Genomic DNA, 69,530 nt, shown 5'->3' with positions numbered 1-69,530 from the left:
TTTGAAAGGCAAAAGAGAGAGAGAGAGAGAGAGAGAGAGAGAGAATCTTCCATCTGCTGCTTTGCTCCCAAACAGCCAAGAAGTCACAAGTACTTGACCCATCCTCTGCACATTAGCAGGGAGCTGGACTGGAAGTGGAGCAGCCTGGGCTCAAGCTGCCGCTCCAGTATGGGATGTGGGAGTCACGGGTGGGAGAGTTAAGATACAGAAAGCACGGAAGCAGTGGGTACTGGAGCAGGTGCAGAAAACTAAAGAAAGAGACACGTTGTGGGGGGCGGGTGGGGATCTACGGTGAGCACAGTGAAATGGACAGAACTGTGCACTTTGCATCCCAGCATCGGTGCCTATGAGCCCCCAGCCTCCTGAAACCAGCTGGGAATGACAAGGAGGGACCTGGATGGATGGAGGGGAGGAGCTTGGCCTCGCCCTCATTAGGGGAACGCGCTACAGGAGAAGGGGTCCGGGAGATAACTGCTGTCTGCCACAAAGGACAAATCAGAGCACGCATGTGTCCACCTGACTGGGTCCCAAGGCGCCCATGTGAAACTCCTTCTGGGGGTCTGTGAGGGTGCTTCCTAGAGACCAGCACCTGGCCTGGTGGACTCAGTAAGCAGCAGCTCATCTGCAGAGCGGGGCGTCCAGGCCTCGCTGGTTGGCCTGGGAAGGCTCATCGCCAGGTTCCCCTGAATGGCACCTCCGGGGCCCACAGTCTACAGGGGGCCGATCCCACGCTTCTCAGCCCACACCGATACATGCACCGAGTCCACGTGGTAACTCGATCTCACTCTCCCTCTATGAACACATGCACACTCACCTACGTGTGCATATGTACATGTGTGTTTATATGTACATATGTGTGTGCATTCGTGTGTGCCTGGACACATATGTGCAGATATGGCCGTGCACTTCTCAGCTCTGTTTCTCTGGAGGACCCTAACGGACCCACTGATGCAGGAATGATTGAACAAGGGGAGGGCTGCGCGTGTCGCCCTGTGGTGTGCGAGTCTGCTCCAGCAGACCTGGGCTCAGCAAGTGCCGATTTACCGAAACGGCCACTCACTCCCGCGCAGCTCCGACGCCAGGCTGGGGCACTGAACGTGCTGCCTGAACAGCGTTGTTTCGTAGCCACGGTCAGAGGGCTTCAGGGGAGTCTGTACCACCTCGTCAGCAGCGCTTTGTCCTGCTGTGTTTACTGGTAACGGTGAGGTTGATCACTGGTGTCTGGCTTTGATGGGAGCCCTGGAGGACGCTGCTGTTGGGGGGGGGAGAAAGCAAGGAACCTGCCTCCGTGAACACAAGGCGCAGGCCCTGGGGGGGCCCAAGGAGGGCTGTGACACGGCTGCGGTGCGAGAGAAAGTGTGCCCCGCGTGGACTTCCAGAGCGGGGGCAGCCGGCATTTTCACTGGTCTCTCTGCCTCCCTCGCTCACTGCACCGCACTAAATGGCTGCAGCGGCTTTGTCGGCGTGGATCTTCTCTAGTGATCACTGCTCATGCAAGCGGCACAGTAAGCAGCTGTGGCTTTCTTTAAAAAATTGATTTATTTTATTTATTCTTAAGGCAGAGTTACAGAGAGAGAGGGAGAGGGAGAGACAGAGAGAGAGAGAGAGAGAGAGAGAGAGAGAGAGAGATCTTCCACCTGCTGGTTCACTCCCTAAATGTGCACAAAAAGTCAGGGTTGGGCCAGACTGAATCCAGGGCCAGGAGCTTCTTCTGGGTCTCCCGCGTGGTGCAGGGGCCCAAGCACTTGGACCATCTTCTTTCCCAGGCACATTAGCAGGGAGCTGGATTGTAAGTGGGGCTTCAAATCAGCGCCCATATGGGATGCCAGTGTTGCAGGCAGTGGTTTTACCCTGTATGCCACAGCACTGGCCCCTGCACATGGCATGGTAACAGCTGTAGCTTTCTAAAAGGCACAAGGTCTACCCATGTAGCCTGCAAGAAGGCCCATGGTGTACATAAAATGAGCGAGGTATAGACTAATATGGAAAACATGTTTGTGTAAATACACGATTTCACCTCTATTCCTTTTGAATGTGTGGTGCTGGATGGAGTTGTAGAAAATTAGGGGGAAACAAGGAAGCAGGTGGAGCAAATTGTAAGTGATGGTTACCTTAGGGAGGGGTGTATGGACTGCGAGAGTGGGGCCTAGAGGGTCAGACCCTTGCTATGGTCTCAATGTTTTTGTCCTCTCCAAAATTCATGTGGCAACTTAGTCCCTGATATGACAGTATTAAGAGGTGTGTCCTTTATTTATTGGCAGGGGCCAGTGTTGTGGTACAGCGGGTTAAACTGCTGTCTGAAGTGCCAGCATCCCATATGGGTCGCAGTTCAAGTCCTGGCTGCTCCGCTTCTGAGCCAGCTCCCTGCTAATGCACCTGGGAGCTGCAGGTGCACCTCTTTCTCTCTGTCTCTCCTTCTCTACTGTAACTCTGACTTTCAAATAAATAGAGATTTTAAAAAACATTTTGAAAAACGTAGATTGTCGCTCCCCGTCTTCGTGGGGGAACGACACAGGACCCTGCGCTGTTCTCCCGTCTGCTCGGCCCTCCCCGGGTTTGCTGCTGGTTCTTCCCGGGTTGGCTACTATCCCTTCCACCTCCGTGGAAGGGCAGTTCCCCCTGGCCGCATTCCCCACTTCCGCAGGGGAGCGGCACACCGCCGGCCGGCTTTCTCGGGGGCTGCACGGGTTCCCTTAGATGTTCCCCATAGATGTTCCAGGTGCATGCCGTCTCTCTCCTCCTTTATATTCCTCCTCCGCCAATCCCAACTCGGCTGCCCACACGCCGAGCACGCTGCTCTCCTCCAATCAGTAGCAAGTCCTACAGTTTATTGGTTGAACTGGAGGCAGCTGTGCGGAAGCTGTTTACTTCTCTCCCAGCGCCATATTGTGGGAGAGCAGATGCATAGAATAAGTCTTAATTCCAGTAACTCAGTCTAGTCCGGTTTGCTCCCCACAGTGGGAGAGCAGATGCATAGAATAAGTCTCAATTCCAGCAACTCAGTCTAGTCCGGATTGCTCCCCACAGTAGATGCTCAGTCTCTTTTAAGTCACATAAAGAGACAGATAGGGGCCTGTAGCTCTCCTGGGCTGGGATAGCACTCTGCTGGCTTTACAGTTCTGGGGTCTCTGGGGTGGCCCCAGTAGGTGGCCCACAGCTCCTCTAGGCATTGAGCCTGGGAACTCTCCTTGGTGGTCCCAGCCCTGCGGTATTTCTGTGCTGGGCACCCTGTGGCACCTGGGCGGAGGAAGCCCTACCTTCCCGGCCACTGCCTGCAGAGTCAGCACCTCCTGGGGCACCCACGCTCAGGCTTGCAGCCAGGCAGCACCTGGGCCATGGCTGGGGCTACCAAGGAGCCCTGTGAGCGTGTGCAGAGCAGAGACTTCAGTGGCCCCGGACCGTGAGCCCTAAGGTCCCACAGGCACCCTGGGCCTGATGGGCGTGGCAGGCTCAGAGACCCCCACAGTAACTTGGAGTCCTTCTGCATTTTCTGGCTTTCATTATCCATTCTCTCTCCTTAACAAAGTGGCCACACCAACAGTTTTCTCTCCTGAACACACTGGTTAAATTTTTTTTAAAGATTTATTTATTTATCTGAAAGTTAGAGTTACAAAGAGAAGAAGAAGCAGAGAGAGAGGGAGAGAGAGGTCATCCATCCGCAGGTTCACTCCCCCAGTTGGCCACAATGGCCAGAGCTGTGCCGACCTGAAGCCAGGAGCCAGGAGCTTCTTCCCGGTCTCCCACATGGGTGCAGGAATACAAGGACTTGGGCCATCTTCTGCTGCTTTCTCAGGCCACAGCAGAGAGCTGGATCGAAAGTGGAGTAGCTGGGACTTGAACTGGCGCCCATATGGATTGCCGGCGCTATAGGCAGAGCTTAGCCTACTACGCTACAGCACGGGGGCTGTATTAGAGTTAATAATCTAATTACCTTAATTCTTTTAAGGTAAGAGTATGTTTGGCTTTCTAAAAAAAAATTTCCCAACCTGTCTTCTAAGGTGGCTGCTGGGCAGACGCTCGGCATAGGAGCGGAGCCCCTGCTTGGCTGCTTGCATCTCATGTCAGCGTGCCAGGGTGCCTGCCCCTGCTCACCCTGGGAGGCACAGGTGATGGCCCAGGTAGCTGGGCTCCTACCACCCCCATGCGAGACCCGGATGGAGTTCCTGGCTCTTGGTTTCAGCCTGGCCCAGACCTGGCTGTTGCAAGCATTTAAGTGAACTATCAGAGGATATATCTCTGTCTATCTTTTTGCCTTTCAAATAAAATAAAATCTTAGAAAATAAAGTAGGCCTGCTTCCTGGCAAATTCTCAGAGCTTGTCAGAAGTTGTCATACAAAGCAATTAATTTGCAGCAAATAAGGAGACCATGGGGAATCATTTCCAAAGCCTTGACTCCCCTAGCATGGAAGCAGGTATGGTTTAGGGGAAATGAATATGCTTGAGGGGGCGGGCACAAGCTCACGCAGGCGCAGTTCGGACACGTGCAGAGACGTGTCTAAGGGATAGGGCTTGAGGGGCTCCCAGGGCGGGGATCTCAGCAGTAAAATGAAGGCAGGGCTGCCTCTGGCACTTTTTGGCCATCGGCCCAAGCGTTACTCTTGCAGTAGGGTCTGGATCTGTCCAGGGTGGCTGGGGATTGCGTCTCTCCCTAGAATGTGACCGAAAACCTGAAAGACAACTTTGGAGAACTTCTGAGCGGCTCAGGGCGTGAGCGCTGGCCGGAGACAGCTGTGCCGCTCTGCACGCCCCGCCCCGCATCCTCTCCAGCGATTGGCTTTGTCTGAGCTGGGAGTTCAGCCTCTCCGGCAGGTGTGCAGCTGCTCGCTGCCTGAGCCTGCAGCTCCCAGGTGACCTACCATGCGGGCATCTTTTCATTCGCTTCTCTGCCAGCTTCGCTAACGAGATGTCAGTTCAGGTCTTTGTCCAATTTTTAAACTGAGTCGTTTGTGTTCAAATGGTTGAGTTGTCAAAGTTCTGTGTGTATTCTGGGAGCGAGTCCTTGATCATGATGTGTGTTTTACAAATATTTGCTTCCAGTCTGTGGCTTTTCTTTCCATTCTCTTGACTCTAGGTCACTTTTTTTTATTTTTTTGACAGGAAGAGTGGACAGTGAGAGAGAGAGACAGAAAGAAAGGTCTTCCTTTTACTGTTGGTTCACCCTCCAATGGCCACTGCAGCTGGTGCGCTGTGGCCGGCGCACCGCGCTGATCCGAAGCCAGGAGCCAGGAGCCATGTGCTTCTCCTGGTCCCCCATGGGGTGCAGGGCCCAAGCACTTGGGCCATCCTCCACTGCCCTCCCGGGCCACAGCAGAGAGCTGGCCTGGAAGAGGAGCAACCGGGACAGAATCCGGCACCCCGACTGGGACTAGAACCCGGTGTGCCGGCGCCGCAAGGCAGAGGATTAGCCTATTGAGCCATGGCGCCGGCGTCTCTAGGTCACTTTTTTTTTTTTTTTTTTTTTGACAGGCAGAGTGGACAGTGAGAGAGAGAGAGAGAGACAGAGAGAAAGGTCTTCCTTTTGCCGTTGGTTCACCCTCCAATGGCCGCCGCGGCCGGCGCGCTACTGCCGGCACATTGCACTGATCCGAAGTCAGGAGCCAGGTGCTTCTCCTGTCTCCATGCAGGTGCAGGGCCCAAGGACTTGGGCCACCCTCCACTGCACTCCCGGGCAATAGTAGAGAGCTGGCCTGGAAGAGGGGCAATCGGGACAGAATCCTGTGACCCGACAGGGACTAGAACCCCGTGTGCCGGTACTGCAGGCGGAGGATTAGCCTAGTGAGCCGCGGCGCCGGCGACTCTAGGTCACTTTTAACACTTGGGTTTTTCAAGTCAATGCTTAGAAGATGAAGGCACACAGAGAGGGCCTAGCCTAGTTCAGCCAGGTCTGCCTGGCCATAGCTCTCGTGTACATTTCCTGTGGGGAGGGAGGAGCTGCCTGCAGGCCTCCCCGTGCTGTACACAGCCTCCTCCTTGGTAAACCCCACTCATTGTTTACCACTGTGTGATGGAAGAAAACCCCTTCCCCCCCCACCAGCTGCCCAAGTGTGGGAAGAGTAGAAACTGTCAAGTCCAGGAGGCCACGTGGGTCGCCTGCTCAAGGAGGAGGAGCGCCGGGGTGGGGGGTGGGCAGCCACCCCGGGACACCAGCCCCTCCACCTGCAGACGCCTGCCTGGCTCAGCCCTGAGAAGCCCTTCCCTGAGCAGCCGAGTATTCCTTGTGCTTATTTCAGGAGACTGGCAAGCTGGGGTGACCTTGAACTCCCCTCTCCCCTTCTAATGAGGGAAGAGATGTCTCCGGAGCCCAGGCTGCAGGCGGCTTTGGAAATGCACAGATTTGAAGGGAATGCATTGGAGGATGTTCCTTCCGGCTCTTCCTGAGCCTTCAAAGAGGAGCCGCTCTTTCAGAAACCCGCTGTCTCTTCTCAGGCGGCCTTATGCTAATCTAGGCTGTGGGAAGGGAGCGCTGAGTCTTTATTTCAAGCACAGGAAGTCGGAGAAGGAGAAAACTCACCCGGTTCCCGCTGGGGCTGTAGGCTGGAAGGGAGGGCCTGGGGCTGGGGGAGTTGAATCTGAGGCTGCTGACGGGAGAGGGAGGTCCCAGTTAGACTGGTCCCCCTGGAAGGCATACAGGCTAACACTGATTAGGTTTGTGAGCTGGAAGACCACGCCTTCACCACACCCCTGTGTGACCTCACGCCCCTATCTGGCCACACCTGCGTGCCCACTGGCCAATCAGGTTAATTAACCACTCCCCTTTGAGAGTGAATTAAAAGCCTGGAACAGGGTGTGTCGGGCCCTTCCCTCCCTCCCTGGCCCTGGCCTCTTGCCAGGAGGGAGCTGGCTGTAGCCCTGCACCTACAGGGCCTGTGGCCTTCAGGTCAACCCACCTTATGCTTCCTGGCCTAGTTGCTCTTCTATGTGGTTGGTTGCTGGTACTCGGTATGAGCCCAGATCCACCTCTCTCCTATAGATAAAGCCCTCACTCTCCTATGCATCTTTCTCACTAAATAAAAGCTTAAAAAATGTACCACACTGCCTCGTTCATTTATGCCTGTATTTGGAATTCTCTAAATATTAGGCAAGAACCCACTCGGGCTTATTAATATTGGGGATTTATTAATAAGCATATGGTGGTATCGTATGGCACCGCAAATTCCGGTAACATGTGGCACCCCAGATGGCGTTTCTGGGGAACTTAAAGGGGCCACATTCTGGTATAATTTTTAGGAGTCCAAATTCCGATATCACCCTGAGGACAAGGCCACCGCGGCAGGCACAGCCTCTTGGTCCCGGGAAGAGGTGGCTATGGGACGGCACTCAAGAGAGCAGCTCAAAAGACCAAGAGGTTGAGAGCAAAGTGATAAAAACAGCAGGGAGCCAGGTGCAGGCGCAGCCCAAGTGGGGCTCTGTTTGCTCCCAGAGGGAAGGTTGCCCGGGCTCTGGGCTCCGGGGTCATCCAACCCCAGGTAGAAGTCTCCTCCCTGCTGCCCTAGACCTGCCCCTAACCCAACCCTTGCCCCATGGATCCGCCGGCCTCCCCAAGACACTCTGCACTTTCTGGAGGCTGGCATTTTGTTGGGTCCACTGGAAGCAGTCTGTAGGCACTGATTGGATTGCGTGCCGTGGTGCTAGCTATGTGATGTTGAATAACACACGGAGGCTTACCTAAGCCTCAGTTTTCCTTATCAACAAAATGGGATTTCAACTGATAATAGCTACCTCACAAACCTAGCGCTCAGTAACAATCAGTCAGTCCTGTAGTTCCCTCGGGAGCCACACTCTCGGTGACAACCATACACAACTTCTTTTCACTGCTAGGTGACATGAAGCCATACATATTTATAACTCAGAAAACAGCGTACCAGGACATTGAAAGCAAAGTTCTGGTGTTGTGCCGTGCACAGTTAAGACACCAGCACATCGTATGAGCACTTTAACTTATCGGGAGTTGTGCATTCAACACAGCCAGTGCTCAGCAGACCGGGGACAGCGTTAGCTCCACGGGGCCTGCAAGTCTGTATGGAGTAAGTGGCAGAGCAGGAAGACCCTGGTCCCGGCCTCATGGCCCCAAGGCCTGCCAAGTGGGATGGAGCACTGCTCCTAATCACGGCTGGCATCTTGCCTCCAAATCCACCGAGAGCCACTGAGCCCTGAGCCTCCTGAGTCCTGGGCTGTGAGGTGCCACACCTGCCGTTGGCTTCAGAAAGCCCTGGAACACTGCACCGCTGGAAATGTCATCCCCACGGCGCGCCCTGCGTCCTCCCCGGGTCTCCTCCCATCCCCTCCTGCTCCTGTGCCTTCCTCGGCATCACTTCCTGCTCTGCAGCTCTGCCACCAACACAGTGAACAGCTGGAGTCCGAGGGGTGTGCAGGAGACCAGACCCCCTGTGGCCAACACTGTGCCGGGGAGCCGGAGAGTTAGCTCGGCCCTCCAGCTAGGCCCTGCCTTCCGCATAGAAAGTGAGCTCTTCCTGAAACTCTATTTTTTAAAAACTTCTTAGAGAGAGAGAAAACGACAGATCTACCATTCACTGATTCACAGCTGCCCGCAGCAGCCAGGCTGAAGCCAAGAGGCACGAACTCGATCTGGGGCTCCCACAGTGGCTGCAAGCCCATCACCTGGGCCATCACCTGCTGCCTCCCAGGGTGCACATCAGCAGGAAGCTGGAGCAGAAGAGGATGAACCGGGACTCGAGCCCAGACGCTCCGATATGGAACGCGGGTGTCCCAAGAGGAGATTGCCTGCTGCGTCCAATGGCCGCCGTGACCCTCCTACTGCTGAGAATTGAGAAAAACGCACTTCCCAATTGACGGAGGCGGGCGTCTCTTCCAGCAGTGACGATGGGCCCCGCCCAGAGGCAGTGATAGGTTAAGTCAATAGCGGTCCACCATCTCCCACCACACTCCATCTGAGGTTTGCAGAGATCAAACCATTGAGTCAGCAAGGATCCGAGAGAGACTCTCACCATCTCTGCATCCCGCAAGCCTCTGCCGGTGGTGCTTTCCTCCGCAATGGCTCCCGGGGTGCAGTCCCGTTTCTGATTTACCTCCTGGGAGGTGGAGGCAGTTTCACGCCGTCCTCTCAGCTGTTCCTAGCACATCCCTCTTACTGGGGCAGATGTGGGGCCGACTCGTGAAGATGCCCACATCCCAGAGCAGAGTGCCTGAGTCTGCGTCCTGCTCCTGCTTCCTATGGTTTTTTAAAGATTTACTTATTTGAAAGGCAGAGTTACAGAGAGGCAGAGAGAGAGAGAGAGGTCTTCCATCTGGTGGTTCACTCCCCAGTTGGCCGCAACGGCCGGAGCTGTGCCGATCCGAGGCCAGGAGCCAGGAGCTTCTTCCGGGTCTCCCACGTGGGTGCAGGGGCCCAAGCACGTGGGCCATCTTCCACTGCCTTCCCAGGCCATAACAGAGAGCTGGATCAGAAGTGGAGCAGCCGGGTCTCCAACCGGCGCCCTTATGGGATGTTGGCATGGCAGGCAGCAGCTTTACCCGCTACGCCACAGCACCAGCCTCCCAGCTTCCTGTTAATGCACACCCTTGAAGGAAGCAGGTGATAGCTCAAGTGATTGGGTCCCTGCCACCCACATGAATTGAGACCCGGATTGAGTTCCTGGCTCAGCTTTGGCTCAGCCCAGCCCTGGCAGTTGTAGGCATTTGGGGTATGAACCAGCGGATGAGAGCTCACTCTGCCTATCTCTTTCTGCCTCTCAAATAAATAAAAATAGAACAGACAGACAGAGGAAACCCCTCATCCTTCACTAGTCAGAGAACCAAAGTGCAGCTCCTAAGCCTATCTTTCCCATTTATATTCCTCAGAAGTGGGAGAAGAGCTACAAGGGAGGTTTGGGCCCACTGGGAGGCAGCCTTGTGCCTCCATAAACCATGTGTGTGAGCAAAACCCCAAGACCTCAGAAATGAAAGGGTTTATTGAGCTGTCGCAGATGCTAGCCAGAAAGAAAGGAGCCACCTGCTGGTTCACTACCCAGATGACTGCAGGAGCCAGGGTTAGACCAGGCTGAAGTTGACGTCTGGAATTCAGTCCACTTCTGTGGCAGGGGCCCAAATGCTTGAGCCATCACCTGCTGCCTCGCAGGGCGAACATTAGCAGGAAGCTGCATCCAGGAATGGCTCAGGGATTCGAACTCAGGCACCCTGATAATGAGATGCTGGCGTGCTGAGCGATGTCCTCACCACCACGCCCAGCACCTGCTCTGGGAAGTGGTTATGGAAGACGTGGTGGCGATGAAGGGTTTCTCCACAAGGGGGCCCAGCCTACCTCGCTGTCACTGGGCTCTGAGACCGTGAACTTCATCCTTGCTGCCTATGATGCTTCTTGCCTCCGCCGGGTCCCTACCGTTCTGGAACTGCATCATCTCCATTGACAGGTGGGAGCTCCGGGAGCTACGTTTTGGCCTGGTTTTCCCCGAAATCAGAGCTTGAGACCAATGCTGAGGTGCGGGTTGCTGTCTGGGAGGTGCTCCCAGGGAGCCGGAGGGACAGGAGGACAGAGGAGAGAGAACTAGTACGAGACGTAGTATTGAGCGGGGCCACCCGTGTGTGTCACTTCTGCAGGTCTTTCTCAATCCTGCGAGGAACTTCAGAAAACCTGTCTCAGAACTGTCCATCTAGCCTCTCCCCCACCAATTAGTCAAAGCAGGCCGCACAGGCATTGGCTCCCTGGACTTCCAATGGGGTCTCCCAGAAGTTGGCTGTGGGTGTCTCCCGGGTATAGGCATGCACCTGTGGCTCCAGAGGCTCTGCCACAATATTCACTTAAAAAAAAAGATTTATTTGTTTTGAAAGGCAGAGTTAGAGAGAGAGAGAGAGAGAGACAGAGAGACAGAGAGAGAGAGATCTTTCATCCACTGGTTCAGTCCCCAATTGGGCCAGGCCAGGCTGAAGCCAGGAGCCAGGAACTTCTTCCAGGCCTCCCAGGTGGGTGGCAGGGCTGAAGTACTTGGGCCAACCTCTGCTGCTTTCCCAGGTGCCTTAGCGTGCAGCTGGATGGAAGTGGAGCAGCCGGGACTAAACCGAAGCTCAGAGGGTATCCCGGCAATGCAGGCAACAGCTTAGCCTGCTGCGCCACAACAACGGCCCACAATATTTATTTTTAAGCCAAAACAGTGCACTCAGTTTTTTTTATTTATTTATTTATTTTTTTTTATTTTTTATTTTTTGACAGGCAGAGTGGACAGTGTGAGAGAGAGACAGAGAGAAAGGTCTTCCTTTGCCGTTGGTTCACCCTCCAATGGCCGCCGCGGCCGGCGCGCTGCGGCTGGCGCACCGCGCTGATCCGATGGCAGGAGCCAGGTGCTTCTCCTGGTCTCCCATGGGGTGCAGGGCCCAAGCACCTGGGCCATCCTCCACTGCACTCCCTGGCCACAGCAGAGAGCTGGCCTGGAAGAGGGGCAACCGGGACAGAATCCGGCACCCCGACCGGGACTAGAACCCGGTGTGCCGGCGCCGCTAGGCGGAGGATTAGCCTAGTGAGCCGCGGCGCCGGCCTGCACTCAGTTTCAATATTAACCTCTTAATAAACTGTAACTTAAGTATTTACAAAGAACTGAGTTCAAAATCTCAGAACTATGATACAAAAGAGTATGGTTAGCAAAACTCTCACTGCTTTGTATTTAATGGATACATATGTATCTGTAAATGTTCCCCCTGCGTACATATCCATATATGTGTCCGAGCCTCATGTGTGTAACTGTGTCCATAACATTTCATATCTATAGTCATGTGCGTGTGTTTCATGTGTAAGTGTGTCTGTTGGTTCTGTTTCACCCTCTTTGAACCTGTGCTTGCTGTGTGTGTTGTGTGTGTTGGCTTACCCCTGCCGAGCACTGAGTCAGGCCCTGGAGATGCCCGGAGGAGAGGTTCCCCAGGCCCTCTCCACCAGGGGCGTGAGCCCGCAACCCCCCTGCCTCCCCTGCTGGTGTGTCATTGCATTTGCATAAACTCAGAATGGTGCAAGCAAGCTGCAATCCAGTGTCATTCCAGATTGCTTTAAACTTGCTGCGTTTGCCAGGAAAGAAAGGAACAGCCAAGTCTTCCACCTGGACCACGGTGCATCCTCTGGTGAGGAAACAGACCAAGCCTACGGAGGAGCCTGAGCAAGAACAAGACCCGCGTCCGTGGGCCCATCTCCCACCACTGACAAATTCTTATGCTCTTCTACATTGTGATACGTGATATGTCGCACATGCTTTTGAAGACCAGGATCCTGCTCACCTGCCACCCCCTCCTCCCGCTCCCAGGAGCACTCCCTTTGATAGATGTTGATGCTGACGGAATCTTCCTACCCCTATGATGTAGCTCAGTGCTGATTTGCAAGTTTAGGACGTGGGGGCTGATGCACATCCTAGCAGCTAAGACACTGCTTATGACACCCCTGTCCCACCCTGGCGTAGCTGGGTTCGGGACTCAGCTCCGGCTCCTGGCTCCAGGTTCCTGCTATTGCAGGCCCCGGAAAGCAGGGGTGATGGCTCAAGTGATGGGGTCCCTGCCACCCACGTGGAAGACTTGGACTGAGTTCCCGAAGTGGCAGTTCTCACTCAGTCCTGGCTACTCCACTTCCAACCCAGCTTCCTGCTCATGTACCCGGGAAGGCAGCCGTTCATGACGGCCCCAGGGGTCCCTGCCGCCCATGCAGGATACCCAGTCTACACTGCATCCTTCTGTGGTTTCCTCCCCTGCCCTCCAGCCCTGGGGTTAGGTTTCTGAGATTTATCTGCTTTGCTCCATGCAGCTGTAGTGCATGCTTTTTAACTGTGGAATAGTCAATTTCATGAAAATAGCCAGCCTTTCTCTCTCCGTAGGTTCATGGGTATTGAGGCTGTGTCAGAGCCTCAGCGAGCATTCTTGCACCTTCCTGTGCCCCAGTGTGTCTTGGAAGGGAGCGGGCCGGCTCACTGCCACGTTGTGGGACACGGCAGTCGGGTCAGCTTCCCCCTCGCAGCAAGGCCAAGTTTCCTTTAAGGCACATCCTGGCCCCCTCTCACGAGCGGCTGCCTGACAGATCATCAAAGGGCCTGTCAGGCCACACACACGCACACATCACCTCCACTGGTTCTCACAGGGACCCTGCAGGGCGGTGGCACGTGTCACATCTATGATCGCAGGGCAGGAGGGCACCCGGAGGCCCAGGGTGGGCATGACGAGCCCGCCACAGCTGGTTGTGGCCAGACAGGAGCTGAAGGAACCCAGAATCCTGGATCCCAGGCCTTCATCACCGTGGGAACCGGGCACGTGATCAGAACACAGACTCTGCACCCCACCTCAGAGAATAAAGATAGTTAACCAGGAAGCAGGTGTTGTGGTGCAGCGGGTTAAGCCACTGCCTGGGACACTCGTATCCCACGCTGGAGTGGAGGTTCCAGGTTCAAGTCTCGGTTACTTTGCTTCTGATGCAGCTCCCAGGTAACGGACCTGGGAAGACAGCAGATGATGGCCCAAGTACCTGGGTCTCTGCCACCCACGATGGGAAATTTGAATGGAGTTCCAGGCCCCTGATTTAGGTGCGCTCCAGCCCCAGCTACGTTGCAGCCATCTGGGGAGTGAACCAATGGATGAAAGATCTCTGTCTCTCCCCCTCTCTCTCCAACTCTGCCTTTCAAATAAATTAAATAAATCTTACAAAAAAAAAAAAAAACGGCAGGGGATCTGGGGTCAGCTCTCTGCTCTGCCTCCCTTCAGCTGGGTGAACTCTGACCTTTGTAAGCCTCGGCAAACAGGAAGGTGGACACACCTATCCCACCCAGCTCACGGAGCTGGAAGAGCAAACAAGACCGCACACCTGCTAGTGCCTCGGGAGCTGCCGAGTGCCGAGGGACGATGGGTGTGGCACGGAGCTGTCCCTGCTCGGGGAGGTGGCAGAGTCACGCACACCCTCACCTGGGTTCAGCGGACACCTGCTGCAGCAGCTGCGTCACGCCCCGGCCACGGGATGACCTGGAACTCGGCCCTGCCTTCCCTGCAGCGCGATCTGTAATTGTGGCCTCCTAAGCTGCCTGTTCTCACCAGGTGAGACCACAGAGACAATCACACCATCAGTTGCTGCCAGAAGGAGCATCCTGGGCCTTTGAGGCAGAGTTCAAACACCAGCTCTGTCCCTTGCCAGCTGGGTGTCCTGGATAAGTCCCTGACCCTATCTGTGCCTCGTCTATCTCATCTGCAAAATGGAAGCATAATGTCTGGGGTTGTGTGACTATGTAAGTACTTCAAAAAGTTCCTGGAAAATGGAATTAAAAGATAAGGTGGGGGCCAGCACTGTGGCACAGCAGACTGAGATACCACTTGCAACCCATATGAGAGTGCTAGTTCGAGTCCGGGCTGCCACACTTCCAATCCGGCTCCCTGCTAAGGAGCCTAGGAAAGCAGTGGAGGATGGTCCAGGTGCTTGGGCCCCTGCAGCCACATAGGAGACCAGATGAAGTTCCAGGGTCCTGGCTTCGGCCTGGCCCAGCCCTGGCCGTTGCAGCCATCTGGGGAGGGAAGTAGTGGATGGAAGACCTCTCCGTCTCTCCTCTGTCAATATGCCTTTCAAATAAATAAGTCTTTAAAATATATATATAATTTTGGTGCAAAAATGTTTTGAAATCCATGCACAGTTTTTTCATACTATACATTTTCATGAACTTTTTAAAAATATTTTGTATGCACAGATTTCAACCTTTTTTTTGCACAAAATCAGCGTATTTTTTACTTCTATGTCCCAAGAAGTCTCTGCACTCTTCTCAGTGCTGTCCCACTGACAGCGGCCGCGAGTCTGCCCTTCCCAGGCCTCCAGTTCCTCAGACGGGAAGCAGTCCCACGGGGACCACTGCCACTGCCTGGCAGGACTGTAATGAAAAAACGAGACGGTGCAAGAGGTGAGCTCAGGGTGAGCTCGTCACTGCGGGCTCTGGGGCTCCTAGGTCGCCTGGCACATCCCTGGAGGCACCCAGGAAACCTCTGCAAACCAAACAAACGGAGTAAAACATGGAGGCTGCAGGGGAACTTCTCTGAGCCTCAGCTTGCATGAGTGTAAAATGGGCACACACACACACCTTCCTGGGAAGGCGGTGGTGAGGACTACGGGCCTACAGCAGGTGCTCCCGACCTGCCCTGACTCTGGGCACGCCTTGCACCCCATCCCCCAGGCAGACACGCGAGGCGGCTGGGTAAGGAAGAGCAATGTTTACTGAGTACTATGAAGGCTCTGAAGGATGGAAACACACCCCACCCCCGCCCTGGCCACCCCGACACCCCGAGACTACAGTACTTAGGAGTTACACACAACGGCCATAACTGGTGGGTGTCTGTTCATAACAAACAAACCATAGCATATTTATACTGTATCACATCGAGTGATTATAGAAATCCATATATATATTGCTTGTATAAAATCTTTTTTTGTAAAAAATATTAAAAAAAAGAAAGTATAAAAAAAATGTGCATTTGGAAGCCCTACCAGGACAGCCAGTCTGTAAACATTCAGTGAGTATGTGCTTTGGAGGGGGCGCCCGCGCCGCCACGCCCACAGCAAACTCCAGCTGGGCCGGGAGGCTGCGGCCTCGCGGCGGGGCTGGGGGCAGCTGGCTCACAGGTTCCCTCTGAGTTCCATCCTCGGCCGCATTTTGGTTGCAACTCCTGGCTGCTCGGAGGTCCCTCGGGTGGGTGTCCTGGAGGAGAGGCCGGCCACGGGCCCGAGGCTGCCCGGCTCGGGGGTCTCTGTGGCCCAGACCCCTCCGTCCTGCCTGCTCAGAGCGAGATTCCAGGCCGGGACAGCCCTGCCCGTGGGTCGACTTTGGTCTCAGCCCTTGGTCCCTCCGGGCTTCCTCAGCCCGCTTCTGCCCCCCGTGGAGCCGATCTGAGTGTCCCACAAAAGCCCGACCGCTGCTGGCTTGCTGAGCCTCGTACGGGTTTCCATGCACCAAGCAAGGGCCCTCTGGGCCCCTTCCTCCTCTCTCCGAGTCTCTCTTCCTCCGCCGCCTCCACCTCTCCTTGGCCCAGCCCAGGTCACTTCTTCTCCAGCTGCTCCAGCAGCGGGTGGCCGTCGGCCTCGGGGGTCTTGACGCTGTCGGTGCGGACGATGCAGGTGGGGCGGTGCCGGTTCAGCATGAGGATCAGCTGCTGCCGCTCCTGCTTCAGCTCCTCGATCTGTGTCTTCAGCTCCGCATTCATGAGCTCCAGCCGCTCGGACTCCTGCGCGAACACAGACAGGCCGTGAGCCGAGGCGGGACGGCCCTGGGGACAGGCACCTTGGGCTGCAGGCAGGCCATGAGCCGGGGCGGGACGGCCCTGGGCACAGGCACCTTGGGCTGCAGGCAGGCCATGAGCCGGGGCGGGACGGCCCTGGGCACAGGCACCTTGGGCTGCAGGCAGGCCGTAAGCCGGGGCGGGACAGCTCTGGGGACAGGCACCTTGGTGCAGGCAGGCTGTGAGCCGGGGTGGGACGGCCCTGGGGACAGGCACCTTGGGCTGCACGCAGGCTGTGAGCCAGGGTGGGGACGGCTCTGGGGACAGGCACCTTGGGCTGCAGGCAGGCCATGAGCCGGGGCGGGACGGCCCTGGGGACAGACACCTTGGGCTGCAGGCAGGCCATGAGCCGGGGCGGGACGGCCCTGGGGACAGGCACCTTGGGCTGCAGGCAGGCCATGAGCCAGGGCGGGACGGCCCTGGGGACAGGCACCTTGGGCTGCACGCAGGCTGTGAGCCAGGGTGGGGACGGCTCTGGGGACAGGCACCTTGGGCTACCGCTTGCCTGCTTTCCCTCTGCCAGCTTCCCACTGGAGAAGGCACAGAGCTCCTGGGCCAGTGACCTTTGGTCGCAGAGCTCATCCCGTCTGAGACACCGGCCTGGGTCACAGTGGGAGGAGTCTAGGACCAGCCTCACTCATAGCCCACCTGCCCCTTTCCCCTCTCCCTACACACCAGCTTCAGCCCCTCACTGTTGCTCTCATCTGCCGGATGCTCTGCTGCCCCAGGGCCCTTGCACAAGAAACAAAGGGTGGGAAAAGGATGGGGGCCAAGGGGGCCTAGGGCAGGTCCATGGGGGGTTGTGCGGTGACCCACAGAGGGCGGACAGTGCGGTGGCAAGGTGCTGTGCCGTGTGATAAATGCATGTCACGAGCCCATTGTGCGATGATGCTTTAAACAGTCCCTTCTTAGCCCCTGTAGTCTACACGTCTGTCACCCAGACAGAGGCCACTTTGTCTTCCTGCTGGATTCAAAAGGAGGTTTCCAGCAGACCTCAAGTGAGGTCCCCATGACCTTCCAGACCGCCCGGAGAGGCCCCAGGTAAGGGCAGGGATGTGGATGATTAGGGGTGGGGCCAGGTGGCGGGGGAGGGGCTGTCAGCTCACAGCCCGGGGGTCACACAGGAAAAGTGTCAGAATGACTTTTCTTGGGCTGTGTCCCCAGATACCCGGTTGAGAGCTGAAATGTACCCAGCAGCCAGCTCCGTTTTACCCTGTAGGCGCTGCGTTGCCTCCCAGGGCACACTGGACAGCGTCTGCAGATATCTGGGTCGTGGAGCTCCCAGAGGGGAGGGCGCTAACCAGCATCGTGTAGGTGCAGGTGGAGGTGGATTTCACAGCCTACCAGCTCTGGACACCCGCCACGCAGCCACTCACACAGAACCATCTAGTCCTGGATCCCAGCAGCGCAGACTGAGCAACCTCTATCAGTCAGAAAGCAAGCTGCGGCTCCAGCTGTGAGGGTGACACCTGGGCAGCCACCTGCCTCTGATGTGCCGCCCCCTCCCCCGCCCCAGGCGGGGCGCAGGTGGTGCAGCCTCTCCCTGGGGTCTCAGCCAGGGGGGCTGCCTCCCTCAGGCCGGCAGAGCAGGCTGGATTGTTCCTCGTGCTCCTCTCTGTGGTGGCAGCGTGAGCTGGCGGGGAACTCAGAACTGCTGACACAGGCAGGCCTCATGGAGAGAACGGCCTCAGAGAAGGAAAAAATGCTTGGGGGAAAATATTAAAAACCAGCCACGGTGGTTTTTGGTTCCGCAGGCTGAGGCATGACGGGGAAGCGGGCGTGGCCCCCAGCCCTCAGAATGCCCGGAGCAGCCCTCTGTTGGGGGCCTGCAGAGACCCTGGGTTTCAGGCACCTGCTCACTGCACCGGGCCAGCTGCTGACCTTGGGGACGTCCTACAGACCCTTTGACCACCCGGGTCCCTCAGCTCCTTCAGGGCAACGCCCACACCTGCTTAGCACCTGCTGTGTGCAACGAACGCTCTGGGGGACCCAAAGGCCAGGAACCCCTCACCAGAAGAATTCCACACAGCAAGGCAGGGCTTCCTTCCTGGGTGACCCTCTGCCACCCAGGGTCCTGCAGAGAGCTGGAACTTAGCGGGGTTTTTAGAAACTGGGTTGGCCGTGGCTGGGTGGAGTAGGGTAGGGAGAGGATTTCAGCAGGGAGCCTGCCTGAACAAGGTCATGGTCACAGGAGAGCTTGGAGGTGCTTACAAGGGAAAAAGCACCAGGCTCTGAGCACGGCTCCCTCTCGGGCACAGCAGGGATGCGGCTCTGCAGTTCTGCAGCCCGGCTGCAGCTCTGGGAGGAGCCTCTGTAACCTCATTTGTGGGAAGCAGATGAGCCCACACGGTAAAAACACTTGGTAAACGGAAGGGTAACAGGGCAAAAGGAGTTTCTGCTTCAGACAGAGAGCAGAGAACCGAATGAAGAAGAAAGAGATTCCAAAAGCAGCCGGTGTCGGTCCCTGCCGGGATTGCGGAGAGTGGAGACAGGGCGAGAGCTGATGGGGAGCCTGAGAGAATGACCCAAGGAGTGGGGCCTGGGAGGGGAGCTGTTCTGGAGCACTGGGAAGAGCAAGGAAGAGTGTGTGTTGTTAAGAGCTGTTTAGTTATTTGAAAGGCGGAGGCACAGAGAGATCTTCCATCTGCTGGTTCACTTCCTAAGTGGCTGTGACAGCCCAGGCTGGGCTAGAACAAAGCCAGGAGCCTGGGACTCTATCCAGGCCTCCCACGCAGGTGGCAGGGACCCAAGCACTTGGGCCATCTTCCGCTGCCTTCCCAGACGCATGAACAGGGGGCTGGATTGGAAGTGGAACAGCCGGGACTCAGACTGGCGCTCATGAGATGCTGGCGTCGCAGCAGCCACTTGACTCACCGAGCCACAGCCTCAGGAGGCTGCTTTAAAGTGAGTTTGAGGCTAACCTGGACGTGCCCAGGGAAGCACCCAACACACGGAACGCAATGGCCCTGCCCGCAACCCATGCTGGAGTGCCTGCTTGGACTCCCAGTTCCTCTGCTTCCGATCCAGTTTCCTGCTAACATGCACCCTGGGAGGCAGCGGGTGACGGCGAAGTACTTGGGTCCCTGCTACCCATGTAGGGCACCAAAATTGAGTTTGGGCTCCTGACTTCCGCCTGGCGTAGCCCTGGCTGTTGTGGGCATTTGGGGAGTCTCTGCCTCTCTCTCTCTCTCTCTCTCTTTCTCTCCGCCCTCCGCCTTCCAAATAAAATGAAAATAAATAAGTAAAAATAAAAACTAAAACAAATTCAGTAGTCCCGCACTTGGACCCATCTCCTGGAGATGCTGTAGGTCAGGCTGACCCTAAGGGGGGCACAGGCTTCACACAGGGGCTGGGTGAGGAGTGGGGCAACGTGCCTGTCACCGTCACCACAGGGACGGCACCACGTGTGCTGGCTTTAAAGTGTTAGCGTGTGCCAGGGAACGTACTGAACTCCAACTGCCTGGCTCAGCACAGAAACGCACTGCTTCCTAATTTCATCTCCAGCTGTGTAACTCGAGAGCTGCTGACTTATTTATGCCCAAGCACTTGGGCCATCCTCCACTGCCCTCCCGGGCCACAGCAGAGAGCTGGGCTGGAAGAGGAGCAGCCGGGACAGAGCCCCGACCGGGACTAGAACCCGGGGTGCCGGCGCCGCAGGCGGGGGATTAGCCTAGTGAGCCGCGGCGCCGGCCCAGAAGAATCTTCTTAAAAACAGAATTGTAAGTGTGGTTTGTGGCTTCTCAGCACCAAGTGCCTGCTCTTGTCTCCTAATTGATGCAGGAGCGGGGCTAGAATCTTCCACAGGGTCAGTATGAAGCGGGGAGCTCTGTCTGCAGTTCTGTGGACTGCTTTGCCCTCTGGTCGATGCGTATCGCCCTGCAGTACGTGAAACCACTGTCTGCACTGTCAGAGCAGAATTAGTGCTGCCTCCTGCTACAGTCAGCAAAGGCAGTGGGCAAAACACACCAGGCGAAGGGCTGGGCGTCCTGGCTTCTCCTCCTGGTTATGTGACCTCAGCCAAGGCACTGTTCTCCCTAAGAATACGCTGATTCGCCCAGGGCACTTGCAACATTTTTCGGATGCTATTAAAAATCAAACATCACCCCCAAGCACATACGACAGAGGCAGGTGTCTGGCCAAGTGGTTGAGTTATGGCCTGGGACGCCCGCATCCCATGTTGAGTTGTGGGTTTGAGTCCCAGTTCTGCTCCTGATCCAGTTTCCTGCTTATGCACACCCTGGGAGGCAGCAGGTATTGGCCCATGTACTGGAGTCCCTGCCACCCGTGTAAACAGACCTGGATGGGGTTTGGGCTCCCAGCATTTGGCCTGGTCCAGCCCCATTTGTGGTGGGCATTTGGGAAGTGAACCAGTAGATGGAAGATCTCTCTCTTTCTCTCTGCCTTCAAAATAACTAAATATTTTAAAACTGCCGAGTTGCACGAACTCTGTGTAAGAGTTGGGGAGCAGCCTTCTGAGCTTCACAGATCTGTCTGGGGTAAAGTTCTAGCCCTGCTGTGTGCTTGTTCTGCTGCTACCAACAATCCTGCCAATGTCTCTGAGTCTGGGCAGCCTGAAGAGAGTGCTGGGCAGAGAGTACGGGAAGCCCTGGGTCCTGGCCCCGACTCGGCCGCCCTGTGACCCTGTGCAAATCTGCAAGCCTTCGGGACCCTGGCCAGGCGAGGGGGCTGCCTTGCCTCCTCCAGAATGCCTGAGACCGTCGCAGAGAGAGTGGCCCCCAACAGGGGTGGGCACTGTGGGAGTGGGAGATGCATCACCGCACCCAGAACCCAGGAGCCTGCGTTAGGCACACTGCAGTGTGACAGTCAGCGAGGTAGAAGGGACGGGCACAGGGGCACACGGGAAGGTGCGCAGGCAGCCCCGACCCATCCAATGCCTGCCTCCCACCCTGGGATGCAGCCAAGTGCCCAGGGGTCATGGGCTCGAGAGCCTCTCTCACACACCCATACTTTCAAAAGTTTATGGAAAATAGAATTAAAAAGTCACTTTATTTTGGTGCAAACTATTTTTTCAACTATAGGGCTGGTGTTACGTCTCAGGGGGTTAAGCTGCTGCCTGTGATGCCAGCACCCTGTAAGAGCATTGGTTCACGTTCCAGCTGCTCTGCTCCCAATCCAGCTTCCTGCTAATGGCCTGGGGAGGTGGCAGAAGATGCTTCAAGGACTTGGGCCCCAGCCACTCGTGTGTGAGACCAAGATGGAGTTCCTGGTTCCTGGTTTTGTTCTGGGCCAGACCTGGCTTTTGCAGCCATTTGGGGAGTGAACCAGCAGATAGAAGATCTCTCTGTGTCTTTCTCTGTTTCTCTCTGTCTCTGTCTCTCTATATCTCTCTCTGATGCTCTACCTTTCAAATAAATTTACAATTTTTTAAAAAAAATTTATGCATGAAGAGTTTGTAAAGTTTCATGGAAAATGTATATTATGAAAAAAACTATGCATGGATTTCAGATTTTTGCACCAAAATAAACTCACTTATAATTCCATTTTTCCCATGAACTTCTTCAAGTGCCCTCCTATATCCCTTTGCACTTCTGAGTCTTGTAAATATTTTACTTATTAAAAAGGAAATTAGAAGACAACCCCCAGGCCAGCAGGCACTGCCTGCACAGCCACCTGCGTCGGTGCCTAAACCTCACACCCAGCCTCTGCTCCCAAGGTCGGGGGAGCAGGGGAGTAGAGAGTGTGGGGGTGGGGGCAGGGCCAGGCCGGGGCCCAGACACTGCCACCCCGTCTCCTTCTCAGCCCCGAGGTCACACGGTCTCTTGGCCCTGCTGGCTGCTTCCTCTTGTCACTGGGACAACACTACACTCACGGAACGGATCGGCCCGCTGGGTCCCCGTGGCCCCAGTCCACGGCCAGAGGGAGCCTCTCTCCCCTGGAACACCTCCATGGCTCCCTAGGGCCACACAATCCATCATCCTGGTCAGGACGCTCACCGGGTGAAAGAGGCGCTCTGGCTGGTTAGGCAGAGGGCGGGGCAGGCTTTCGCACAGCACAGCCGTTAAGCCACCATTTGGGACACCCATGTCCCGAACCAGAGTGCCTGGGATGGAGATCTAGTTCCGCCCCAGCTCCAGCTTCCTGCTAACATGGACCCTGGAAAAAGGCAGCAGCTAATGAGTGGCTCAAGGGCTTGGGTCCCTGCCACCCACAGTGGGAAATCTGGATGGAGCTCCCAGTTCCTGGCTTCAGCCAGGCCCAGCCATGGCTGTGGTAGGCACTGGGGAGAGAGCCAGTGGGTGGGAACCCGCTCTCTTCCAAATAAAGTAAGTAAAAATTTAAAATGGTCATGAGGCCAGGACAACAGGCCTCCACTGGGATTGTCGCAGGTCACCTGGCCTAGAGGGTCACCCTTCATAGCAAGGGTCTGGTCCACTCAGCTCTGTGGACTCTGGCCACACGGCCATTCCTGTCAAACATCCGTGTGCTGCTCCTGGTGACCCAGCACCCAAGGCCTTCCTCTCACTAGCTCCTCTCCTCTTCCAAGTCTCCCAGGAAGCAGTGTCTCAGCCTCGACTGGGATGGTCCCCACGGTGCGTTCTGGGCTCGCTGCTGCTGTTCCTCGTTTCCCGTCTGCCACCCCGGCCCACACGGCACCTGCCTGACCACCGCGCAGTGGGCACCGGCTAAACCCTTAATGGACAGACAGACGGGTTAGCAAATGCACGGATGACCCCCAGCCCACCCACTATAACCGTGTGACCTTGGCCAAGGAACTTGACCTCTCTGAGCCGTGGGTCAATCTCTGGAATGGGGAAAATCACTCTTTTATCTCACAGGGATGCCACAGGGATTGAGACAGTGAAAGGTGGGCACGTGGCAGGGCCTCAGCAGGTGTTACTGGACGGGGAGAGTGACAGGTGCCATTCCTGGGGTGTTGTTCACTGTGCTTGTGACCGTGTGCACAGCGTGGCTCCACCTGGCTGACGAGCCCCTGGAGGCAGGGCGGCGTCTCCATCCCTGTCCCCTACAGGCACTCAGTGCTGGAGGCCTTGTCTGAGAAACTTCTCGAAGGCTTCCAGTCCAAGGTGGTACCACTGTCTTCCAATGGGGCTCCGGCTCTAAGGCTCTAACTCCCGCCTATCATAACCACTCCCCAGCCCTGGCTGCTCACAGGCCTCACCTGCCTACACCTGTGACCCCAAAACAGCTCTCTGCTGGTTGCAAGCCTGTTGCCTGACACCCTTGTCCCCCAGCTCCCGGGGCGGGGGAACACGCCTGCTCCTCCTGTGTGAGTCCCCACAGTGCACCCAGCACAGCACAGGACATTTAGGACATCCTCAGCCAGACTCACTGACTCAATGAATGTACAGAGGAGTGAAGGAATGAATGAGAGCCGCAAGAGCCAAGTATTAAGAGCAATTGCTGGCCGGCGCTGCGGCTCAACAGGCTAATCCTCTGCCTTATGGCGCCGGCACACCGGGTTCTAGTCCCGGTCGGGGCGCCGGATTCTGTCCCGGTTGCCCCTCTTCCAGGCCAGCTCTCTGCTGTGGCCAGGGAGTGCAGTGGAGGATGGCCCAGGTGCTTGGGCCCTGCACCCCATGGGAGACCAGGAGAAGCACCTGGCTCCTGCCTTCGGATCAGCGCGGTGTGCCAGCCGCAGTGCGCCAGCTGTGGCGGCCATTGGAGGATGAACCAACGGCAAAGGAAGACCTTTCTCTCTGTCTCTCTCTCTCTAACTATCCACTCTGCCTGAAAAAAAAAAAAAAAAAAAAAAAAGAGCAATTGCTTTCAGGTGAGCCTGGGCTTGACTCTGTTCCACCACTTGGATGCTGAGAAAGGGGTAGGCTTCTTGGCCTCACTCTCAGTTCCCTGATCTGCAGACACAACAGTGCACCAGCTGGCAGTAGGTGGTTATCACTCCAATTACATGGGGTCATATACAGGCGGCACTTGGCATGGTGCCTGACCTTATGGATGCTAGCAACTGTATTGCACACGGCGGAACAGCACGTGGTGTAACGTCACTATGCTACGCTCACGTGGTCTATCATCACTACTGCTGTTGAGTATGAACTCGTGGCTGGAGATAGGGAGACTGGCCCGGCTGAGTCCACTGCCCACAGATGCAGAGAGGTTACCAACACCTGGCTTCAGCCAAACCCGCTGCTAGGTGGACCCCAGCGGAGGGTGCCAGTCCTGGGCCACCGTCTGTCCTCAGTGGAGGGGAAGCTGGCTCCCCCAAACTGTCCAGGGGATGGGCGTGGGCGGAGGCTGCTGCACGCTGCCCTTGGCTGTTATGGTTCCAGGAGGCGGGGGACGGCAGAGGGGCCCGGGCTGCTTGGGCAGCGCCAGCACACACACGCTGACTCCAGGGCACCCGCGGACGCCTCCTGGGGCCCTGCTCACCCGCTGCAGGAACTCCGTGCGCTCCTTCTTCTTGTTCCGGCACCGGGCCGCCGCCACTTTGTTCTTCTCCCGGCGCCTTTTCCTCCGCTCCTCTTCCTCGTCTAGCTGTGGGGGCACAGAGCCACCGGTTAGGCACGGAGGCAGGCCCGCAGCACGGCCGACCTCCTGACCCACGCACAGACCGAGGCACGGTTCCCCCTGCAGAAGGGGGGCTGGAGGCGGGGGCACCAGACGCTCTGGGAGCAGGGGCCGGGGCTTGGCCGGGGAGTGGGGGTCCACCCACACTGTGCCCAGCCCCAGCGCTCTGGGCGTGCCTTTCCAGGCCAGCGGTTCCCAGGCACTTCCTCTGCCAACGGCTTGGGGCCTAGACCCAGGCTTCCCATCCGCCCCCACCTTTCCAGGCCCTGACTGCCTTCGCCCTTCCCTTGTCCTCTTGTCCCCTCGTCCCCTCGTCCCCTGCTCTGCCACAGCCGGGAGTTCCTGCTTTGGTCCCTCCAGACACTCGGAGCCATGAACACTGTCTCTGGGGGGCTAAACAGGCCCCACGGTATCTTCACCTGCTCTCGTCCAAGAGGTCTCTGTGCATCCTTTCCCGGGTCGTCCACGTGTGAGGGGGCTGGGGAGCCGCTGGGGCCCGCTGAGTCTGCAGGCTCGCTTCTCCCCCAGTTAGGGCCCACTCCAAGCATGAAGTTGGGCTCGTCTGATAGGAAGCAGGACACTCAGTACCACCAACCCCTGACTTTGAACCCAAGCGGCAGGCACTGTTTCATTAACGTCAGCAAGAACCTCCTACTTGGCTAAACCCTTAAAATGCATGCCATTTCCCCCTCACAATCAAAGCCTTAGGAGGAAGTACTCCTAACTGTCCCATTTTACAGATGGTAAGACTGAGGCCACACAGTTCCATTTGCCCAAAGCCACTCAAGTAGTAAATGGCAGGGCCAGTGTTTGAACTCAGATTTCTTGAGCTTGAACCCTTCCTTGACCGCTGACCCACACAGCCCCAGGGCTCCAGGAGAACTTGGCTTGGGTGCTCTTTGGGTCTGTTAAGACTGGAGGACACACGGGCCAGCCGGGCCGGGGCCAGCAGAGTCAGAGGCCACTGGAGGGGTTGCTGGAACGCCTTGGGCCTGCCAACTCTCTCACTTCCAAGCTGGCGACTCTGGCCGCCCAGGGCCTGGATCAAGGTCTCAGCTCCAAGGGCTACAGGCCAGGAAAATAAACAGCCGCCCTCCGAGCACTCTCCGAGGCTCTGGGAGCCCAGCCCCATGGCCCTGGGCACAGGCCCTGGCAGGGCGGCCTCTTCCTCCTTCCCCTCCAGCCCCGCCCCAGCCCCAGCCCACCTGCCGGCCCCTGGAGCAGCGCCTTGGCAGCAGCGCCCCACCCAAGCACCTCCCAGCCCCGTGGCCTCCTTTGAAACCGAACCAGAAGTGACAGGTCCTCTGGCTGACCTGCATGTGGGAAAATAGAAACCTGGCCGAGATAGAGTCCGCCCAGCCTCAGCCTCACCCCCAGCAGGGCCGGGTAACCGTGACGATGGGCCCAGGGCAGGAACTGGATGGAGGAAGCAGGCGGCCAGCGGCCAGCGGCGCAATCTCCCCTCGGCCGGAGGGTTTGCCCACAAACTGCCGAGGGGAGGCGCGGCCCCAGGAGGCACGAGCGCGCCTCCTAGCTGCAGCTCCCACCGGACCTCCGCACAGGGCCGTGCTGCCGGGGGAAGCAGACACGCAGGGGCTCGGCGTTGGAAGAGGTTAAACAGAGGCACTGGGCGGGGTGGACACCCAGAGCAGGGGCTCTCTGCCCCTCCACTCACTCTGCCCAGCCTTCCTCCCCAAACACCTCACCAATCTCCAAACTATATCCCGACTTTCAAGGGTAAATCTCACCTCCTCTGGGAAGGCTCCCCAGATTAACTGCTATGGCACAGTAAGGATCTCTGTCACATCCCACCACACTCCTCGGCCATTCCTGCTGTTCTGGAAGATGGGGGACCTGAGTTACCCCAGCGCCTGGCTCAGAGCACAGCACTTACTAGGGGCTCTGCAAGCGCCCCACCCCACCCCCCATGAATGCCTGCAGTCAAGGACTCTGGAGAAAGATGCCCCAGGCCTGGGCTCTGCGAGTTCCAAGTGCCTTGGCCTTGTCACCCACGTTTGCGTCTGCAGAACCTCTCCTGGGCACGCTCGGCAGCCTTCTCTGCTGGGGACGGTCCCCGCCCTCTGCTGGAGGCCAGCAACACTGGGGCTCAGGCCCTGCGCCCCGCAGGAGCACAGCGCTGGAGGCCGTCTAGGTCCAGGAAGGCAGACTCTGCCGGCTGCACGGACCCCCCGCAGGCCCAGCAAGGACATAAGGTATGCGTGGGCTAGCGCCCCCTCCCCACCACAGCCCCCACCAGCTTCCAAGCCCAGCCCTGGTCCTTCCTGCTCCCAAGCCCCAGTGGGGCTGACAGCTCCCAGGAAGGCGGGAGTGGCCCCAGGGCCCCTCAGCCACACCCTCCCCAGCTCCTCCTGCTGCCGTCTCAGACCCACCCAGAACAGCTGCAGAGGCCCAGGAGAACCAAGCCAGGAGCTGAGTGGGGCCCTGAGTCTTCTGCCCCTCCCCACCCCCAGGTTTCAGTCCTGCTGGGGCCATGTGGGGACTCTCCCCAAGCTCCCGCAGGTGCTGCTGTCACCCTCACACTGACGCTGCAGCCCCCTCCTTCCTGGCGCTGCCCGAATTCTCCAAAGCATTCGGCCCTGAGTGGGTGCTTTCCCCACACGTGGCTCTGACATCTCGAACCGGAACTCAGAAGCAGGAGGGATGACTTTTTCCTGCAGGTGCAGCTGGAAGAACCAGGCTGTCTGGGGAGGAGCCAGCTTGGTGCTCAGTGCATTTAAAGAACCATGAGACCGGTGGGGGGATGAGTTTTCCCTGCTCTCAAACTTCATTCTTTTGGCTCTGTCCTCCCTACCCCATTAAACTCCCAGGATGGCCCAAGGGCAAAGTCACCTGTGCCCTGGCCTCGAGGGAGAGACCTGGGGACCCTGCAACCAAGAGGGTTCTCGAATTGAAGGACTCATCCTGTGTCACCCCTACCCCTCCTTCAAGTCCTTGTACAGGAGCAGGGGGACCCCAGCCCATGGCCAGAGCTGAATGGACAAGATATGAATGGCTGCCTTGAACTGGGCTAGTCACTGTCCTGGACTTTTTTTTTTTTTTTTTTTTAAGATTTACTCATTCATTTGTTTGAAAGGCAGAATGACAAAGAGAGAGATCTTCCATCCACCAGTTCATACCCCAAATGGACACAATGGCCAGGGCTGAGCCAGGCCGAAACCAGGAGCCTGGAACTCTGTTTGGATCTCCCACGTGGGTGGCAGGGACTGGAGCACCGGGGTTATCATCTGCTACTTTCCCTTTTTAGTGTCTACGACTTTCCCTAGGGCCACCTTTCACTGCTTTTCCAGATGTTATTAGCAGGGAGCTGAATGGGAGGTGGAGCAGCCGGAGGGAATCGAAGCAGAGCCCACACGGGATGCCACACTGCAGGCGGCAGCTTAACTTGCGCTACACGACCAGCCCCTGTCCTGACATTTGAAACGGGACTCAGAGATGGACCAATGGGCATGCAGGGCTGGGGTTCACTCACACGGGGCTGCTGACCTACAAAGATGAGCAGAGACCAGAGACCACGTGGCTGGAGAGAGACACACTGATGTGCAGGAGGTAAATGCTTCTGGTGGTGGCTGGCGCTGTGGCACGGAGGGTAAAACTGACACCTGGGGTGCTGGCATCCCATATGGGCGCTGGTTCGACTACTGGCTGCTCCACTTCTGATCCAGCTCCCTGCTAATGGGCCTGGGAAAGCAGTGGAAGATGGCTCAAACCCTTGGGCCCCTGTACCTACTTAGAGACCTGGAAGAAGCTTTTGGCTCTGGTTTGACTGCCTTTCAAATAAATAAATAAATCTTTTTTTTTTTTTTTTTTTTTTTTTGGACAGGCAGAATGGACAGTGAGAGAGAGAGACAGAGAGAAAGGTCTTCCTTTTTCCGTTGGTTCACCCTCCAATGGCCACTGAGGCCGGCGTGCTGCGGCCAGTGCACCGCGCTGATCCGAAGCCAGGAGCCAGGTGCTTCTCCTGGTCTCCCATGGGGTGCAGGGCCCAAGCACTTGGGCCATCCTCCACTGCACTCCCAGGCCACAGCAGAGAGCTGGACTGGAAGAGGAGCAACCGGGACAGAATCTGGCGCCCCGACCGGGACTAGAACCCGGGGTGCTGGTGCCGCAGGCAGAGGATTAGCCTAGTGAGCCGCGGTGCCTGCCTAAATAAATCTTTAAATAAGTAAATAAATACACCTATAAAAATGCTTCTGTCGGATGCTAGGCCAGGCCCACCCCTTCCTTCCAAGTGCGTGCAGGGAAGACTGGAGTCAGCTGTTGGACCTCAGCATGGCCACCTCCTGGGCTCAGGGCCACCTCCCAGGGTCCCCTGAGACCGGCTGCAGTCAGCACGGGGGCTGTGCGTGGTCCCTGCGGCACTCAAGACATGAGAAAAATGCACAAGAGAAGCCGCAGTCCTGACTCTTTGAGGTTACAGGCTCCGGTGGCTCAGGCCACGCCCTCACATGCTTTGCCAAAGAGACAGAGGGAACAGGTGAGAGAGAGAAAGGCTGGGCCTGGGCCAGGCGCGGCAAGCAGGTGCCCAAGGCACACATTTAAGGAGGGGCGCACGCTCTGGCTCATGCACGTGCAGGGGCGGCAACTGAGACTGAGCGCCTCCTTAAATGTTGTGGTCCTGGGCGCCTGGACTGCTCACCCAGGCCCAGGCCCTGAGAGAGAGAGAGCTCCACCCAGACAGGCAGCAACACACAGAGCAGACAGCAAACCACACGGCAGAGACGAGGACAGGCAGAAGACGGCACAGGGAGAGAGCAGAGGCAGACAGGATGGACGGGCAGGCAGTGAACAGGCAGGAAGTACACGCGGGTAAGAAACTCCGTGCTCCGGATTCCAGTCCCTGGGGTCCACCGTGGGTACCCCCGGCTCTGGCCTGCACCTCCTCCTTTGGCCTGGAGGGAGTTTGAGGTTTCTGCCACCGAGGAGGCCAGGGACGCCCAGATTCCTCCCTGGCGCAGTCAGGTGATGCCAGGAGATCACGGAGCGACAGGAGACGGCCCCCACGATCCAGGGGCGGGATCCTGCCCAGGAACAATACCTGCTTCTAGAACCAGACGCAGCAGCCAAAAGAAAGCAAACAGGGGCGGGTGACGCCAGTGCTACCAAACCCCCTGGCCTGGGGTCCCAGCAGGGAACAGGTGAATCACCCACAGGAGTCCCTAAAGAGAGCTTAACAACAGGACCATGCAGAGGGGTGGGCGGAGCTTGGGGAGCCCTGGACCAGCAACACCCCAGGCGTAGAGGGGCCCAGGCAGCAGTAATGACGAGAACAATGGAGCCACTGCCTAGCCATGGGAGAGGGCACCACACGGGAGCTGTGGTCCTGGGTTCAGGAGCACAGCCAGGGAGGGCTGGCGACAGAGGATGAATACCCCCAATTCTTGCTGTCTCCTTGCTGGTGCTGCCCAGAAACCAGAGTGCAAGGGATCCTGGGTAATGCAGTCCATTGAGCTAGGCAGAAGCAGGTAGGACAGGAATGAATCTGGTGGACAAAGGAGGTGATCCCACACAGGGCTCTCTGTGCCCCGCCCACAGGGCTGGCCTCACCCCGGGCTGACAGGTGGCCGGCGACGGTAACAACACTGGGGCAAGGCTGGGGCCGGCAACGCTGTGGCCAGCAGGGTCAAGCCACCGCCTGCAACGCTGGTGTCCTGACTGCTCCACTTCTGATCCAGCTACCTGCTAATGGCCTGGGAAAGCAGCGAAAGATGGCCCAAGTGCGTGGGCCCCTGCATCCACATGGGAGACCCCGAAGAAGCTCCTGGCTCCTGGCTTCGACCTAGCCCAGCCCTGGTCATTGCAGCCATGTGGAAAGTGAACTAGTGGATGGAAGATTTCTCTCTCTTTCTCCCCCCCCCCCCCCCCGTAACTGACAAATACATAAAAAGAGACAAAGTCTTGCAGGGACCAGGGCTGTCCCCTTAGCTAGCGCTCAGGGAGCACCAGCTGGGTCAAGCAGCAGAGCGCGCGCAGGTGCCTCACCCTCAGCATGGGCCCCTGACGGCAGCCTAGGCCCCACCTGAGCTCTGGTGAGGAGCATAAACCCCGTCCCAGGCCTGCTGGGTCAGGGCCAGCAAGTGCCCGATTCCCACGTGATTCCCACGTGATTCCCGGCGCACAGGAAAGTGTGCCCTGAGCCAACACATCTTCCTCCCTGAGTGGCCTCATTTCGGTGACCACCACCTCCGTCTGCAAAATCACACCCGGGAGTGCTCCTGACCCCTTGCCCTCACACAGTCCACTCGCACCTGCAGAGCACAGCCCCGAGCCGCCCACCAGCGTGCCCCCAGCCCCGCTGCCTCTGCCCTGGACGACCGCGCCAGCTCCAAAGGACTCCCCTTGGCCCAAGTCAGCTCCTCTGCGTCTCATTCACTGCACGGTTTTCCTCTGCCCTCCACTACAACAGCAAGGCCTCCCTCCTCTTCCTCCAAACACCACGTTCTCCTCTGGGCCTCGGCCTTGCCTCTGCTGGGACGTCCGGTCCAAGCCTTGGCCAACCAATCCAACGCAAAAGCACCCCCACGCCATGTTAGCATGGCCTTGCCTATTTCCCCAAAGAGCCTCTCTCTAGCTGCTCTCCTTGGTCATGTGTGCACTTGCCTGCCACTGTCAATCTCCCCCCGAGGACGCTAAGCCCCTATTTATAGAAACATCTCCTTCGCCACCATCACCCAGCCACTAGAGCTGAGCGCAGAGTGAACTCCGCAGTGAGCCAGCTGACTAATTAAATCCAGCTCCGCTCTCAGGAAAGCATCAAGGCCGGTTCTAGCATCCTCCCCACTTTTACAAGGAGGTTCGGAACAAAGACTGCCACACTGGGGCCGGCGTTGCGGCACAGCGGGTTAAGCAAGGCCGGCATCCCATAGGGGCAGTGCTTCAAAGCCCGGTGGCTCCACTTCCAATCTGTTAATGTGCCTAGGAAGGCAGCAGAAGACAACCCAAGTACTTGGGGACCTGCCACCCATGTGGGAGACCCAGATGGAGGTCTAAGATCCTGGTTTTGGCCTGGGCCAGCTTTGGCTGTTGCAGCCATTTGAGGAGTGAACAGAGACCTCTCTGTCTCTGTGCCTTTCAAGCAAATAAAATAAAATCTTTAAGAAAAAAATCAAAGCTGACTGCTTGGGGTTCGAATCCAGGTCTTTTGGTCCCAAGGCCCAGGGCTCATCAAAGGCCAGGTGGCCTGAGGGTGTCCCCCTCCCATGTGACAAAGCCCCCAGCCTCTTTAGCTCCACCTGGGCATGGGAGTATGAAGCAGGAGCAGAAGCTTCCAACTTCAAGGGCAGTGATCCTCTCACTCTTTTCTTTCTGGGGCTTTCTAAACAGAAGAAGCGCCTGACTGTGCAGCATGCAAGCTACCCGGTTTAGAGGAGGGGCTCCCCGGGCTTCTCCCCGGCCTGCCCCTCACGCCCGCCATGTTTCTCAGGTCCACGTGCAGGCCACGCAGCTGCCCGGGGCTGTGGCCAGCGTGGGCTTCGGGAAGGGAGTCTTCAGGGCCTGGCTGGGCTGCGCGCCCCTGGACAAGTCACCTGGCCACTCCGGGCCCCCATCCCTCATCTGTGCACAAAAGGCACTGAGCTCTGCCGGGAGGTTTGCCGACAGGCGCCCCTGCCTGCCTTCCCAGGTGAGGGGCAGCTGGGGGCGCTGCTGGCCTGTGACCTGGGGAGAGCCCCAGGCTTGCAGAGCTGGTGCTGAGTAGGCCTGCAGCCTCCAAACCTGGTCAATGGCGAGAGCCACCTGCCAGGCCCACCAGAGGCCCCCAACCCGCCTCATGCATGGTGGAGCCACATTTCAACACCAGGGACCCGGGAGCATCCTGGGAAGTAAACACCCAAATACCAAACATACCAGACATTCCCCCACATAAACAGGGCTGCTCCGAGCCTGGGGGCTGTGGTCCCTGCCCCTCCACACATCAACAAACAAAGCAGGGCAGCCCAAGGGTGAGAGTAGGGCCAGGCCGGGAAAGCAGGGCTGGGCCCACAGCTTCCTCTGCCTCCTCCCCTCCAGCAGAGCCCAGGGGCCCTGGTCCAACACCCCAGAGGGGCTGGGGCCTCCCCACCAGCCAGGGCTGAGCTGCTGGGAGCTCACTGCCCGCCTGTCTGCCTGTCTCAAGTCAGGCCTCTTCACTCAAAAGGCCTGGGGCTTGGGCCTCAGCTGAGAAATAGTGGGTGGCTCCCGTGAACAGAACAACAATGGTTTGTCTCGGGCTGGGGCTACAAACTCAGGTCACCACCAGGGGCTGAGAGAGAGAGTGACTGCACGTTGTCAGTGAGAGTGGAGGGCAGGAGGGGACCCCCACTCCCATCCCCACCCCCACCCCACCCCCAACTAGCCCCAGCGCAATGAGGGCTGGGGATGGCGCAATGAGGGCTGGGGATGGCAAGCTGAATGCAGGCGTTCTTAAAGTAAAATCTCCTAATTGCTCCTTTTGGCCAGGAAGTTCACTTTCAAAGGAATGCCGGCCGCCTGGGCCAAGCACGAGCCATCTGCGGACTGCAACGACCCGCGGGCGGCTAAATGATGGCCTCTGGCACGCGACCGAGCCCAGATCATCAGAAGCCTGGCTGCCTACTCTGTGACCTTGGGCCCGGCCGTCCTGGGGCTTAGCTCCCGTCCGCACCATGGCTCACCCTTCCCACAGCCTTCAGACGCCTCTGCAAGGTGGGTCTTTGGGGGCCCCTGTTTGACAAGTGAGGAAGCAGAGGCTGCCATGCCTGGGGGACAGGGACTCCACTCCGTCCCCTTGCACACCTTCGCTGGCCTAAGTCCCAGAAGCCCCTTCCAGCTGTGACGGCCCTGAGCACTGGGTGGGGTGGGGGTGGGGGGCTGGGAGAGGGAGCGGGACAGAGCAAGTGCGGCCCCTGTCCCTGTTAGGAAGTCTCTACTGCTACAGCCTCTTAGCGCCAGCCCCTGGATTTCACAGATAAGGAACTGCATCCAGAGGAGGAAGCGCTGGCAGCAGGGCTCACACAGCAGCCAGGGTCAGGGTCCTAGGGACAGGTCCCAAGGCTTCCGCCTGGTGGACGCTCCAGGCCCCGCCTGACCACGCCTCATCCCTCACTCCTGATTGGCTGCTCTGAACTCTGTGCTGCAGCCTGGCCTGGGACCTTCTCCCCAGCTCATGACTTCCAGGCCTGCTCCTCTTCCCACTCCAGCGACATGGCCCGTGCACTGTCCTTGCCTGTGCTGGGGGCTTCAACCCCCACCTCTGCACTGACGCCTTCGTCTTCAGACCCACACATCCACCTGCCAGCCGGCTGCCTGGCCTGGGTGTCAGTACTCTCTGCTTTGCGTTATTATGTGACAAACACGTTGAGGGTTTATTTTAGCTTAGCATGGCTGGTGATGTGGACAGAACACAGGAATCTTGACAGGCCAGTTTCCCTTTCTCCGCCACCCCGGCAGACCCCAGGACATACTCAAATGACTACCCCTGTGAACTAACCCCACACTGGGCGGGGGCCACACATCAAGCAGCTCAGCCAACCCCAGAGCAGCTGAGGCAGCCAGGGCACCTGGCAGGAGAGCCCCTCAGCTCCCACGGGGGGGACGTGCCCTCGTAACTGCAGGCCGCGGTGGGGGAAGGGCAGGGCTCTATGCTAAACTCCATCCCAGGGCCTGGATCCAAGAAACTACAAAGACCCGAGACGTGCACAGCGTGCTCAGGCCGAGACCTGAAGTTCAGGAAAGGGGCGTGAGTCTGCCCAGGTGCCTGCACCAGATAGCGTGGTAGGACCTCTCAGGCACCCCAGATTTGTGCACGAGCCAAAAGCCCCACAATCTGCAGTCTTGTTGGACGTCCGAGCCGCGGTGGATCCTTTGTGTCCCAGCAAGAGGAAGCCCTGCCCTCTCAACACCTCCATCCACAGGAAGAACTTCTTCTGGGTTAAGAGAACCCCTCAAACAGGATAGGCTGCAGCGGCCAGCGCTGTGACGCAACAGGTAAAGCTGCCGCCTGTGATGCCAGCATCCCACATGGGCGCCAGTTCATGTCCCAGCAGCTCCACTTCCGATCTCCCTGCTAATGCACCTGGGAAAGCAGTGGAGGATGGCCCAAGTGCCTGGACCCCACTACCCATGTGGGAGACCTGGAGGAAGCTGCTGGCTCCTGGCTTCGATCTGGCCCAGCCCTTGCTATTGCGGCCATTTGGGGATTGAACCAGCAAATGGAAGATTTCTCTCTCTCTCTCTCTCTCCTCTCTGTAACTCTGCCTTTCAAATAAATAAATAAATATTTTTTAAAAAAGAAAAGTGAAACAATAGGCCAGGGACCAGGGGCTGCCTTCTATGAGCAGGCCAGGGCAGGGCAGGGCGTTTCTCTCAAAAAGCAGGGAAGGACGGCCCCATGAGCACTGCTAAGAAAAGACAGTGCTGTGTTTGGAACAAAGCCTGCGAGGGCAGTGGGCCGGGGCGACGCCCATCTGCGGGCCCCGCTCAGGAAAGAGCCAGGGCTGCTGCCACAGATGCGGGCGAGGAGCCAGGAGACGAGAAAAATCACCGTGGCACAGGCAGAAAACCCAGCACTGGGGGACGAGATGCCGACTGCCAGCGAGTCCTCCTGTGCAGAGTGATGGCTTGCGCTGGAATACGTCTGTTTCGGACACGCTTCCTATTAATGGGTTAGTGGGCCTTGGTTCCCCACTACCCAAACAATCTAGCTGCTTGCCCTATTGAGAGCTGCTTCAAAAGACGAGAAGAGGAAAGAAATTGTTGTCCCCCCCAACAAGACTCTCCCCACCCCCGAAAGACTGCTCGAAAGTAGAATACACTGGGGTGGGGGTGGGGGCCGGAATCCCGCCTCTTCCCCGGGAGTTAATTGGGAAGAGTTGACAGTGATTTACAAGAGTTGACAGCGGTTTACACCGGGTCAAGAAGTGGAGACAAAAATGACTCTGCCTCCAATTAAAAGAAAACGCGGCCACTGCTTGGAATGCTTATGAGCAGCGCGGTCCTCAAAGGCACACGCTGGTCAAGTGCAAGGGCATTTCAAGCCCCACCCCGGACAGCCTTTGCAAGCTGTCTGTCTTTCATCACGAAGGTGAAACACAAGGTCCCTGCCGTGATTACGCCCCAGCAAGGAGCTCCTTGTCATCTGCATGCAGGGCGTGCGGCCGAACCACGCGTTCCAGCCGATTTCTTTCCGGTGCAATGCACAGATAAGACACAGATCGCCTGGCAGAAGGGCAACCTTGACATCGAGGGTATCGGGCAGCAGCAAATAAAACTCCCACGAGTGCACGCACAGGCAGACCTGGCCTGGGTGGCACAGGAGAGACTCCCCAGCTCTTAAACCAAAACACCCGGGATCTCTGGACAGCACACGGACCTCCCTCCCGCTCTGGCATCAGAGCAGCTTATCTGATCCTCCCTTCCAGAACAATAAAGGAGCCTCCTCCTGACAAGCAGGGCGGCTTAATTAATTGGGAAGCCCCTCAGGGCCTGGATAGGGCAATGCCAAGACACAGAAAGAGCTGGTTGGAGCTGCTAAGCTGCGTGCTGACTCAGAGAGCAACCCCTGCCTTACATAAATGCAAAATGCAGGTAGCAGGAGCATCGGAGAGGCCCCTATGGCAGGTGGGTCCATACGCGCGGCCTGAGCTGGGTTTGAGGGGAAAACGTGGTTCTTAGATGTTTGTAGCCATTGTCAGAGAGGATCTTTGCCAGCCGCAGCTGGAGGGACTGACTGCGTCTCCCGTTTCTAGGCCCTGCCTTCCAGAGCAGCTGTTTCTGCAGCGTCTACACTGCCCCAGCCCTCAGGTGCTGGCCGGGCAGCCCTGCTCACCCCACTTTAGAGGCTACGTTACAAACACATGGATTCCAGATTCGTTGCAGCAGCAAAAAGCCTCTTGTTCAAAGGTTCCCACAAACGACTACCCAGCTGGGGGCAGAAGTATACCTCAGGACTTACCACTACATCACACACCTGTGACAGCCATTCAAGGAGAACGGGAGCCTTGCAGGGAGAGGTGACGAGGGACGACTGCGGGTCTCCCACAGCCCCTGCAGCCGCACCATCCCTGTCTCTGGTTTTCCTGGCACACCTGGACAGGTACAAGTGGCAGACAGGTCGGGGGGTGGGGAAGATGGATGATAACGGTGCCAGCTCGCCTTGGGCTCCCAGGACGCTCAGCAGTGAAAGAGAAGGAGCAGGAAGAGCCTTGTTCGGAGGCCCAGGCGAAACAGATGGACCTGCACCAGCTGTCACCTTGGCAGGGCTCTCCAAGGTGTTGGAGGAGACCACAGGCAGACGTGTGTGCGTGTGTGTGTGCGGGTGGATCTGCTTGTTTTTTTTTCTAATGGAATAGATACAACTCTGCTTTGGGCATGAGACCCTGGCAAGTGACGTAAACCCCCTGGGCCTCACTTCCTTAACAAGGAGAAGGGACTGAGGACACCAGCCTCCCAGGCTGTGGAAACAGATCACGGGAGATAGCGCAAGGCGTGAGGAGAACTGCGGGGGAGGCCGCCTGTCCTGAACACAGATGTCCACACTCCTTCAAACAGCAGGGCAGGGGTCTGCTGCACCGGGGGATTCAACCACTGGCTGCAGGCTGGGCCCCCCTGCCAGCCCCACCCACACCCCCCGAATCGCAAGGCCCTCTAGAGGATTCTAATGAGTAGCTGGAGTTACAAACCACTGTCTTTTTATTTTTTATTTTTATTTTTTAACAGGCAGAGTTAGACAGTGACAGAGAGAGACAGAGAGAAAGGTCTTCCTTTTCTGTTGGTTCACCACCAAAATGGCCGCTACGGCCGGTGCGCTGCACTGATCCGAAGCCAGGAGCCAGGTGCTTCCTTCTGGTCTCCCATGTGGGTGCAGGGCCCAAGGACCTGGGCCATCCTCCACTGCACTCCCGGGCTACAGCAGAGAGCTGGCCTGGAAGAGGGGCAACCGGGACAGAATCCAGAGCCCCAACCAGGACTAGAACCCGGTGTGCCAGCGCCGCAGGCAGAGGATTAGCCAAGTCAGCTGTGGCGCCAGCCACAAACCACTGTCTTGGGGACAGGCCGGCCTTTCACGTAGCGAGCAATTAAAACACCACTCGGGACACTGACATCCCACATCGGAGTGCTCGGCTTCAGGTCCCAGCTCTGCTCCTGACCCCTGCCTTCCTGCTCATGCACACCCTGGGAGGCAGCAGATGATGGCTCAGGGACTTGGGGCCCTGCCACCCATGTGGGAGCCCTGGATTGAGTCCCCGGCACCAGCCCTGTTGTGGGTATTTGCAAAGCAGATGGAGGCCCTCTGTTTCTCTGACTTTCAAATCAAAAAGGAAAAATAATTTCTAACATCACCATTGTACCCCGCATTTCCTCCAGTTGTATACAAAATCCTGTCCGACTCGTCTCTTTGCTTCTGGACACCATTAGGAGCCAAAAAGCAAGGGGAAGAAAATCGCCCCTCACAGCCCAGGGCTCCCTCACTGCTGCGGGCCTAAAAGAGGGTTTTAATAACCACGGCTGCCGATTCTGGAGCACCGCTGGGGGATTTGCATGCCTTATCCCTTTTAATCCTCCCATCCTCCTGGGAGCCAGGAATTATTCTTTCCTATTTTTGTAACAGCTCTGTTGAGATCAAATCCACCTGTACCGTGCAGTTCACCCCCTAAAGTGTCCAGCTCCGCTTATATGCACACTTGTACAACCACAACCACAATCAATTTTAGAACGTCACTGCCAAAGGAATCTTCCCACCCCTCAGCTGTCACTCCCCATCCCACCCATCTCCCTAGGCAACCAGGGGACCCCTCCTACTCGCTGCCTCTCTGTAGGTTTGCCTGTTTTGGACATTTCATACCCAAGGAATCACACAACACCGGGTCCTGTATGACTGGCTCCTTTTTCCCTAATATTCGTTTATTTATTTGGGGGAAGAGGAGAGAGAGGGAGAGAGAGAGAGCGAGAGCGAGCTTGCACCCAGTGGCTCACTCCCCAGATGCCTCACTGACTCCCACAATGACCTCAGCTGAAGCCAACCAGGATATCAATCCAGGTCTCCCACGGGGATGGCTGGCACCCAATGACTTAAGCCATCACCTGCCGCGTCAGCAGGAGGCTGGCGTCAGGAGCCAGAGCTGGGAACCAAAACAGGTGTGGGCTGTGGGCTGTGGGCATCCTAAATCACCAGGCTGACCGCTCGCCCTCAGTTTACTTTCTACTCCTCATCTGCCCTCTACGCTCAGGTTCTCGGACCTCGTCCGCTGCTCAGCCTCCTCCCCAGCTCTCCGGCCAGGGCAGCGCTGGTGCACGGCCGTGCTTCCGGCCTCTGTCGGTCACTCACCTCACTGCAGCAGCATCTCGAGACGGAGCCCCCTTCCACAGTGACCAGGACCTGGGGACTCCCGTTTGGGGCACCCCTCCGCCCCCTGCCGGGCAGCTCGCGGCCTCCAGCATGTTCGTGGAGTCCCTGGGACCTGAGGGTCTTACATCTGAAACATGCTTTGGCTTTCACCCTGTGAGCTCACATCGGAGGGACAACGCTTCAACTTCCTTCTCCCTTCTTGCTGACCAGTGTGAATTTTCCACGGAAGTAAAACTCCTCCAGCTACCCATGTCCACACGACCTTCGTCCAAGGGAGGAAGCGCAAGCTCCACGCCTAGTGACTACACCAGCACGGCGTCGGGCTTTGGTACTTGGCTTCCAAAGAGCCAAGGGCTTTCACTGGGGGTCAGAGGACCAGGCGTTGGGGGCAGAGGCCGGGGGGAGTCAGCCACCCTGAGCACGCACCTGTTCTGGGCTGGGCAGCGTGAGGCCCTGCAGCCATCCGGCAGAGCACAGGCCGAGAGCTCCACATCCAGCCTTCTGGGGTGGCTGCACCCAGAAGAGGCCCCGGCCCTCGCTCCAGCACCTCCTCACCGGCCTGCCGCCGTCCCAGTGTCCCGCTAGGTCTCAGGCTCCAACCCCAGGCCGTATCGCCTGGTGCGTTTGGACACAGCAGAGGGCACAGGGCACTGAATGGCTCCACAGTCGTCCAGCCAGATGAGCCTCACCCAAGAGAGGACTCAGTTTCCCCACTGAGCCCACACTGCCACAGGGTCTGGGGACACCAGAAGAGTAAGACGATGAGTCCTGACCAGAGAGGCCACCTCATAGGGCTGCCGAAACACTGCTGGTTGCTGGGTTTCGGCAATGACCGTAACACACAGGAGACAAGATAAGGGGTCACACGAGGCAGCCCAGGGAAAACAGAAGGTAGAAGAGCCGTCCCACTCACAGCTTGCGATGATAACAGAAAGCCTGGCTGCATCCAAACAAGAAGGTCTGCTTGCTTCTCTGAGACCCAGGCCACGGGCCCAACATGTGGACAGGGCCAGTGTGCTCAGGGGGGCTGATCCACCATGCATGGACTCAGGCCTCACACAGGCAGTGCACAGAGACGGCGCCCTGGAGTAAGGGCATCTCACTCAGCCTTGCAGTAAAACACCACAAACTTGGTTTCCTCGCCCAAAGACGAAGGACCAGCTGGCTTGCCCGAGGTCCCTACTGGGAATAAGGGACACAGCCAGACTCTGACCCCAGAAGCTTGAACCCAAGCCCAGAGCTCTGCCCAGGCCCCAGCAACAGCCCTCCTCGGCTCCCAAGACACCACAGCACCTGCAAACACTCAGGTACCTACCAAGTCCAAGGGCAAAGGGCCCTCCAGGAAATGAAAGCCCAAGGAACAAGTGTTTGAATCAATGACACAAACCAACTCACCTCATCAACGTATTTGGAATCGTATCTTGCATTTGTGTGTTTTGTTAAGCGCCAGGCGTCACGCGAAAGTGTCACCTGCATTCACTCATTTAATTGTCAGAGCAACTCGAAGAGGCAGCGACGATTAGAGCCCCATTTAAAATGGGGCATCGGAGAGCAAGCCACGAGCTCCCTGAGCTTGGCAGAGGAGTCTGACCTGCCAAGACCATGACGGACCCACCGGAGCAGGCCTTGCTCAGCCCAGGGGTGGAGCTGCCCGTGCCCCACATCTGTGAGCCCAGGTGAAATCCCAGCTCTGGCTCCTGACTCAAGCTTCTTACCGGAGGCGGCAGTGATGATGCAAGTCCTACCACCCGGGTGGGAGACCTGGGCTGAGCGCCTGGCTCCCAGCCTTAGTCCCCCTGAGACGCGGCAGGCCTCTGGGGAGCTTTCTCTCTCTCTCTTTCTCTCTTTCTCTCTCTCCCTCTGCCTCTCAAATAAGCAAATATAAATAAGTAAAAATATACAGAACCAGTCACATCCCCACCACCCCCCCTCCATGGAACCCCATGCGAGGCCAGCAGAGGGTGTAACTGATCTAGGATTTTAAATGAAAGCTTTAGAACTGTGAACGCCCAGGGCACGGTATCAAAGACGACTCCACAAATGTTAAACACAAACCCAGCGGCCTCAATGACCCCTCATTATGCCTCAAATTTATTTGTTTAAAAAAGGGGGTGGGGTGAGGTGTGGGGAGGGGGCAGAGAGGCATTGTGGTGCAGCAGAGCCCACATCCCATCTCCAAGTGTCGGATGATCCAGGCTCAGCTACTCCACTTCCAAGCCAGCTTCCTGCTGATGGATGCATCGTGGGAGGCAGCCGATGAGTCCCTGCTACTCATGTGGGGGCCCAGATGGAATTCCTGGCTGCTGACTTTGGCCTGGGCACAGTCCTGGCTGTTGCAAATATCTGGAGAGTGAACCAGCTGATAGAAGATGGATCTCTCTCTCTCTCTCCCCTCTCCCTCTCTGTCATTCTTTCAAACAAACAAACAATCTTTTAAAAAACGAAATGCTACCAGCTTTTAAAAGCTGTGCTAACCAAGTGAGAGAACTAAAGTGGAAACTCAGGATTTCAAAGATGAGTTGGGAGATTTTGTTCCAAGAAAGAGCAGATTGGATGTCTCCGCCAAACAAGTTTGAGACGAAAAAAGCATCTGAGTCAGGGGGAAGAAAGCCAGCTCCGTTCCAAACAGCCACAAATTAAAAACCCATTATGCAAGGCCTGCTAAAAAATGTCAGCGAGCTGCCTTTCCATTTCAGAGCACAACGACCCAAGCACGGGGGCCGGCCCCGGACACAGCACGTTAAGACGCTCACACCCTGCATCACAGTGAGGGCAGGGGTTCAGTCCCAGCCTGGGCTCCCAACTCCAGCCTCCTGCTCACGGGTCCTCTGCGGGCAGCAGCGGTGGCTCGACTCATTGGATTCCTGCCACCACACGGGCACCTGGATTGATCCTCAGCCCAGCTGTGACGCGGTCGGGTCCTGGCTGTTGCGGGAATTTGGAGAGGGAACCAACACCAGAAGGGGCCTCTCCTTTCCTGTTTCCCTTTCTCTCTGTTCCTCTGCCCCTCAGATAAATCGAAAAACAAAAGCAAAACAACAGGTATCCTTAGGCCAAAATTGTCCAGGCACATCAGCTGGTTTGGGGCAACTTTTTATGTAACAGTTACATTGGTTTCTTTCATGAACAAATGACTCCAGGAAGAACACCTGTGGCTAAGAAAGAATGCACTTTCCAGGCCACTGTGTGGTCCACGGAGTTCAAGCCACGTTTCATCCAAAGAGGGCCATTCTCGGAACGTTCTACAGGGGCCCTGGAGTGGCTGGGAAAGACCCACTGCGAAACTGACAACCAGCTGTCACCTCTCCTGCTCTGAAAATGACAGGGACACGCATCCACTCAGCAGGTGGAACACGGGCAGGACCAAGTGGCGAGGGTGGTCCCTGGGGGGATTGCGCACCCCGTCCCTGGGGGGGAAGCCACAGGATTTCTCCTGACAGGGGTCAGAGGGCCCCAGGAGAAGTCCTGACAGCTGTCTTGTTCCCAAATGCATCTGAGGCATCTCCAAGCCCACCGAATGCACAGACACCCTGGCCCCCACCCTCAGAGAGGCTGATTCCAGGGCCTGGGCTGTGGGGCGGGGGCTGGAAGGTGGTACCTTTAGGAAGCTTCTCGAGCTGTTTTCCTGATCAGTCAAGTTTAGGAACAGCTGGTCTGATGTTCACTGTGCTCTTGTCTTGTCTGCCTGAAGTTGCTTACAGTCAGAAATGAAAGAACCCGTGAACAACGCCTGGAGGTAAGACCTGGGAGACAGAACTCCACTTGCCAAGTGGCACGGCTAACCGTGTTCAAAGCCACAAGCACGAGACACCGAACACGGAGAAATGCATCTGCCCTTGGGACCTACACTACGGGACACAGACTCACAGACTGTGACGCAGACAGCAGGAAGGGGCTGAGGGTGAGGCAGTAGGGAGTAGTGGGGCCTGAGGAGAAGGAACGTCATGCTGACGCCCGCCTGCAGCGTGCGCTGCTCACCTCCCGTCTCTCCTTGCGTAGGAGGGCGTGGGCCTCATTTTTTAAAAAGAAACCAGGCTTTTAAATATAGCAGTTCATTCAATTAAAGAAAAGAAGAAGGAAGAAAAAGAAAACCACACTGCTGACGGCCAAACAGGATTCATCTGGCGGCTGACTCCCGCGCCTGGAATGACAGTTGGCGACCTGTCTCCTAGAAGGGCGGCCGGCCCAGGCAGCCCTTGACCTGTGGAGAGCCCTCCAGGACGCTGCAGAGTAGCCCAGGGTGGGGGAGGGGTCCCATGGGGCAGGTTTCAGCCTCTGCCTCCTGCCTCTCCCAACTGCACATTCCAGGCCTCGAGGCAGGGTGTGGCCACTAGCTGCTGCCACAGTCACAGCTCAGAAGACTTGGAAAGGAGAAAACTTCAGGCCATCGGGGCCTGGCTGGTGCAGGGGAGGGAAAGGGGACAGCAAGGCTCTAAAAATCCCAAACCCAGAGAATGAGCAGTCCCGCCACTGTCCATGCATTGGTGGACATTGCTTCATTTCTTTTTCTTTCTTTCTTTTTCTTTCTTTCTTTCTTTCTTTCTTTCTTTTTTTTTTTTTTTTTTTTTTTTGGACAGGCAGAGTGGACAGTGAGAGAGACAGAGAAAGGTCTTCCTTTACCGTTGGTTCACCCTCCAATGGCCACTGAGGCCGGCACACTGCGGCCGGTGCACCGCGCTGATCTGAAGCCAGGAGCCAGGTGCTTCTCCTGGTCTCCCATGCGGGTGCAGGACCCAAGCACTTGGACCATCCTCCACTGCACTCCCGGGCCACAGCAGAGAGCTGGCCTGGAAGAGGGGCAACTGGGACAGAATCCAGCACCCTGACCGGGACTTGAACCTGGTGTGGCAGCGCCGCAGGCGGAGGATTGGCCTAGTGAGCCGTGGCGCTGGCTACACATTGCTTCATTTCTAATACAGACCACTACGCGACCTTGTATTGTACACGAATTGGCTTATTTTGGGGATGCCCTCACTATAATATACAGCTCCCGAGAGAACGGGGACCTGGGCTACTTGGTTCACAGCTCATTTCCACCACAGTGCCTGGCACACAGTAGGTGCTTAACAATTATCAGTGAAACGAATGGTCTGCAGGCACACAGCTGGCACTAGCACAGGATCTGTTAACTGGATAATAATAACATCAGCACAAAGCACTCTGTAATCCATAAAACCTGCTGTTGCACTTGATTCTTCCACTTTTCTTTTACCGATCTGCCTGGTGCATTTGGACATGGCCCAGGAGACCGCCGGCCTCTGCAGAGCCAAGCTCCAGCGGCTGGGCCCACGCACCCTCCGGGGCCAGCAGAACTGTCCAGCTCAGTGCTGACCTGGGCCGTGTCATGGAAATGACCACATAGCCCGGTTCAATCCACTTCCCCAGCCCCGTGGAACCCTGCTGAGAAGCTGGGGAGGGATGGACAGACAGCACGGGAGGCATCAGCTTAGAGCTGTGGCTCATTTCCCATCTGGTGACCTGGGACTCCCTTGGCCGTAATGTGAGGACCTGGACAACGGGAATAATGGCTTCCTAGGGCTCCTGTGTGAGACAAGCAGGGGGCATGGCCTATGCCCAGCTCTGTGCCTGCTGCGTAGCTCAGCACCACCACCACCACCACCACCACCACCACCATCCAGACACTGGTGCCGCCCTTCCCAGCAGCTCGAGCCAAGTGACTGACCTACCACGGAATAACCTGGTTACCAGGAGTGGGTAAGGAGCTCCAGGGCCAGGTCCATAGGCAGTGTTTAATAGACGTGGGCAGCTATCTGATTGTTACTCAGGAGACTATTTCCTGTCCAAAGTGCCCACGGGAACAGATCTGCGAAACACAGGCTCCTCGGCTGCAGGTCTGTTTCCCGAAGCCCCTTGGTTTTGTTGCTCCGAGAATGAACTCACCGCCCCCCGCCCCATCCCCACCCCTCCTGGATCTGACCTGGCAGCGTCTAGAAGCATTTGGAGGTCGGCTCTCAGCGCAGAGCTGGAGCTCTGGGCTCCATCTGCCCGTGCACCCCCGCAGTGCTGCGAGCTGACAGCGAGCGACGAGAGGACATGCAAATCCACCCTAAAAACGGCGTGTTATTTTCACGGCCTGGCTGGTGCATGTCTGTGGGAGCCTGCTGAGGACAGCGCGTCACCGTTAGGTACAGGGCACATGTCACCAATTTGGGGCTGGCTGTGAAATGTAAAAATACCCAACCCCAAGAAAGGCTTTTTCCAAAAAAAAAAAAAAAAAAAAAGAAAGAAAGAAAAAGAAAACTTTTCCCGTGCTTTTTTGTGCACTCAGCCCTGAGGCCAATCCCAGCTGGGCCAGTCCTTGCCCTTGGCTCTGCACCAATCCCAGGCATAGCTCAGCTACTGGCCTTCCAGGGCAGCCATACCGAGCCATGGCCCGGAGACCGATGTCAAGTCAGGGGTCCAGGAAGGCAGGGCTAGCAGAGCGCCGAAAGACAGGTGCCTCCCCAAGGAAAGCAGAAGGTGAGCGAGGCCGGGACGTGCCATCAGCCAGGGCAGGACGTGCCGTCGGCCACATGACCGTTACAGGGCCCATTCGGAGGCGCGCAGCCGCGGCACCTCTCCTCTGCAACGCCAGTCTTCAGCAGGTGTCCATGGTAGCGCACCTAATCCAGGTGTCTCCAGTGCAAGGGCTACCAGCTGGTGGAGCCGAATGCGGGCAGCTGGCAGTCACCAAAACAGAGCCCAGAGCGGAAGAAGGAAATGCCGGGGCCGGCGGCCAGCTGGAGCGAGGAAACAGCGATAGCCGTGTGACCAGACTCCCATCCTTTACAATGAAAATGTCAAGCAAAATGTCGGCTCACGTTTATTTTAAAACACCGCGCAGGCCAAGCAAAACACACCTAAGTTCTAGCCCCAGCCCACTAACAGCCACTGCACCACCCACGGCCAAGCCCCCGCTGTCCTGTGGGGGAGGGACACGGGGGGCAGTTGCATATCTCCTGCAGGTCCCAAACCCCTTTCTACTTTCCCTCCTCCAGACCTCCAGGTGCCAGATGAGCCCCCCTCCAGGCCCACCCTTGCCTGGGAACGCTCCCTGCAGGCCGAGGGCCACCCCGCACCAGCACCGCATGCTCCGCCCCTTCCTGGCCCTCCAGCCTCCTCCCCTCTGCCACCCTGGCTCCTTTGCCCTTCCAGACTCTGATCAATGGCCCTGCTGGGGGCCTTGTGGGGCTGGGGGCACCGCGCTGATACCTGGTCCTGCTGGGGACAGCTGCCTCTCGCCAGGCCCCATGGGAAAAGCTGCAATTGAGGCTTAGGAGAACAGCAGGTGCAAGGGACCCGAGGAAGTGAGTTCTGTGCGTGGGTCTTCCATAAACCCGGTCGCAGACTGTCAGCGCAGGCTGACTGAGGCCTGTCCAGCTTGGGCAGCTGCTCGGGAGGCCGTACCACCCTTCTTCCAAGGGCCAAGAGGGGCGGCGGAACGGCATGACCAAGGATAACAATTTTTAAAGATAACACAACACTGGCGTGCCCTGGTCCATTCTTCAAAACAGGTGCATATTTCCATCAACTCCCTGGCTGCCAGGACGCCGTTATACATTGCCATTATCATCATCCCCACTCTTTCTCCTCCCTTTAAAGAACCAGAGGCAGCCGAACCTCCTGCCCCAGCCCAGGGCCTCTCAAACTTAGAACGTCCTAATGTCGTTAAAATGCAGATTCGGGTTCAGCAGATCTGGGTGGGGCCTGAGAGTCTTCATTTCTGCCAAGCCCCAGGGAGGCCCACATGCCACTGGTCCCGGCACCACTTTGAGGAGCAGCGAGGCTAAGGTCACGGGACACGCTCAGGGCCAGCCCCAGGGCTCTCCCCTGCACCCCTTCCCCCGCCTGGGCTCACCTCACTTTTCACAGGTTGGGGCCTCTTGCCCAGTTTCACCTCCAGGAAGTGCAAGGGCGCGATCATGGCCCCGATGTTGCGGATGTCGGCGTATTTCAGCTCCTCCACGGTCAGAGCCGAGCCGGGCAGTCCAGTCAGGGGGCCGAGCCCTGGCAGAGAGCCCGCGGTCACGGAAGGGTCGGGAATCTGCCCGGGCATCATAGCAGCAGAAGCGGCAGGCCAGCCTGGGGGGGAGGGGGGGGCGGAGAAAGCGGCATCGGTCATCTGCAGGGAAGGGGGCTGCTCGCGCGGCTTCAGCCCCAGGTCTCCCTCCTGGCACCAACATCCCCCTGCATCCTCTCCCCTCCCAGCCGCTCTTCCTGCCCTTCAGCCCTTCCTGTCATAGAGGAAAACCTGATCAATTCATTCACACCAAGGTCATCCCTTGCACTGCCAGGGGTGTCTGCCTTTAAAAAAAAATAGAAGACAGTGACGCTCAACCCCATTGCTGGCGACATTTACTCACTCGGCCTCTGCTGCGCCAGGCCCTGCGGTGAGCCCCCCTCCCCCCATCAGCACTCTGAGGCTGGGCCGGAGCCCCCCCACTCAGGAAGAAGATGACCCGCTCAAGGGCAGGCACACAGTCAAAACCGGTGTGGCGCTGGGGCTGCCTCGGAAGAGGCGGAATTCTAACAGCGGCATCTCAAGCACCTTTGCACCTGTTTAAGAGGGAGCTATTTTTAATCTGGCATGGTGCCTCCCCTCAAATCACACATCCCATTCTGCACACTTGTGAAGACACCCTGAATACAAGATGAAGCAAACTTAAGTTAGAAGCGTGTGTGTGTGTGTGTCTGCTATCTACGCAGCAAAGGAGGTGGAATTAATTAGCATGTGCTTTCCCAGTGGAACCTAGGACCAGAAAATTCCTCCAAGGTCTTCTCACTCTCAGAGCAAACACATATCTGAGCCGCGCCAGATGCAAGCAGTTCAGAGGGGAAGAGAGACTCGGGCAGGAAAGAAGACGTAAGTTAGACAGGCCAACACCAGTGCGATGCTTATTCTTTCTTTCTTTGACTTGGGGAAGCTCGCAGGCAACAATGGCCCGCCCAAGGCTCAAATGTCAGTGAGGACAGCTCATCCACCAAAAAGCCCGGACTCACCCAGGCCCTCGAGGGGCTCCTGCCCAACTGGCCGCTCACTAAGCACCTGCTGTGAGCCAGCAGGCACCGGGGAGGTCGGATTCAAGAAGTCTTAGTGTCTTAGTCGCATTTTAGTGCACAGCTGTCCATGGATTCCAGTCCTGTACAGGCAATTGTCTCTCCTTCCCACCTGTGTGCACAGGGCCACCCATGGAAACCTCCCCTATCTCACTTATCCTGAGGGAAGACTGTTCGCCCATCCCCCATCTCCACCCGTCTCTTTTCTTATAGAGACGCACAGGGGAGCTTCAGCAAGTCATGGCGAATCTGCACCATCGTGTCATCCCATTTCTCCTCCCACTTTTTGAAGCTGCCACACTGGCCTTCTGTGTCAAGGAGCTCCTGTGCTCCAGGGGCCATGTCGTCTCCGGCTCTCTCCCCTCACCCCAGAGGGGCCCTGGACCGTGAGCCACAGCCACCGGCCCCTACTCAGGCTCCCAGGTCTAACATGCAAGAGGCGAGGCACATCAAATGCAGGCCACACTCTCCGTCTCCATCTCACTTGAAAAGGTGACGTTTGGTTCCCTCTCTGAGTCCCTTGTCACTTTCTTAACAGGCTCTGCGCTCCAAGGGGCAAAGCACACGAGCACAAAGACCTCCACTGGACTCTGTCTGTTTAAAGATGTGGAACGGGCAGGGAGCCGCCACCTGGTCCTCCACACACCTACGGCGTCTGTCCACCAAGCTCCAAGCCAAGGCAGCATCTGGTGCTCCTGGGCTCCTTCATCTGGGCTCCACCCACTCGGCTCCCACATCCGGTCCCCTCAGCCCCTCCACCCCACCCCACATCCTTTCTCCCCACCCCGACTCCTTGGCACCCAGTGGTCCCTGGGCCCTCTCAGAGCAGGACCTGAGGCTCACTCGTCCAAACCACTAACTCGCTCAAGGTCACGCAGCTGGAAAGCACCAGGGCCAGGAGTAGACTCCCGGTCCCTGGAGCCTGGGACCATGGCTCTCTGGCCCTGCCCTTTCTGTGTCCCTTAGGCATCAGTGCCTTCAGCAGCGGGAATGACCTCCTCCCCGGCTGCCAGACACCTACACTGTGCAGAGGGCTCTGCTTCCCAGAGCCCCAGGCTGAGGTCGCTTCCAGATAACCCCACAGCAGCTAAACAAAGGGGGTGGAGACCAGACACAGAGGTGGCCCCAGAGACCTCTCATTTGTGGGAGTTCAACGCACTGGGGTCCCAGGTCAGTGAGAGGGCCACTCCTGCTGCCCGCCTCAGCTGGGCTGTCACCGCGGGGAGGGGGTGCAGACTGCCCCCCAGAAGACCACCCCAGGTCTGCCCAAGACCCCCCTGTCTGCCCAGCGCTCCTCCAGGAAACTGGGACAAGGACTCGTTCCTGTGGGCACAACGGCGCCTGGGCCAGGCCATGTGGCCACCAGGTAAGCAAGGGGATTTCAGGGGTGCAGTCATGGCTGGCGGGGCGTCACCCAGGTAACCCCAGTGCCTAGCACCATTTTTGGCACTGAAGGGCAGTCTAGAACACTTGCCTGGGGTAGGTGTTTAGCCTAGCAGCTAAGACGCCGGTTGGGATGCCTGGGTTTGGTTCCTGGCTCCAGCTCCTGACTCCAGCTTTCTGCTAGTGTGCACCCTGGGAAGGCAGCAGCTGATGGCTCCAGTACTCAAGTCTCTGCCACCCACGTGGGAGACCTGGATTGAGTTCCTGGCTTCAGCCTCCCTCCCACCCCCGCGGCCACTGCAGGCATTTGGGGGAATGAACTAGAGGATGACTCTGTCTCTCTGCCTCTCAAATAAATAAATAAATAAATGGTTTCTGAAAGATAAGTACTTATTGAAGTAATAAATAAATGAGTGAGAGTGCAGATGATAACGACTTCACAGAACAGCAAAATTCAGCGTGTGTGGGAGGTAAACTCTCTCTGGAAGCCAAGATGCTCACTGTCAGCTCCTAATTTCACCTCTAGGCTCTTCGTTCCCACAGTAGATCCCAGAAAAGTACTCTAGAGGCTCCCGTGAACCTCCCTGCCGAAGGCAAGCCCGGGAGATGGAAGCCAGAACCCAGCGTGCTCCAGGAATGGTAGGCTGGGCATGCAGCTTCTGTTTATTTTCATACAGATGGTATAAACGAGACACATCAGCGTCATAAATGAGCCCAAACACAAAGAATTCTCTGCTACCGTGGAACCCCCAGGAGGGGCAGCCACCCCCTGGGGATTCCCACCATTCTTGTTCCTCTGTGACCCTGTGGCCAGGATAAGCCTCCCCCAGGGGACCAGGCACCAGGCTCTCCTTGGTGGAAGCAACCCTCCCCCCCAGCCCACCCCTTTTCCTCCCTCGCTGCTGCTCAGATACAAGCCACAGAGTCCTCAACGCATAGCATTCCTAGGAGACAACCCCAGCAGCTGACACTCGCGGTGAGAAGTCATCTAACCCCTGGCGGGCGGGGGCTGAGCGGCCGAGCAGCTGCCTCTCAGAGCTGGAGCCTCATTAACTGCAAGGAGCTGGCTGGCAATCTAAGGCTGGGAGGCCACTTTGGTGATTTGAGAAATAAAACAATTTGATGTGATTCGTGGATCTATAAAAAAAGGGGGTGGCGGTGGCCAGGAGCCAGCGGCAGCCAGGAGGAACTTAACACTTGCAGGAAGACACGGGACAGATGACAAGCAGTGGACTCATCTCCCAGCCCAGTCATTCCACATGGAAACAACTGACCAGGAAAAGGAGAACTGACGACAGGCTAAGCGCTGGAAACCCCAGGGCCCAGGAGGTCTGAGAGGCAGACAAGCGCCCTCCGTGTCTCCGTCCGGCCCTGTGCGCTGGCACAGCAGCCATGTCGGGAAATGGGGCTTGGGCTTCCAGAATCCAGAATGACTCTGGCAATTTGGGGCTCTGACCAGGAACAATGAAGGACAGCTGGGGAATGCACAAGGGACAGGTCAGGCACGAATAAGAAAGAAACAGCTCCGAAGGTCACAGCGGACCCTAAGCCGCTGCTGAGCTTAAGATTATGGGTGACTTGAGGCAGCTCCACAAAGCCAGCTGGGTGACAACAGGGGCCAGGCGGGAGGAAGCACTTGAAGAAGAGGCCTGGTACCCAGATCTCTTCCGCTCTGACTTCCCTGGGGAGCTGCACTGGGCACAAAATGTGTCCAGGCCAGAAATGCCCGCAGGAGAGGGCAGCACGGATATTCATTTCAGCCCTAGTGAGAAAAGCCAGAGGTGATAAGCAAACTTTGTCCCTGGGCTTTTCTGCTCTTATTTACTCTATGTAAAGCTGTAAAAAGCCTTAAACCCTTTTTTGTTGCTTGGAAAGAGCTATCTTTATTACAAAGGGCCCATTACTGGGCTGGTGTCAAGGTGCAGCAGGTTAAGTCACAGCCTGTGACACCAGCATCCTGTATGATCCTGGGTTCAAGTCCCGGCTCCTCCACTTCCAAGCCAGCTCTCTGCTAATGCACCTGGGTAAAGCAGCAGAAGATGACCCGAGTGCTTGGGCCCCTGCTACCTGGGAAGACTCAGAGGGAGTTCCAGGCTCCTGGCTCAGTCCTGGCCATTATGGCCATTTGGGGAAGATCTCTTTCTCTGTGTGTCTCTCCCTCTCTCTGTAACTCTCAATTTCAAATAAATCTTAAAAAAAAAAAAAAAGAAATTGCCCAATATTCAGTATTTTTTTCCAGAGAGGCAAAAACAGGTTTTTTTTTTTTTTTAAAAAAAAAAAAGGTCAAAAGAAATAGGATCTGCATCTCGAACTTCCTGTCCGTAGAAACGAAGGCTTAAGGGAGGCGCTCTGAGAAGAGCTGCCCTCCAGGGAAGCAGCTGGCCTGGGCTGGCATCGGGAGCCCGGAACGGGGGTGTGCTAAGGCTCAGGGTGGAGGTGAGGGCAGGTTGGAGTTGACAAGAGCAAGCCCCAGTAGCAAGAACTGGGGTCAGAAGTCAAGGGCACGGAGCCAGGAACTGAGCATCAGCACCAAGGAGGGCTGAGAAACAGCGGGGGAGGACCTCCAGGAGGCAAGCGGCTGCAGGGGCAGGAGTCCACGGAGTGAGCAGAAAGGTGGCAGGCCAGTGGCCACAGGGTATGGGACCCGTCACCGCGAGGCTTGCAGAATGAACAGCAGACCTCTGGCTGGCGCTAAGGAGTCATCTGGGACTGCCTCTCTGCTGGGAGGTCAGTGATGCAGGTCCACCAGCTTTCCAAGCACAAGGAGATCAGGCGGCAAGGAGCAAAGGGGCAGGGGGAGCTGCAAGCCGCAGAATGAGGACCAGGCCCCTGCAGGTGCTGGCCCAGCTCTGCAGGCGGGGCACCTGGGGAGGCTTCAGAGCCAGACCCCAGCCATGTGGCCCGGGGCAAGTTCCCTAACCTCTCTGCACCTCCCTATTCTCAGCTCTAAGGCGAGAACAGTGTTACTTGCCCGCTAAGGCTGCCAAGAGATTCAATTAGCTAAGACTTGGAAAGTACCTGGAATTGCACCTGCACACAACCAGGAAGACTCGGCGGCGATCCCTTAGAGGTCCCTTCCGGACTGCTCCCCCTGACAGTGGTCTCCCCTCCTTACAGCCACCTAGAGGATTTCCCCAGAGGATTCCCTGCTCGCCCACTTCCCAGTGGTACACCCCGAGTGGGCAGGGCCATCCTGAATCCTGGCAGTGAACTACACAGCTGCAACCAGAGATGCCAGGCCAAGGGCTAGCGACACAGGTGCAGAAATGAGGCCGGGCACCTGCCCTCTGTCCTCAGAGATCCCTCTGAGGTCTTCTCCACCCTGCAAGCCGGGACACGGCTGCACAGATCACTGGCCATGAGGTACAGCCACCAGGTGGCCCTCAAGAGTGGGGGCCGGCACTGCTGTGCCACTCGGAGGGGCTGCTCCTCTGGGGTTCCCCTAAGCATTTGGTGACGGGTAGCCAGTGCCAGGAGGAGCCACCGCATGATTCCTGCATAGCCAGTCGGGCCTTAGAAGAACTGGGAACCTTGCCCTAGGGGATGCCTGTTCTTCCCTGGAGACTGGAAAAATGCTTCCAACAAGCCTGCCTGGGAAGCCAGCTTTGTCCTCTTCCTAACATAGCTGGCCAGCGACTGCACGTGAGATCCTCCCTCCTGGGAGTCCACACCTCCAGGGAAGACATTGGCACCGGCCCAGCTGTCGCCCCTCTGCCAAGCTTGTCAGCTCTGTTCTCAGTGGCAGGGTTCATAACACAACGCACAACACAGACACACACGTGCTGTGTGATAATTGCTTTGGTCCTTTAAAAAAAAAAAAAAAAAAGTGCCACTGGCCAGCTCCTGCTTTGGAAATCAGCACCACAGCCGAATCCCACGGGCTACAGCCAGAAACTAGACCAAAAAGGAGAGGTGGGGAGGAACGGGGGAGAGAAAAGCCAAGGACGGTGGGCTCCGCTCAGGCCTCCCACAGCCAGCCCCACGTGTAAAGAAACCCAGGCCGAAAATTCCAAGCGTGGGTTGCTAAGGCATTTGTCTCTGCTGAGTTTTGAGAGGGCCAAACCACACACACGCACAAGAGTGCACGCGCGCACGCACACACATGCACACAGGCACACGGAGCTTGGCAGCCCCAACGTTCCAGAGCTGGTAACACAAGCCACGGGACCGCCTGCCAAGACAAGCAGGAGAATGAGCCAGTTCCAGTTTCATTGGCCACCATACGCTGCATATGGCCCAGGACGCAGCCAAAAGAGTGTTCTCACCCTCCTAAGGCATAGGAGACCCTCTGTTTTCAAACACACCTCCACAGAGCCTTAATTAAAGGAAAATGGAAAAATAATGTGCCTGCTTCTCCCCCCCACCCGCCTATATAGGTATGTGCACCTATACCCAGACACACTCACTCTATTTTTCTCTTCCGCCCATTTCGCTTTCAAACATAATTCATTCGCATGGAAAAAAAGCAAACTACATCCTGTAGCAGAGAAGAATGTAGCCTGCCCTCAGCCCTGGCTCTGACTGCTCAAGTAGAGCTGGGGTTGAATGAACGCAGAGCAGGCCAGCCCAGAGTCTGCACCAGCCCCTTCCTTCCCAGCGTGGAGCTGGAAGTGGAGGCACTCGAAAGAGAAAGCCAGTCCATTGCAACACCAGGGGCGGCTCAACAAGCAAGGCCCGAGGGCCTGGCCCTGCCAAGGCTTTCTGCAGGTTGGAAAAGATGCCCACACAGCCCGGGAACAGGTTGGGGAGACAGGAGGTGTGTGCCCTGGGGGTTGCCAAAGCTAAGTAGCGGTTGAGTAGGGGGGAGACCCTTACCCAGCCCTCCCTAGAGGTCATTGTCACCACATAGGGACACATTGCCCAGGATGGGGTTTCAGCTAACTCAGGAGAGAAGCTAAAGGCCTCCACACGCACACCTTGCTGCAGCCCTCAAATAGCTCAGCAACCAGCTCTTGGGGGAAGGTTCTGGAGCTGCCTGCCGCGCTGGAGCCGAGAAAGAGGAGCAGGGACAGAAGAGGTTCTCTCAGGGCCCACCCTGCCTGTCCTCAGCTAAGCCGAACCCCAGCAGCCCAGAGGCATGAGAATGGACCTTGCTTCTCTCTCTCCTCGCCCCACACCCCCAACCTCGGGTTCATATAAAAGTGGAGCCACCTCACACCTAATGCGTGGTTACACTCTCCCCTAGAAACCTGCAAAGGGAGATAAGCCATCGAACTCTCCCTGCAGCCAGATTTGCTGGAAACGCAAAGCAATGGGAGGTTTCTTTAGAAAACCCACAGGGAAGGGAGGCTGGCGGGGGAGGGCAGAGGACTGGTTAACACAGAGCCTCAAAGGACAAGCAGGCACCCAACACCGCGCCAAGCTTCAGTTTCTCAGGCTTCTCAAACTCCCAGCCAGGGTGAGTGCATCAGGATTTAAACCTGGGTACACACACCCACACTCTGCTTGCCCTCTCCACACAGACTGGAGTCCTGCCGCCCTGCGCAGGAGCTGTCAGGCCACAGCCCCAGGCCCTGGGGGCCACACGGGAGGGGAGGGGGCCTCAGCCAGCAGGGGCCAGGCAATCCTGCTACTACACCAAGGGGTCCCCGCGACTTCTTCCTGCAGCCTCTCCACCCTTCCATCACTGCATCCCCGCGTGTAGCTGCCGCTCCTCCCACTGCCCCAAGCCAATCCTGGCTCTGCCAGCCCCGGGGTCCAGGGATACGGGGCAGAAGGCCCAGAGCCCCCGGGCCCCTTTGAGAATTCCAAGCATCTCCGGAGGGGCTGCCTTGCCTCCTTATGTAACCTGGCCGGGAGACGCGGAACCCCCAAAGCCGACCCAGGCCATCCCTAGGACCCTTCCCAGCCCAGAACCATGCAGCGGAGTATCCGAGAAAAGCCCCCTGCATCGGATGCAGACCCCTCGCCCTCCTCCACACCCTCCCCCGGGTCCTCCGGGAGCCGTGCTTCCTCCCGGCCGGCAGGTCCCTGTCATCCTCCCCCGCCCCGCCCCCGGCTCCCGGACAGGGGCCGTTGTCTCCCCACTCACCCCGCCTTCCCCGCCACCGCCGCCGCCGCTGGAGGAGAGCGCCTCCCAGCAATCGGACGGAGGAGGAGAGCGCGCGAGGGAGGAGGCAGCGGACGGAGCCTCCCGTCCCGGGGCCGGAACCAAGGGAAGCCACCGGCTCCCGGACGCCCCGCGCCTCGAAAGCTCGCGGTCCCGGGGAGCCTCCCGCGGGCCGCGGGTGCCGGGGGACTCTGCGCGCTCCGCCCGCGCGAGGGCGGCCGTCCCAGGTGCCCGCGGCCGGCGCGCCCCGCCCCACCCGCGCGGCCGGCGCCCCGCGCGCGCCCTCGCACCCACCGTGCAGAAGCCGCGGGCGGAGGCGGCGCCGGGGCCGGGGCCCGGCTGCAGGCGCCCTGCACACTCCGCGCCGCTGCCGCCGGGCCGCGGAGCTCCGCCCGGTGCCCAGGCCCGTCCCGGCCCGGGAGCCGCCGCGGCGCCAGCCCCGCCGCCGCTGCAGCGTCCGCCGCCGCCAGCGCCCCCCGTCGCGGCCGCCGAGCGTCCCTCCCGCAGGCAGTGGCGGGCGGCGGGACGGGTTGCATCAGCCCCGGCTATATAGCGGCCCCAGGGCGGCGGGGAGGGGTCGGGAATGCGGAACCGGCCGAGCTGCCAGCTCCAGACGTCAGAGGGGGACGGAGAGGAAGGGAAGGAGGGGACAGGGGAGGAGGAGGGGGTGTGGATCCGGCGCTTCACACCCACTGACCTTCACCGCCCCCGCCGCCTCGGGCGCCCTCCTCCCGCGGCTGCTCGCGCTGCTCTGCCCGCAGGGGCGACCCGGGCCCCGCGGCGCCTGCCCGGGCTCCATCGCGTGTCCCCGCGCTCCCAGCCCGCGGCTCCGGGACGCGCGCGGAGCGAGCAGGACGCGGCGAGCGGTTATGTAAGCGCATCCCCAGCGCACGGCCGCCCCGCGACGCCCAAGCCGCCGCCTGGGAGAGCGCGAAGAGAGGGCCGGGCTCAGAGCCCGGGCAGGCATCGCCGGGGGAGGTGGGGGGGTGGGGTGGGAGGACGGGGGGGGGGGGGCGGGCGTCGGGGCACGGCCTTCTGGGTCCTCAGCCTTTTCCCGGACCTAGATGGTGTCAGCACGATTCCGAGCTTGGACGCCTGGGAAGCGAAGGGGAGAGGAGGTGGCCTCACAAGCGGGCATGCAGAAAGATGGGCCCAGGATGATGGTGCCTGGGGGAACCTGTACCCCTGCCCACCGGGCGCCCACCCAAGGCTGCAGCCTGACAGCTCCACCGCCCCGCGCCCGGCTTGTTTGATCCCTGGGCTTTTTGTCTTGCTCCCGCAGGCTGTGCCTTTTCCCCTCCGGAGCTGACCCAGCCCTCAGCAGCCCGGCAGTGGCCCTGTGCCATCCTCCTCCAGAGGTAGATGGGCAAGGGGACGCTAGAAGGAATGGTGCTGGGTGGTGCCCTCCAGTCCTTAAAGGCCCAGAACCCTGGGGGCAGAAGCGTGGCTCCTGAGACCTTGGCACCATTCTCGATGCCTGCCACCTTCCAGGCCCCTCTGGGTGCCCAGCCAACCCCCTACCTCTCTGCCCAAGACTTGGATACCCGGTGACCTCTAGCCTCCTTCTCAGGGTGATGCCAGGTCATTTCCCACAGAAGAAAGGAAGTGAAAGGAAAAGGTCAAGCCTTCTTGGAGGGCAGACGCTAAGAATGAAAGGAACAACAGGACTGGAGACAGGTGGGAGCCACAGAACACTCAAGCCAGTCTGCCTGCCATGTGGTTGTAGTCCCCCTGCCACTCCTGGGCAGTGGAATCTTTCCAGATCAGAGCACTGGTCCCGTGGGAGGAAAGGCAGACCAGGTCCCCATGGCCATTGCCGGCCTGGCCAGTCTTCCCCTTGGCCATCAGCAGCCTCCCTTGGGACATGAATGCGAGCCAGTAAGGAGGGGGCCAGGCCCTAGAAGAATAGGCTTGGAGAACACATCATCATTGATAGTCCTGTGGGAGAACAGGACTCAACCCCACGGCACCTTCGCTGCAGCATCAGCATCAGCATCAAAGCCGGGGACCGGGAAGCTGCCTTAGGATGCTTCTCCCAGGAGACCGAGGTTTGGACGTTTATGTGGAAGCCGACACTGAAACTTTATGTGTCGTGAAACTTTATGTGTCGTCGGCTGGGACTTTGAACAAACGAAGCTGATCTATGCGCAGGGACCAGAAATGAGCGTGTGTGGTTGGAGCAGGTGCTCTCCAGGGCCTGCTTTGGACCGTGGTGGGGCCTCCCCCCACAAATATTTAAATAAGCTACAGGGGTGGTACTTGGGGGTGACTGGGCGGTCTTGGGCCCGCTCCATCTCCCTCTAATAGCCACTAGTTCTCTCCTGTTATTTGATACGGGCGTTTTTCCATTTTATATAGGATGCTGTGCAAACACAGCTTCAAGACCTCCCTCCAGCCCCACCGCCCCCTCCCAGGGAAGTGACTGGAGGGAGGATTGTAAACCGACGGTGGCCTGCTTCTCCTGCTGGTCCTTATGTGGAGCTGGTCTACACCCCTGGCTCCCAGGGGCAAATGACTCAGCTGAAAGCAGTCTGAATTTAGGTTTCCTCTCAGTCGCAGCTAGAAGAGTCCTCGTAAGACACTGGCCCCGGCCAGGAGGCAGCCTTAGAGGTTGTTGCATATTCCAGGTGAATCGGAAGAGATGGGGACTGTGCAGAGGAGACGCTGCTGGAAGCCAGCACACGCTAGGGGTCGGCTGAGGGTGACACAGTGCAGAGCGGAGAAGAGGGGAGTCGTCCCCAAGGCGCGGGCAGGTGGCGTTCTCAGGACGCTGAGATCCTGTGTCCAGGCCCGGCTGACACCTTCCCTGCCTCTGGAGGTCTCTGTTACAGGAATCAGCAAACTGTACCTTACTGAACTTGGGCCTCCGAGTCCTTGCAAGTAGAAAAATCCTGACGAGGCCACTGGCTTTCGCACGTCTGGTGCATTTGGACGTTGATGACAACTAAGCTCTTTGCAAAGGGAAGAAGTGAAATGGTGAAGTAAAACAATCCCTCAGACCTGTTCCTCCAGTATCAAAGCAGGAAGTGATGGTTCTGGTAGTCTGCCAAACAGCTAGTCTTCATGCAAATATTACTGAACATCTCGTCTGTGCCTGCAAGGTACACAGAGTGGAAGGCATGATTCCTGGGAGCCTAGCAATTAAGTCGCTCCTGTCCCAGATGGGAGCACCTGGGTTTGATTTCCAGCTCCAGCTCCAGCTCCTGACTCCGCTGTCCTGCTACAGCAGACCCTGGGAGGTAGCAAGTAAATAGTTCAAGTTAATCAGGTTCTGGTCATCCATGTGGGAGACCCATATTGAATTCCCAGCTCCTGGCTACAGCCCCGGACCAGCCCTGGCCATTGCAGGTGTTTGGAGACTGAACCAGTGAATAAGAGCTCTTTCTGATGCTCTGCTGAGAGAGAGAGAGAGAGAGACTCTTCCTCACTTCTCACTTGCCATCGAGTTAGGAAGAATGACTTAAAAACTAATGAATAGGAACATCTCAAATCAGAGTGCTAGTTGAGTCCTGGATACTCCAATTCCAACTCAGCTCCCTGTTAATGCTCCTGGGAAGCAGCAGATGATGGCCCAAGTACTGGAGTTCCTGCCACCCACGTGGGAGACCCAGCTGAGGCTCCTGGCTTCTGGCTTTGCTGGCCCAGTCCAGGCTGTTGTGATCATTGGGGAGTGAACCAGTGTTTGGAAGGTCAGTCTTCTCTCTCTCTCTCTCTCTCTCTCTCTCTCTCCCCCCTGCCTTTCAAATAAGTAAATTTTAAAATAGACAAAACAGATGAACAGCAACACCAGGAGCAGCTGAGAGAGAATTACATGACACAGACTATAAGCACGGCTGGAGTTGAGATAGGGCGATCATCCTCCACTGTGCGGACCAGAGTTACAAACTAGGAACTGGCAGGTTGAACTTAGTTTCATTGGCTCAGTCCTAAATTCTTTCTTAAAAATATATTAAAGGAGTGGACAGTGCTGTGGCACAGTGGGTAAAGCCGCCTTCTGCAGTGCTGGCATCCCATATGGGTACCAGTTCGAGTCCTGGCTGCTCCACTTCCCATCCAGCTCTCTGCTATGGCCTGGGAAAACAATGGAAGATGGCCCAAGTCCTTGAGTCCCTCACCCACATGGGAGACCTGGAGGGAGCTCCAGGCTCCTGGCTTCAGATCAGCCCAGCTCCAGCCATTGTGGCCATGTCGGGAGTATATGTAATAGTCAAGATAAGCTATGTTTTGCTGCAGGAGTAAGTATCACCCAACACTGAGTGACTCACCACAAGAAAGGTTTATTTCACAGACAGCTGTCCTGTAGGTGCTGCACCTCCGTGTCAACAGGTGCATTCACGTCCATCATGGCAGAGAAGGAAAGTAGAGCTGGCTACGCACTAGCAGACGAGTCTTTCCTCCTGGAGAGGCATTTAGTACTGTGGATTGCCTGTCATTGGCCAAAGCAAGTCACGTGGCCACTCTTAATTTCAAAGGGACAAGGAAGCTCTGTCCTGCTCTGTATGGTGAAGGAGGAAGGAACCAGAAATTAGCGAACCATCAGTAGTTGCCACAGCACGCACTCCCTCATGGCAGCAATGGGCTGGCACCTCCTAGACAACGCCCCCTTGAGATGGGGCACCGTGGGATTTGACTCAGCACTCTCTTCCCAGCCTGGCATGGCCTGGCCTCTGAGGGCACTTGGCTGTGTAAATCCCGGTATACACAAGGCCTATCTCAGCATTAGTCTTCCAGGTGTCTCTGGTGATCCATGGAGTTATCACAAGTTTTGTTTCAAAAACAGATGTTTTGATCTGCTTAAAACAAAAACACATGCCGTAGGGGGTTCTTAGGATGAGAGGCAGGATGGTGTCATGGAATCACACAAGAGGTTGAGAGTAGCTTTTTTTATGTTCTGCAAATCACAGTAACCTGCTATGATGATTTCTTCCTCCTGGTCTTCCTTTGATCCATGAAACAGCTACCAGGAGAAAGCTGGAGAAATGAGCCTCCCCCATGTTCTTCCCTGGGGTGGGGGAAGTTTCGTGGTAGTGATTGGGGGGGGGTCTGATTTAAAAAAATTTTTTTAATTTACCTGTGTCTGAATTCACATACATATAGGGGTGTGTGTGTGTGTGTGTGTGTGAGTGTGTGTGTGTGCATTCAAGGCTGAAGTATCCAAGAAGAAAATTTGGGAATTGGGAATGGGAAGGCCTCTCTCCCAATAACCACCGATGAGAGTTTTCTGAAATATGTCTAAAGGTTTAAGACTAAATCAGCATCCACGGAACGCAGTCATTTCTGGGAAGAGTCCAGCATCTTCTCTTTAATCCGCTAATGCTATAAGGCTTGGGAGAGTGAAGCAACAGTAACTTCTCATGATGCGGCAGGCGGGGTGAGGGTGGGAGAAGCGTTGTGGGTACTTGTTCCCCTCAGCATTCCATTCTTTGAGCTCCTTCCTGTAGCTCTGGAGGGGCTTTATCACCCCAACCAAGGTAGATGTGTGACACCTGAGTTAGCCAATCAGAGTAGTCCCTTTCCAAAGCCACAGTGATTGGTTCAGGAGTGGATCTATGGCCCAAATAGGGCCAATCAGAGTCTTCCCTGAGATTTGCTGTGTGAATGCTAAGGAAGAAGGAAGCCCCTTCTCTTTAAAACGCCACAGCAAAGGTATAGTCAGTGGCTGTCAGTGGCCGCTTTTCCTGTCATGTGACAACAGCCTGAGAAAGGAACCAACACACAGAAGAAAAGAGAGCCAAAATGTGTAAAGAGAGAAACAGCCATGAGATCGCCATCTGAGTCCCCGACTCTAGCGTGCCGTAAGAAACCGCTGAGTCATCAGTCATTGGACTTTGTATTGATGGCGTCAACACATCCCCTTTCGCTTTCTTAAGACAGTTTGAGTTGAGTTTTCTGACCTGGCCACTGAAAGGATGCTGAAAAATGCATGAGTCAAATGATTTAAAGTCAAGCTTCCAAGGGAGCGCTGAACTGACATGTGGACTTGCACCTGCTTCCATCCTTTCTCATCCATCAAGCGCCGCTCAGCCTCCAAGAGACTAAATACAGAACTGCAGCGAGCTGCCTGCGCACGGCTCAGGGCTCAGTTAGTCATTTAAATAATTTAGTCCGACAACCTTGTCTGAGTGTTTGCTGTGAGCCATGCACCATGTGCTGCCGTATTTGAAGAGGCAAAGGAAAAAGAAGATGTTCTTGCCCATAAAGGATGACACACTAGCGGCCCAGAAAGACAGATGATATTTATAAAAATGGGGAAGTGAGGGCTTCAGTGATCTAGGGAAAACCTAACGTGATGCACTGTGCTCTCAGAATATTCGGTTTCTGTGTAAGTCCTGCAGCTTAATGAACGAGTGAGCAGAAGTTGATCTGGGGCTCAGTCTTAGGAGATGTTGACGGTGAATTAATGAACTGGGGGAATAAGAGGCAGAGAAGTTCCGAGACAACCTATGCCCCAGAAGACTGGAGAGTGGGGGGCACCCTCACAGACTCTCAGGCCCCCCACCCCACCCCATCCCACCCCCTCTCCCTTAGCACGGGCTTCCCCAGTGCCGTGGAAGTCAGACTGCGTTACCAGGACAGTCAGAAGAGCCCAGAAGGAAACAAGGTCAAAGAGGAGTTTGCTGTACTTGCTCAGATATGAGAGACATGACACCCTCACAGAGGGAGAGTCAAGGGCCTTGAGTTGTTTTCTAATTTAAATAATTTTATTTATTTGGAAAGCAGAGACAGAGACTCTCTGTGAGAGAGAGAGAGAGAGAGAGAGAGAGAATCACCCCTCTACTGGTTCACTTGCCGAATGTCCACAACAGCCAGGGCTGGACTAGGCCAGAGCTAGGCACCAGGAACTCAGTCCAGCTCTCCCATGTGGGTGGCAGGGACCCAGCTACTTGTGCCCTCAGCTGCTACCTCCCAGAGTACACATTAGCAGGAAGCTGGAATTGGGAGCAGAGCCAGGACTCGGGCACTCTGATATGGGATGCAGGCTTCCAAGCAGCCACTTAACCCCTACAACCACCACCCACCGAACTCATTTTTTAAAAGCAAGAGTTTAATCTGGGGCTGCATCGCAGTAGGTAAAGCCACCACCCACAACACCAGCATTCCATACCAGCACCGGTTCAAGTCTAGCTGTTCCACTTCTGACCAGCTCTCTGTTAACTTGCCTGGGAAAGCAGCGGAAGAGGGCCCAAGTGCTTGGACTTCTGCCACCCACCTGAGAGACCCAGATGGAGTTCTAGGCTTCTCTCTCTCTCTCTCTCTCTCTCTCTCTCTCTCCCCTTTTCAAATAAATAAATCTTTTAAATATGTATATTTTAAAGAGTGTAGGCCGGCGCCGCGGCTTACTAGGCTAATCCTCTGCCTTGCGGCGCCGGCACACCGGGTTCTAGTCCCGGTCGGGGCGCCGGATTCTGTCCCAGTTGCTCCTCTTCCAGGCCAGCTCTCTGCTGTGGCCCGGGAAGGCAGTGGAGGATGGCCCAAGTGCTTGGGCCCTGCACCCCATGGGAGACCAGGATAAGTACCTGGCTCCTGCCATCGGATCAGCACGGTGCGCCAGCCGCAGCGTGCTGGCCGCGGCGGCCATTGGAGGGTGAACCAACAGCAAAAGGAAGACCTTTCTCTCTGTCTCTCTCTCTCACTGTCCACTCTGCCTGTCAAAAAAAAAAAAAAAAAAGAGTGTAATCTAGGGCTGGTGCTGTGAGGTAGTAGGTGGCGCCAGCATCCCATATGGGTGCTGGTTCGAGTCCCAGCTACTCCACTTCTGATCCAGCTCCCTGATAATGACCTGGGAAGGCAGTGGAGATGGTTCAAGTTCTTGGGCCCCTGCACCAGCATGGGAGACCCAGAGGAAGCTCCTGGCTCCTGAGTTTGGATTAGCCCAGCTCCAGCCATTGCAGCCATTTGGGGAAGAACCAGCAGATGGAAGACCTCTGTCTCTCCCTCTCTGTGTCTGCAACTCTGCCTCTCAAATAAAATAAATATTTTTTTTTTAAAAAAAGAGTGTAATCTGCACATGTAGACATTAGACATTACACTACAGCCATGTTCCCAGCCAGCAGCCACACACATCTGCTGCTTCTAGATGAACTGAAGACTCCTTTTCACTCTTTCCTTTCTTCTTAATTCCTGCTCCCACCCCACCCCCCATTCCAGAAAGCGCGGCTGTGGATTGGTCAGATTCTCTGCCCACCCCCCAATTTCAGAAAGTGTGGCTGTGGATTGGTCAGATTGCTCCATAAAACCTTTGAGCCTCAGTTTCCTCATCTGTTAAATGGATACGATAACGACACCTACACTGGCGGGTTGATGCGAAGGTTCAAGGGCCTGCGGCTAGGAGCTGGGGCAGACCCCTGCAGCCTGCAGGCCTTTCTCCCGCTTGGGACCTTCGGTGACGCTTTCCTCCTGATGCCTGATGATAGAGTCTTCAAAACTGCTCTCCTTGGTTCAGGCATGCTGCTGTGGTCACTGCCGTGTGCTGGAAGTGACCTCAGGGGTAGTGCCCACATCTTAGGGTTTTTTTTTTTTAAGAAAGAATGAAAAGTAAACATTTATTATTAAGGAAGAGAAAAATGTATACAAGAAAGTCTAGGTTTTTTTTTTTTTTCATGCACTACTTTTGTAATGGGTTCCCAAGTATCAACTTTTGAGATTTTCCAAAGGGTAATTTTTTTTTTTTACATAGGACCATTTACTGTGTGTGGACATTGTTATCATAGAAACTATATATTGTAAACTAAATATAGTCTTAGTTTACAAGAAACTTAGAGGAATTATATATTAATGGAGAAGACAATGTTATAGTTCACTGCAAAATATTATAAAAGTCATGCAATTGTGTGGTTTTAAGTGTTTAATTACTTGATGTGAACAAGGCAATGAAAAAAAAAGAGAGAGAACTCACCAAAGCAGGCCTGCCTGTAGGATTCTGTGTGTTCAATTCGCTCTACTTTCTCGTCATCTCCAATTAGTTGATACATGTGAGTGACCACTATAGAAGCCTGGGTATCCATCAATACAAAGGAAGGAATAATGTCTGTTTCCAAGGCATCATATGCCCCGTGGCAGAACCTGGGTTAATATAGAATTTATTTCTGTGCTCAAATGCTTCGAATGTATGTGTGTGTGTCCAGAGATAGGGCTAAGCTGGCCATGTCTCCCTACAGCATAACCTGATGTCCATGGAGCAAGCCAGTGTTGGGCTGTCCACCAGTCACACGCTCTGGTCTGGAGGATTGAGATCTCATCGAAGTCTCCCAAAGCCTTGATAGTCAACATGTCCTAGGTGCAAAGGTTTCCAGTGCAGAGAATAAGAGGCGTCTCTCCTGGTAGCAGGGGTTTTTCGAAGTGAGCTGGCCAACTGCTGCACCGGTGTGGGATGTGCAGATCTCCCGTTCCCAACACCAGCGTCCTGTCACCGGGCTCTGCTTGGTCACCCCAGCCGCCGCCGCCTGCTTCCATCTTAGGTTTGAACGTCCGCTTAACGCCATGTGTTGAGCTTATGGTTACACTCAACGGACATTTAAATAAACCATGTGCTGGGCCAAGCAATCATTTCTTTCGCATCCCCAGCGTGTGGAGAGCACTCGGGGCTCTCGGCACTGGAAGGATGTTCTTTAAGCGAATGCTGAGCGGCCAGAGAATGAGCGGACACATCTTATCCAGCACAAACTTGTCCATATTAAATGAGGCCGGCCTAGATGGCACGGGATCGAGCTGGCCCGGAGTGACGACGGGCATAAGCCTCCGGACTCTTTGTCTGCTCTGTGTTTCCAAACCACCGCCAAGAAAAAGTGATTTCAGCCAATGTTTCTGGAAGGGAAGGAAAAAAGCCCTGGAGGTTTTCTGCAGGAGGTGGTGTTTCCGCTTTTACTCAGCGCTCTTGGTCTTGGAGGTGGAGAGCGGGAGGTGTGGGCAGCCTGAGGGGGCCCAGTGACTGGGCCGGGGGCGGCTGGGGTCTGCACTTGGAGGGAGGCTCTTCCAGCTCCAGCCCATGCCGGCCAGGCCCTGGCGCCTGCACCCCTGCACACAGGCCCCCAAGTCAGCCCGGAATGCTTGGGGCTGGGGTCCCGGAGCCCCCAGGAGGGCAGCCCCACACTTTGTGTCTTTCCTGGGGAAATCTGCCGCCCTGGGGAAATAAGGGAAAGTCGCACTGCTGCCAGAGGAGACCCCTCGGGCTGGCCTCCGGGACGGGCACGGAGGGAGGCCTGGGGACAAGGGCTCCTTTGGTGGCCCTGGCTGGTCTCACAGGCTCCCTTTCAGGCTTTCTGCCTGAGGTCCCCTCCCTCCCGCCTGCCCTCTGTGTTTCTCTATCTCTTAAATACACCTCCCTAATCCGCTCCTTCCTCCTTTTAAAAGCCTGCCTTTCCGTCCCCACACTTCCCCAAATGCCAGCTTGTTATTTCTGTGCCCGCCCCCTCACGCGCTTCCCCCGCCAGCTCCAACTGAAGCGCAGTTTCAGACCCAGCGGCGGACTTCTCACTCGTTCCTTCACTCAGCCGTTCATTCGTTCCATGGATATTGGATTGTCTGTAGGAGCAAAGGCTTAGATCATAAAAGGATGAACAAGGCTGCCCCCCCCCCCCGCTCTCATGTGAACGCATAATTAGCTGAGGAACTAAGTGATCACATGTGTGCAAAGGCCAACGAAGGGGTACTGGACACAGGGAGGAAAGCCACTGGAAGAAACCTTCTCCTATTGGTCAGCACTTCTTATCCCAATCAGTGTGGGGCCAGGGCTGTTCCACTGTGGCACCGGGACAAGTGTCCCCCTGGGGACTTGTCTGAGGCAGAGGAACCCCTTCGACCTTGCTTCCTGTAGGTCAAAGCTTCAGGGCTAAGGGGAGTGTCTTCAGACTCCACTGCCCATCCCTAGTCCCTTGCAGACCTGGGGTCTCGGGTTGTCCCCCATGGCCATGTTCATGGTTTTCACGGCTCTAAGATTGATTCATCATGCAAGGCGGCAGGACAGAGCGGTGAAGGGGCTCCCTGGAACCAGACTGCCTCTCTGTATCCTGTCTCTGATGCATGTTAGCTATGTGGCCTGGAGCGATTCACTTAACTCCTCTGTGTTCCATTCCATCATTAAAACAGGATACAGGTGACAACACCCAACCATAGGAGTACGAGAGACTCTCAATAAGTTACCCCCACACGCACTTAGAATAGTACTTATCACACGGGACTCAGGTTGGCTGCTCTTTGATGCTGGCGGCTCCCGGCTCCAGCTCCTGACTCCAGCTTCCTGCTAACGTGGACCCTGGGAGGCAGCTGTGACGGCTTAAGTGCCTGAGTTTCTGCCATACCTGGGAGAGACTTGGGTTGCATTCCCAACTCCCTGCTTTGGCTACCCTGGCTATGGCAGGTATTTGGGCCAGGAGAGAGATAGAAGCTCTCTCTGCCTCTCAAATATACAAATATTTTTTTAAAAAATCAATTACTACCATGAGCAGCAAAGTAAAACTCAAGATCAAAATAAAAGTATCCCAGGGAAAATTCAAAGCTATGTCCATCGGAGGAAGAAGATAGACTGCATTTTCCTTAACTCAATTTTAAAATATTTTTATTTGGCAGGGGAAAGGAGGGAGAGAGAGAGAGAGAGAGATCCTATTGGTTGGTTCTTCCCCCGACACATTCTCAACTGCTGAGGCTAGACTGAAGCTGGGAACCAGAAACTCAATCGGTGGTGCCATGGCACCGGCAAGTTGAGTCATCACTGCCTCCCAGGTGCACACGAGCAGGAATGGAGTTCAGAGCAGAGACAGGATGCAATCCTAGGCGCTCTGGTATTGGGTGCAGGCATCCCAAGCAGCGGCGTTATCCACCAAGCCACACTGCCTGCCCCAGCACTTGCTTTAAATCACATTCTATTACCTGACACATTCTTTTTCTGAAAGCATTGTACCTCTTTAAAGCAACATAGCTCATTCTCAGGGCTGAAAAAGTGCATGCCCTCTGAGAAATCATCTCAGGGCTGTGCTTGGCACAGCAGTGAAGGTGCTAGGTAAGACAACCCTGGCCTCTATCAGAATACCTGGCTTCAATCCCAGGCTCCAGCTGCTGACTCCAGTTCCCTGCTAATGCAGACCCTAGGAGACAGCAGTCATGGTTCAAGTTAGTTGGTCTCCTGCCACCCACTTGGGAGACTTGGATTGAATTCCAGCTTCAGCTCTGGCCCAGGGATGTTGTAGGCATTTGGGGACTGAACTAGTGGATGGGAACTGTGTCTATTTGTCTCTTGTCGCTTTCCCTTTCAAACAAAAAATATTAAAATTTTAAAATCTGAATTGCAATGCACTAGTTGTAGAGATACCTATGCGTATAAATTCAAACACTGTTATGGCAATAGAACTATTTGGGAAAATTTCTCATAAATTTCAATGCATTTAAAGTATGCAACAAAATATCGAATTCATCAATGGTTCTCAACTAACCTCTTGCATTTTTAGGATTTATTTTAGGGGCTAGCACTATGGCGTAGTGGGTGAAGCTGCAGCCTACAGCGCCAACATCCCATGTGGGTTCAGGTTCGAATCCCGGCTGCTCCACTTCTGATCCAGCTCCCTGCTGGTGCACCTGGGAAAGCAGTAGAGGATGGCACAAGTGCTTGGGCCCCTGTACCCATATGGGAGACCTGGAGCAGGCTCCTGGCTTCAGCCTGGCCCAGCCCTGGCCATTATGGCCATTTGGGAAGTGAGCCAATGGATGGAAAATCGATCTCTCTCTCAGCCTCTGCCCCTCCCTCTCTATGGTTCTGTCTTTCAATAAATAAAACAAATCTAGAAATTCTTCTGCCCCAATGCACAGTGGAGCACCGTCATTCTGTCAGCCTCGGACTGTCCCCAGCGCTCAGCCTCTGTCACCAGGGGCAGTGACAGGCAATCGATTGGAATTTGCTCTTAAGAAGGTTTACTTTTGAAATAGCAGCTAATATTGATTGAACACTTACTATATGCCAAGCACCGTGCTAACAGCTTCAGATTTATTAATTCACTTAATCCTCATAGAAGCCCATGAAGTAGGCGGTATTGCTAATCCCGTTTTACAGATGAGGAAACTGAGGAACAGAATGTTTACTATCACAGCTAGTCAGAGTGGCAGAGTCAGGACTCACACCAAAGAGCCTGGCTCCAAAGCCCATACTCTCAGCATATACAAAACAGCATTTATTGATGTTTGCTTGCATTTTAAGTAGAGTTTTTTTAAGATTTTTTATTCATTTTGAAAGAGTTACAGAAAGAGGGGAGGAGAGAGAGAGAGAGATCTTCCATGCTCTGATTCATTCCCTAGATGGTCATAACGGCCAGCCCTAGTCAGGCCAAAGCCAGGAGCCAGGAGCTTCATCCAGGTCTCCCATGTGCGTACACGCACTTGGGCCATCTTCCGCTGCTTTCCCAGGCCATAGCAGAGAGCTGGATCAAAAGAGAAGTAGCTGGGACTCAAACCGGTGTCCATATGGATGCCAGCACTGCAGGTGGCAGCTTTACCCACTATGCCACAGTGCCGGCCCCAGGTTATTCATTCTTGCTGTTGGTTCTACAGTGCTCTTTTTCAGGTTCATGTGTGGATCCAGAGGGACAGATGGACCTCAGAAATCAGAGTAATGTCTCTCGGATTCCAGATGTGAGAAAGAAGGCCCAGAGCCACAAAGGTGGGGGCAAAGCTGAGACCACACCGCTTCATCTGTGAACAGCTGACTCCCAGAGACAGCAGTCACATCTGACCACCTGTCTGTCCTGGCCCCTGTTCAGGGAGGGTCTGTGGGAGGGAGGGAGGGAGGACTCCCTTGGGCAGCCCCCTGTGACCTCTGCTGGAACCTGTAGGAAGGGGGAGAAGAGAATTAGCACTCCAAATCTCCCATGATGCAGTGGTGTAATGGTTGGGCAGGGGCAGAGGCCTGGGTCAGAGGGAAATTCCCAACCTTGGATGAAGCCAAAGAGCCCAGAACCCCACCCGAGTCTCCCATGTGGCAAGGGTGCTGCC

At 56.6% G+C, this 69,530-nt stretch overlaps 1 protein-coding gene and 1 pseudogene across 4 annotated transcripts; both read right to left on the bottom strand.

Annotated features, from left to right (window-relative positions):
- Nucleotides 1-15,165: 15,165 nt before the first annotated feature.
- On the bottom strand, nucleotides 15,166-56,434 carry JDP2 (Jun dimerization protein 2). 4 transcript variants are annotated; one of them, XM_051826215.3, is made up of 4 exons: nucleotides 56,254-56,409; nucleotides 46,926-47,149; nucleotides 24,610-24,714; nucleotides 15,166-16,188 (listed from the first exon to the last, which is right to left on the bottom strand). In XM_051826215.3, exons 2-4 carry the CDS (start codon nucleotides 47,124-47,126, stop codon nucleotides 16,003-16,005), a joined length of 492 nt encoding a protein of 163 aa, XP_051682175.1. In that variant the 5' UTR covers nucleotides 47,127-47,149; nucleotides 56,254-56,409; the 3' UTR covers nucleotides 15,166-16,002. The 4 variants fall into 4 exon arrangements, with proteins under 4 accessions (XP_051682175.1, XP_051682177.1, XP_051682178.1 ...); XM_051826217.3 differs by lacking the exon at nucleotides 56,254-56,409 and adding an exon at nucleotides 55,851-56,116; XM_051826218.2 differs by lacking the exon at nucleotides 56,254-56,409 and adding an exon at nucleotides 55,539-55,752.
- Nucleotides 56,435-64,505: 8,071 nt separating this feature from the next.
- LOC149120113 (vacuolar protein sorting-associated protein 29-like) lies at nucleotides 64,506-65,304 on the bottom strand (annotated as a pseudogene).
- Nucleotides 65,305-69,530: the final 4,226 nt, after the last annotated feature.

Source organism: Oryctolagus cuniculus, chromosome 20 (assembly GCF_051225735.1).
Source record: "Oryctolagus cuniculus isolate XC-2025 breed Fujian yellow rabbit chromosome 20, ASM5122573v1, whole genome shotgun sequence".
In the NCBI taxonomy this organism is placed as follows: domain Eukaryota; kingdom Metazoa; phylum Chordata; class Mammalia; order Lagomorpha; family Leporidae; genus Oryctolagus; species Oryctolagus cuniculus.
Note: the sequence above shows the minus strand (reverse complement) of the source record. Positions and strands in the feature narration are given on the sequence as shown.

Excerpts from the sequence above, each read along its gene's own strand:
- JDP2 (XM_051826215.3), bottom strand. The coding sequence starts at position 47,126 with ATGATGCCCGGGCAGATTCCCGACCCTTCCGTGACCGCGGGCTCTCTG. Across the intron at positions 24,715-46,925 it reads CCCAACCTGTGAAAAGTGAG|CTAGACGAGGAAGAGGAGCG; the intron begins GTGAGCCCAGGC and ends GTGCCCCCACAG. Across the intron at positions 16,189-24,609 it reads GCACGGAGTTCCTGCAGCGG|GAGTCCGAGCGGCTGGAGCT; the intron begins GTGAGCAGGGCC and ends GTGTTCGCGCAG.